This window comes from Abrus precatorius, unplaced genomic scaffold (genome assembly GCF_003935025.1).
Source record: "Abrus precatorius isolate BTA unplaced genomic scaffold, Abrus_2018 Scaffold6, whole genome shotgun sequence".
NCBI lineage: Eukaryota > Viridiplantae > Streptophyta > Magnoliopsida > Fabales > Fabaceae > Abrus > Abrus precatorius.
Genome location: NW_020874406.1, coordinates 9,172,450 through 9,243,268, shown reverse-complemented (window position 1 = coordinate 9,243,268; position 70,819 = coordinate 9,172,450). Strand labels below are relative to the sequence as shown.

The 70,819-nt window shown below is 32.6% G+C and overlaps 9 protein-coding genes across 10 annotated transcripts; 6 read left to right on the top strand and 3 right to left on the bottom strand.

Moving 5' to 3' along the window:
* Positions 1-18,402: 18,402 nt before the first annotated feature.
* On the bottom strand, positions 18,403-22,492 carry LOC113869491. The gene is made up of 6 exons (XM_027505824.1): positions 22,221-22,492; positions 21,958-22,036; positions 21,654-21,854; positions 20,341-20,452; positions 19,156-19,378; positions 18,403-19,075 (listed from the first exon to the last, which is right to left on the bottom strand). The coding sequence occupies exons 2-6, from the start codon at positions 21,976-21,978 to the stop codon at positions 18,985-18,987; spliced, it is 648 nt and encodes a 215-aa protein (XP_027361625.1). The 5' UTR covers positions 21,979-22,036; positions 22,221-22,492; the 3' UTR covers positions 18,403-18,984.
* Positions 22,493-24,033: 1,541 nt separating this feature from the next.
* LOC113870122 (protein NDR1-like) lies at positions 24,034-24,606 on the top strand. Its single transcript, XM_027506722.1, has one exon. The coding sequence runs from the start codon at positions 24,034-24,036 to the stop codon at positions 24,604-24,606; it is 573 nt and encodes a 190-aa protein (XP_027362523.1).
* A 104-nt stretch (positions 24,607-24,710) lies between these two features.
* LOC113869377 (probable UDP-3-O-acylglucosamine N-acyltransferase 2, mitochondrial) lies at positions 24,711-28,293 on the bottom strand. The gene is made up of 10 exons (XM_027505675.1): positions 28,093-28,293; positions 27,788-27,995; positions 27,234-27,310; positions 26,919-26,968; positions 26,710-26,774; positions 26,535-26,586; positions 26,400-26,470; positions 26,195-26,261; positions 25,112-25,183; positions 24,711-24,989 (listed from the first exon to the last, which is right to left on the bottom strand). Exons 1-10 carry the CDS (start codon positions 28,214-28,216, stop codon positions 24,921-24,923), a joined length of 855 nt encoding a protein of 284 aa, XP_027361476.1. The 5' UTR covers positions 28,217-28,293; the 3' UTR covers positions 24,711-24,920.
* Positions 28,294-29,491: 1,198 nt separating this feature from the next.
* Positions 29,492-32,027, top strand: LOC113870121 (cysteine-rich receptor-like protein kinase 10). The gene is made up of 7 exons (XM_027506720.1): positions 29,492-30,302; positions 30,369-30,479; positions 30,642-30,763; positions 30,861-31,071; positions 31,165-31,402; positions 31,502-31,652; positions 31,731-32,027. Exons 1-7 carry the CDS (start codon positions 29,492-29,494, stop codon positions 32,025-32,027), a joined length of 1,941 nt encoding a protein of 646 aa, XP_027362521.1.
* Positions 32,028-33,340: 1,313 nt separating this feature from the next.
* LOC113870120 (cysteine-rich receptor-like protein kinase 10) lies at positions 33,341-36,442 on the top strand. The gene is made up of 7 exons (XM_027506719.1): positions 33,341-34,121; positions 34,747-34,803; positions 34,916-35,106; positions 35,201-35,411; positions 35,518-35,755; positions 35,869-36,019; positions 36,143-36,442. The coding sequence occupies exons 1-7, from the start codon at positions 33,341-33,343 to the stop codon at positions 36,440-36,442; spliced, it is 1,929 nt and encodes a 642-aa protein (XP_027362520.1).
* A 13,840-nt stretch (positions 36,443-50,282) lies between these two features.
* Positions 50,283-53,345, top strand: LOC113868612 (cysteine-rich receptor-like protein kinase 10). The gene is made up of 7 exons (XM_027504355.1): positions 50,283-51,096; positions 51,193-51,333; positions 51,439-51,560; positions 51,657-51,867; positions 52,066-52,303; positions 52,759-52,909; positions 53,022-53,345. The coding sequence occupies exons 1-7, from the start codon at positions 50,283-50,285 to the stop codon at positions 53,343-53,345; spliced, it is 2,001 nt and encodes a 666-aa protein (XP_027360156.1).
* Positions 53,346-57,165: 3,820 nt separating this feature from the next.
* LOC113869005 (putative receptor-like protein kinase At4g00960) lies at positions 57,166-60,636 on the top strand. Its single transcript, XM_027505082.1, has 7 exons — positions 57,166-57,962; positions 58,582-58,719; positions 58,821-58,942; positions 59,024-59,234; positions 59,403-59,640; positions 60,020-60,170; positions 60,298-60,636. Exons 1-7 carry the CDS (start codon positions 57,176-57,178, stop codon positions 60,625-60,627), a joined length of 1,977 nt encoding a protein of 658 aa, XP_027360883.1. The 5' UTR covers positions 57,166-57,175; the 3' UTR covers positions 60,628-60,636.
* A 2,289-nt stretch (positions 60,637-62,925) lies between these two features.
* Positions 62,926-65,543, top strand: LOC113868765 (uncharacterized protein DDB_G0290803-like). Of its 2 annotated transcripts, none has more exons than XM_027504637.1 (2): positions 62,926-63,046; positions 63,711-65,543. In XM_027504637.1, the coding sequence occupies exon 2, from the start codon at positions 63,774-63,776 to the stop codon at positions 65,286-65,288; it is 1,515 nt and encodes a 504-aa protein (XP_027360438.1). In that variant the 5' UTR covers positions 62,926-63,046; positions 63,711-63,773; the 3' UTR covers positions 65,289-65,543. The 2 variants fall into 2 exon arrangements, with proteins under 2 accessions (XP_027360438.1, XP_027360437.1); XM_027504636.1 differs by lacking the exon at positions 62,926-63,046 and adding an exon at positions 63,057-63,154.
* A 3,036-nt stretch (positions 65,544-68,579) lies between these two features.
* LOC113869000 lies at positions 68,580-70,645 on the bottom strand. Its single transcript, XM_027505074.1, has one exon. The coding sequence runs from the start codon at positions 70,313-70,315 to the stop codon at positions 69,062-69,064; it is 1,254 nt and encodes a 417-aa protein (XP_027360875.1). The 5' UTR covers positions 70,316-70,645; the 3' UTR covers positions 68,580-69,061.
* Positions 70,646-70,819: the final 174 nt, after the last annotated feature.

Genomic DNA, 70,819 nt, shown 5'->3' with positions numbered 1-70,819 from the left:
TCTTTTCAAGCCATTCTGGAATTTTGAGAGCTTGTCTTGGTCTTGTGGACTTAGAATATTTTCTTTGCTCATTTCTGTTTTTCGAGTAATTCTAGAGGGACTCTGGAGCTCAACCAGGTTTGTGGACTTAGAATATTTTCGGTCTATTTCCTATTTTTCGAGCAATTATGGAGGGACTGCAGCTCAGCCAAGTTTGTGGACTTAGAATATTTTCTGACCACTTCTTATTTTTCGAGCAATTCTGGAGGAAATTCGGAGCTAAACCAGGTTTGTGGACTTAGAATATTTTCTGACCACTTCCTGTTTTTCGAGCAGTTTTGGGTGTCAAGGACTTGGAAACTCCTCAAAATTCCTCGAAAAGCCATCAGTTTTTGTGGACTTGGAATATTTTCTTGTCAGTCCTATTTTTCGAGCAGTTTTAGGTATCAGGGACTTGAAAACTCCTCAAAACTCCTCGAAAAGGCCTTCAGTTTTGTGAACTTAGAATATTTTCTTGCCAGTTCTATTTTTTGAGTAGTTTTGGTTGTCAGTGACTTGGAAACTCCTCAAAAAAGCCTTCAGTTTTATGGACTTAGAATATTTTCTTGTCTTTCAAGCAGTTTAGAGAAAAATCAACAATGTGACAAAAATCTCCTAAAATAGCTCGAAATGTGTCCTTTGTTTAGAAAAACTAAAGGTCTTTGATAATCTTTCAATATTCTCTTATGTTCAGGCCTTTTTTTTTTTTTTTAGCTCCTTTTTTATCCTCAAAATTTTGTCAAAATGTAACTTCCTTCAAGATGATTTTTAACTTAGAAAATTTTCCTTACCCCAAACAGATGCCCCCGAAAATATTAATATCTCAGGTGTATGAGATTTTAATATATTTATTTTTTATATTTAATCAGAAAATTTTCATTTTCTAATTTTTCCGCCATTTCTTATGGTGCCTCTACCACTTACCTGCTTTATGTCAGGCACGTCTCCCAAAGTCAGCGCATTAAATGCAAGTGGCAGTTACTAAAAGTGTCCTATTACTGAGACGTGCTCCGTTCTGTTGGGGATTTAAGGCCATTTTTTATCGAAAAGACACCCCACTATCTCTTCATCTTCCAACTAAGTGCCAAAACACTCTGGATTTAGGCTTTTGTATGGGCCTTGCACGAGGTTTGGGACTAGTATAAAAAGGTGAAGTTACCTTCTCATTTTTTACGCTTTCACTTTTACCTCTCTCTCTCAGAAGCTTTGCGCTCTTCTCTTAAGGCTCTTGTGTTTGAATCTACTTTGTTTTTGCTCTCTTTCCTCTTATTTTTCTCAAGATGGCCTCTAAATCGAGTGTCCCTTTGGCTTTTTCCAATGCTGATCTTGTGCCAGTTGGTCATTCGAGCTACCTTCCTGAGCCCCCTCTCGAGGAGGAGAAACTTGCTATTTGGAAATCGCAGGTACTTATTCCATTTATTTTGAACTCGAAACCTTGTGCATTCCTCAATCCTTTTGTGCCTCAAGAATCTTTTGAGTCTTTCTCTTCTGCAGAGGGAATTTTAGCTTTTTCATTGAAATATGACTTAGATTCTCTTCAAAATTTGCACAAAGTCTTTTGAACTATGCCCCCAGTCACGAAAGATTTATATCTTCCTTGGTTAGATAGAGTCAAGAAGGAGAAGCAAGATAGTTGAAAAACTATAGGAATTTATGATATTATCCAGCTTTCTCGATATAACTTATCATATAATTTTCTTTTGATTATGAGTTCTCTCTACTTTTGGAATCAGGAAACTTCTTCTTTTCATGTTCCTTGTGGTATGATAACCCCTACTCTTTTCGAGATTGCTGCTATTACTGGGCTCAAACCAACTGGTCCGTCATTTCGACCAAATTCTCATCCTAAAAATCCTGATATCATTCCTAATTTCCAAAAACTTTCTTATCAGCTCTTTATTACCCTCAATATGAATCGAGAGGGGCCTATTACTGAAGAAGAGCATGTTGCTTTTCTTATGTTTTGGCTTTCGACATATGTTTTTTGCTCAAGATCTCTTCAGGTGCTAAAGGCGCTTCTCACTCTTGCCCAGCTTTTACATAAGGAATTGTCAGTGTGTCTAGGAAAACTTATTTTGGGCAGTCTATACGAAAACCTAAATGAGGCAGTGACATCTTTTAGGTCTGGTGATTCTCTTCCCGTTATCAGTGGTCCCTTTTGGTTGCTTTAACTTTGGCTAAATGCTATTTTTGAGGGTGAGTTTCAAAGTTCTGAGCCACCCAACACATCTCGAGAAATAGAGGGCTTTCGATTAACTTTTCTAACTACAAAGGATATCTCAAACCATTTTTGAAGCTGCCCTTTCCTTAAGAGAAAAAACAAAAGAAAGAGTAGATAGGTATAAGAAATTTCACCCTTTTAACAAGTTCGTAGAGGAAATTCTTTTCCAAAAATTTTGACCAACTTTTCCACCTTTGCCAAATTGCGATTTTGCTTTGACTTTACCAATAATTTTCCCCAAATTGGTCGATCTATCTTCGACCTTTTTGAACGAATTAGCCCCACCTCGAAATAAGGTAACAACCTCGAAGCATTTATTAAAAACTTACTCTTACCCTCTTCACCTTGACATTCAAGATGTAAGAATTCTCACAAAATTTAAAGATGGTAAGGTTTTCTTCTAGTTCTTCTTGAAATTTTGTTGTGTTTAGGATTTCATTTAATTTTTCGAGGTACTTTTCAGCTCTTCCCACAGAACCTTTTGTTGGAAGATACGACCTAGAAGATTGGGAAGAGGATGAGCTCCCCAAGAAGAAGCAAAAATCTACTCGAAAAGTTTCTGCTTCTACCAATCCCCAAAAGGGTTCTTTGTCTGTGCCCCAAGCTACTTCTGGGATATCTAAGGTAAACACTAAATTCGAGCTTGTCTTTCCTTGAAATAATCCTCAATTATGGACTTACCATTATTTTTTTCAGACTAAAAACACTTCCAAGATCAAGAAACTCTCCAAGTCCAAAAATCCTGTCGAAATGACAATTTCAACCCCTATTCAGCCGACGCTTGACCAACTTTCAGCTCCTTTAGCAGAGGCAAGTTTCATTGTAATACTTTTCAAGTAATGTTTTAATTTTTTTTGCACAAATTTTAACATTTTCTTTCTACAGGCTTCGACTGGTGACACACCAAGTGTCAATTCGCCTCCTAGGGCCAGGAAAGAACACAAACGTTTAACTCGAATCCATGAAGATGCTCAAAAGGGTTCTAATGAAACTTTTGAAGTAGCTCATCCAAATAAAGTCCCAGAGGTTGAAGAGGCTGCTTCATCTTGAAGCTCTAGGGCTTCGAGCTCTTCTGGGGATAGTTCTTTGAGCTCGACAAGTTCTAGTTCTGATGATCAGGTTCAACATAGACAAAACCTTGAGGTAAATCTTGATTTAACTCGAATTTTACTTTAACATGTAGCGTATTTTACTCGAAATTTTGCTTCATATAAGTAATTCTTAATATTATTTTAGGTGCCTGTTGAGTCTCAACAAACATCACCTCTGGGCTCACCCGAGGTCAACATTGTTACTTATCAGCCAAAAGATGAGCCATTGTGTGAAGCTGTTCCAATCCCTACTGCTTCAGCCCAAGTTCCAGAAAACCCTCCCATTCCAATCGAAGGTCATCCTAGTCTCAAAGTTGCACCACCAGAAGCATCATTGAACTCTGAAATTAATTTTGATGATTTTAATGCCATGGTGGAAGAGGACCCAGAAGGGGTGATCGATAAACTTTTGGCTGGTACGTTCACATTTTCATCATCGAGGACGCCATCAGGGTCTCATTCTGAAATCTCCAAGCCTACTGAGCCTGTTGAGAAATTGCTCGAAGAACTCCAATCCTTGGTTTTCGAGATGAATTTTATGAAGAATTTGCCAACTGATAAGGTCTTGGTCTCGAAAGTCGAAGCTCTCTTGACATCGCTGAAGCAACAAGTTTCTCCATTGTCTGAAGGACTTCAACGCTTTGAAACCATTTTTATTGATTCCCTAGCCATCATCGACCAAATTTCTGTAGTTGGTGTTGAACATGAGCGAGCCCAGGCTGCCCAAGCTGCGGCTGTTGAGAAATTGGAAGAAACTCGAAGTGGGCTGAGAAAACTTAAAGAATCAACAACCAATGCTGATTTAAAGCGAAAAAATGTCAAGGCCTCTGGTTGAATTGGAGAAAGAGCTCAAACGACTCCAAAAAGAGGACGCAATGCTGGAAAAAGCCAGTGAGGGTTGTGAGAGAAAAAGACAAGTTCTTATTGAAAATGTGAAGGCCCAATAATCTTCACTTGGTAATTTGAACTGTCATTGTAATCTAACTGATTGTAGATTTACCTTTATAGGTAAAACGACTTTATGGCCATAAACGAGTCGAAATGAAGTTGTCCCTATAGCTTCTTTCGGGGAATTCCTATATGCGCACAACACTTGACTTAAGGTTTCATGCCAGTTTCTTGGTTTTGATCCAATGTATTTTTTAATCAACTTGATCAAAATTTTATTTACTGCCTCAACTTGTCCATTGGCCTGGGCATAATATGGGGTCGAAGTTATTATTTTTATATTCAAGGACTCTGCAAAGTGAGTTACTTTTTGACCTACAAAAACAGTTCCTTGGTCTGTTGTCAACGTTTCTGGTACACCAAATCGATGAATTATGTATTCGTCGATAAAATTAACAACATCACTCTGAGTAACTTCTTTCATTGGAACTGCCTCAGCCCACTTCGTAAAATAGTCGACAGCTACAATGATGTATTTATGGCCTTTTGTCGAAGGAGGATGAATTTGGCCAATTAAATCCAGAGCCCAGCCTTGAAAAAGCCATGGCTTAATTATTGAATTTAATTCTGAGGCTGAAACGTGTTGAATATTACCGTGCTTTTGACATTCTTCACAAGATTTTGCATATTCAAAGCAATCTTTAACCATCGAGGGCCAGTACAACCCTTCTCGAAGTAACATCCATTTCATTCTTTCTCCAGCTTGATGGGATCCACAGATCCCTTCGTGGATTTCCGCCAAGGCAATATAAGCCTCATGTTCGCTGAGACATCGAAGTAGAGTTCCATCAACACCCCTTTTATACAATTCATCAACCAAAATTATATAATTAACTGCTCAAAATTTTGTTCTTCGATCAGTTGGAATGTTGGGGTCCTTGAGATAATTGACTAGAGGTTTCCTCCAATCTTGCTCAGTTAAGTCATTTATGTTTAGGATCTCAAGGTTTGTTGACCCTAACTTCTCCCTTATCTCTGTTAATTTTGCCAGATTTTCACTCGAAATTCTATATTTCGAGGCAATTTAGGCTAATTCATTGGCCTCTTGGTTTTTCTTTTTGAGGAATATGTTCTAGAATGACTTCTTGAAATTTTTGTAATAAGTTATTCACTTTTACCCAACATTTGATGAGATTTCTACTTAAACATTTATATTCTTTAGTTAGTTGTTTTATTACTAATTCAGAATCTCCTCGAATGATTACATTTCTTGCCCCGAAATTTATCAGTATTTCAAGTCCAGCTAGTAATGCTTCGTACTTAGCTTCATTATTTGAACAAGCTGATTTTATCTCGAAGAGCAATTTCTTTGGGATTTCATCTGGTGAAATTATCAGTATTCTGATTCCAATTCCATTTTTGTGACTAGATCCATCGAAGTGCAATTTCCATAACTTTAAACATATAAAATCTACTTCTTTAATTGGAATCGAATGATCAACAACGAAATCAGCAACGACTTGGCCTTTTACAGATTTTAGTGATTTATATATTAAAGAGTATTCTGTTAAAGCCAACGCCCATTTTCCAACTCTACCATGCAGAATAGGTTTCAACAAGAAATATTTTATTATATCATGATGGGAATAAACATGTACATCGAAAGGCCTAATATAATATTTCAATTTTTCACAAGAAAAATACAGACACAAACATAATTTCTCGATTGGACTATATCGAGATTCTGCTCCTATTAACATTCGACTAAGATAATAAACAGCTCTTTCGACACCATTTTCATCTTCTTGAGCTAGCATGCTCCAAATAGTTTCTTCTGATGTTGAAATATATAAATTCAAGGGAAAACCTTTCTTTGGCGGAACCATTACTGGTGGTCTTGTCAAATATTGCTTAATTTCCTCAAAAACAGCTTGATGCTCTGCCTCCCATCGAAACTCTTCTTATTTCTTTAACTTCAATAGGGGTGAGAATATTTTCACCTTGCCAGAAAGATTGGAAATAAATCTTCGTAGAAAATTTATTTTCCCTAGCAACGATTGCAGCTGTTTTTTAGTCGAAGGTGCTCGTGTCTCGGATATTGCTTTGGCCTTATTCTTGTCGATTTCAATTCCTTTTTTGTGAACAATAAAGCCAAGAAATTGTCCTGCAGTAACACCAAAAGCACACTTTAGAGGATTCATTTTCAAGCCATATTTTTGCATTCTTTCAAATGCTTGTCGAAGATGACCAACATGGTCACTTTTACACTTAGATTTCACAACAATATTATCAATATAAACTTGCATAAATTCACCTATTATGTCATGAAAAATAGTGTTCATTGCCCTCTGGTATGTAGCTCCAACATTTTTTTAACCCAAATGGCATTACGACCCATTCATAAGTTCCTAAAGCCCCTAGGCATCGAAAAGTTGTTTTCGATATATCCTCTTCGGCAATAAAGATTTGGTTATACCCCGAATACCTATCTAAAAGACTAAGGATTTCGTTTCCTGTTGCTGAACCTACTAACATATCGGCTATGGGCATAGGGTATTCGTCTTTCAGTGTAGTAGTATTTAGATTTCAAAATCAATGCAAACTCTAAGAGATCCATTTTTCTTAATCACAGGAACTATGTTCGAGATCCAGTCAACATACCTGGCTATTCGAATAAACTTGGCTCTAAGGAGTTTTTCGATCTCTTCCTTGATTTTTGGCAAAATCTCTGGCGCAAATCTCCTAGGTAGTTGCTTTACTGCCCTTTTTTCTGGTCGAATTGGGAGTCGATGTTTGACTAATTCCCTCGAAAGGCCTGGCATCTGGTCATAATCTCAGGCGAAGCAATCCTTGAATTCCCTTAGTAGATTAATTAATTGGTCTTTTACTTCTTCATCGACCAATTTATTGATGAAAGTTAACCTCGGCTCCTTCTCATCTCTAAGATTCACTTCTTCTACGGGATCTTGTGCCTCCATTTTTGGCCCTTTTCGAGCTGAATCTTTCTTGAAGCCAATCGGTGCATCATCATAAATGCAATCAAGCCGAACTTCATTGCCTACAGTTTCTAGTGCCGAATCTTGTTGGACCACACATGGTTCGAGTACTGTGTGCCTCTGTTTGGCTAGATAAGTCGAACTTGTTTTAATGGCCGAATATGGTGGATCGGCCTCCCATCCTTCGGCCGCTTTAAGGGCCGTTTTTCTTCTTTCGGCTAGATAAGTCGAACTTTCGACCATGTTAATATCAGCATGGTATTGGATTGGGTCTGCGGCTTTATGAGCCGAGATTTCTTCAATTTTTTGTGATTTTATCGCCGAACTAAATTGATCGACCTCCGAAGTGTTTACAGCTTCAAGAGCCGTCTTTATTTTATTTTCGGCAACATAAGCCGAAATTCGAGCCAAAAGGCTCTCTTCAAGGTTCTTCATCTTCATTCTTCTCGGCCTCCAAAAGTTCTTGGAAGCCGTAAAAACCTATCAAAGGATCCAGGCGGATCTGGGGTCGAATTTCGCGAGCATTTGGTAGGTGAGGATTTCGGCCAAAATGAGGGCCGCCTACATCCTCTATGCGAAGTGGCACGATGTTAGCAAAAGACTTGTTGAACATTTTGCTATCAAGGCTGCTTATATGAACTTCAGCCTTAAAATAACTCTGATCTCCGTCAACATATTCTAAGACTCCATCGTTGTTCCAAAGACATAACTTTTGGTGTAGCGACGAAGGTACTGCTCCTACCCCATGAATCCATTCTCTTCCGAGCAGTAAGTTGTAGCTTGCCTTAGACGTTACTACCACGAAAATGGTTGCTCAAGAAACAGATCCAACCCTCATGTTGACGATTAGGGCCCTTTTAGAACTCGAAGATTTTCCTTCATAGTCTGTGAGCACCAAGTTGTGGGGGAGCAAATCCTCTTCGGATTTTCCAATCTTTTTCAGTAAAAAACTGGCCATAATATTGATAGCTGCCCCAGAATTGACGAGCACCTTTTTTACTCAAAATTTTTCATCAATTCGAGCCGCAATGTACAACGGCTTCATATGATTTTTCATTTCACGTGACGACTTCTCGAAAGTAGCCGACGATTTGGCAAGTGAACCATCCTCTGCCAAATAACAATAACCCTATGGGTTATTGTCAGGCTCGTCATCAGCATAAAAATCTTCTTCATCCCCTTTGCCGATTCCTTCGGCGTATTCAGCAGGCAACATGGATACAACCCCAAGTATATCCTCAAGATCATCTTCGAAGCCTGATTCGAATACGTCGGTGATCAATTCATCATCCGCGTTGTACTTTATCTCTGGGCTTTTCATTTTCAAATCCTGTTGCACTGCTGGTGCTCTCTCTTGAGTCACTTCGATCCTAACTGGGGTACGCCGCATATTTCTGGTGGCATTTCCCTGAGTTGGTTGGACTTGATTTCGAGCTTGAATTTGGGCTTGAACTCGAGCTTGAGTTTGTGCCTGGACTTGAGCTTGAGCTTGAGCTAAGGCTTGTGCTTCATGTTCGGCTTTCCTGATTCTTTGAGCCCTTCGCCACTGGGTTTTAGTCATAGGGGCCTTATAATAAGGCTTTTTCGACTGAAAATGGCTCCCTGATGGACTATGGAAACCAGTTTGAGCGAAAAACTTAGGTTGTGAGAAAACCTGTTGCGGCATGACGGTCGGATGTGACAGTCCTCCCATTTCGACCATTTGCAATTTTGGTCGAGTTAATGATAGGTGCAGCACGTTTCAAACCCATGTGTTGCTCGGAACGTTTTGAGCAGGTACGAAGGTCCTGCTTTGAACTGTTTGGGGATCACGTATGGTGATAGAAGCATTCTGGGTCTGGATCCCTTTGTTTTTGGTGATCACTTGGTTTGTGGTCACTTGGTAGTGTTTCTTCATTTCTGATTTTCAGAGGCTTTAGCCGCCGCTTTGTTGAATACGGCGCTACACCTTGGGCAAAGCATGACTTCACTGTCAGCTTCCTTCTTTCGAGTTAAGAAGTCCACCAATGAATCCCCTACTCTTAGGAAGATTTCAGCTTCTTCCTTCTCGAAGGCTTCGAGGGTGTCATCCAAAAAGCCTTTTTCCTTTATTTCTTCCACAGCTAGATCGAATGACCCCTGTTTTTCAGCAACATCGACCATCAGTATGTCGATAGGTTCCACGAAATTAGCTTCTACTTGCATGGGATCAGAATCCATTTTCATCGGCATTTTGGTTTTTTGCTCGAATTTCAATCGTCCTTGCTTAATAACGTCTTGAATTAGATCCCTGAAACGAACACAGTTATTAGTCCAATGACCATAAACATGATGAAACCTACAATATTTTTTACCCTTTCTCTGTTCTAGAGTAGAGATCTTATGATCATCAGACAATATAATTTGCCCATCTTTCAATAAGATATCAAAAATATGATCAGCTTTAGAGACATCAAAGGCATAACTTTTATTAGGCCGAGTTTTGTCCTTAATTTCGAGTGGTTTTAAAGATTGGCAAACATAAGGGGGTCCTGGTTTTAATTCAGCTACGTTTACCTCATTTACCCCTAAATCGACATCTTCTTCGTCGAGATCATTCTCGCTTCTTGTTTCTCCCTCAACGAGACCTATGTAAGCCACTTTGTCTTTTCAAGGAAATTTCTCTATTTTCCTAGGAATAGATTTTTCAGCCTTAAGTTGCTCGATTTGCCTTACTTTAGTCGCTAATTGCTACATGTCTCTTAGCTGCTGATTAATCAGTTTCTTTCTAATCAAGTATTCTAACCCACCTACAGCCATTTGGACTAATTCGTATTCTGGAATTTGGGTGAAACATCTCGACCTCATTTGTCGAAATCTACTTAGATAATCATCAATTGATTCATTATGCATTCTTTTTATATTGACTAAATCCATTAAGCTAACTTTCGCTTCACCACGAAAGAACTGTTCATGAAACCTTCTTTCTAATTGATTCCAATTATGAATTGAATTTGGGGGTAAGGTTGTGAACCAAGTAAAGGCCCTTTTAGTCAAAGAACTGGGAAAGTACTTCAACTTTAAATCTTCATTTCGAGCTAAATCTCCACATTCTATGGCATATCTAGCTATATGTTCTACTGTGGATTCACCGGAATCTCTGGCAAATTTAGTGAATTTCGAGACTTTCCAACCCTGAGGTAGTTCAACCTGTAAAATTGCCTCAGAGAATGTTGAGACAAAGTAGGGTCTATTAGCATACCCTACGTCGAACCCATGTTGATTCAACACTTGTTTGACTACATTGGCAATATTTTGAGGATTCGGGTTGTTTGGATATTGAATCTGATGTCCCCCTACATTATTTTGCCTAACTTGCTCAAGTATTTCATCAACATTCTGATTTCGAGCAATAATAAAGGGTTGGTTTACCCGGAAATCACCCTCATTTTGTCTCGGAAGGTTTTGGTCAAAATTTTGACCAATCTGCTCAACTGGAGCATTTGGATTTCGAGCAAAAACTGGGGTTGGTCCACCTGGAAATTTTCCTCATTTTGTCTCGGAAGATTTGGACCAAAATTTGGTCTATTTTGCTAAAAAATTTGACCATTTCGACCAAGATTTGTGGCATCTCGATTAGGTTTTTGGGCAACATTTTGCCCTTGCCTTATTGGGACTTGAGGTGCCCCAAAAATGTCAGCAATTCGACGCATTTCTTCAGCCAACACTTGATAGCTGGTATTAGTCGTTTCCACTATGGGATTCAACACAGTGGTCATCTGATGGGTCAGCATATTGACCATCTCATGATTGATTTCATCCATTTGTTGCCTCATGGAATGTAAGGCAACATTTGAAAACGAGCTAGCAAGAAGTGAATCCCCGCTCGAAGCTTTGAACGCAAATTGCGTTCTAGGTACTCCACCAATCGTATTCATTCCCGGTGGAATGGTATGAAGTACACCCATTCCCGGTGGAATGATGTGAGTCTGGGGTGACACGGTTGCCACCACAGGATTAGAGTAGGTTGGTACTCCAAAGATAGGCAGCATACACACAGGAGGTAAGCCAAATGGATGATCACCCAGCCTTGGCCTTGGGCCAGGATTTATGCTGGGATTGGTTGGCATAGTAGCCATAAATTGGCTAACTACAGGGGATGACGGCGTAGGTAACGTCGTCGTTGGTGTGGGTTGTGCGGCAATAGTAGTACTGCCGCTTACGTTTTCTGGGTTGGTATTACTACCATCACTTCTAGAATTGTCATTCCCAGAACTAGAATCATTATTTCTTCCTCTATTAGCCATAATACAACGTCTGTTACGTAATATCATGCAACAAAGCAATCAATCATTCAAAACACACAATATAGTCCCACCAGGCGTGCCAATTTGTTTACGGTGAAAAATGATAATTGTAAACAAATAATCCAAAGATCAATCTAGGGACTGGATTTAGGTCCTTTTTGGGTTCTTTTAAGTGTGTTGTTAACGTGATGCTCAAATTAACGGCGTATTAAGCAAGAATAGGGAATAGTAATTGTGCAGAATTGAATCAAACGTAGATGCTTTTACAAAAATGTAGTAAACAGGAAACAAACAGCGTACAAAGATATAAGCAACAAGCACTAAAATTAAAATGTAGAAAGGTAAATGCGGGAATGTAAAGGTGCTAGAATGTAAACGTACGACTCCTCACAACGGCGAACAACGGCCACCGTGGGTCTCCTTGTAGCTGGAAAAGCCATCAGTTTTTGTGGACTTAGAATATTTTCTTGTCAGTCCTGTTTTTCGAGCAGTTTTAGGTATCAGGGACTTGAAAACTCCTCAAAACTCCTCGGAAAGGCCTTCAGTTTTGTGAACTTAGAATATTTTCTTGTCAGTTCTATTTTTCGAGTAGTTTTGGTTGTCAGTAACTTGGAAACTCCTCAAAAAATCCTTCAGTTTTATGAACTTAGAATATTTTCTTGTCTTTCAAGCAATTTAGAGAAAAATCAATAATGTGACAAAAATCTCCTAAAATAGCTTGAAATGTGTCATTTTTAAAAAAAAACTAAAGGTCTTGGATAATCTTCCAATATTCTCTTATGTTCAGGCCTTTTTTTTTTTTGGCTCCTTCTTTATCCTCAAAATTTTGTCAAAATGTAACTTCCTTCAAGATGATTTTTAACTTAGAAAATTTTCCTTACCCCAAACAGCTATATAACTCTTGCTAGTAATGTTGGTTTATTTGTTGTTGAAGTGTAGTCATGAAAAAGGCATCAAGAGAACAAGTAGAGGGAAGAGAAAAAAGGAATCTTTCAAACTCAACAACAACCAAATCCATCATCTTCTAGAGAATCATGTATGAGCAATGGTGAGGACCACCAAGAAGGACCCTTGGAGACTATGTGTTAAGCAATTTTAACGTGTGGCAAGCAGACCAAGCCTATTATAATAAAAATAAAATAAGGGTTGTTGAAGTACAGAGACTTGTAAGATAATAGTAGGTTCTAATATCCCATTTAAAACTTGAGAAAAGAACAATATACATTATATATGCACATTTTGATATTCATTAATTTAAAATGTAAATTAATTAAAATTAAACAATGTAAATAAAATTAGAAAACAATAAGAAAGGGAGATTGTTGAGATTGAATTTCATCTATACAACTCAATTGATTCCTAATATCATATAAATATGGTTCTATTAATCAATGCTATTAAGTTCTCTTAAGCTACTCTAAATCAATCCCTTGTATTTAGAGTTACTAAAGATTATAATCCAACAACGATTCCTTAGTTTATCAAATTATGATCCTTGCATCAAGTTGAAGAACCTAACCAACTAATAACTCCAAACCCATTCCTAGCATTTAGAGCTATTAGATGATATGATTCAGATCAGACTTAGAAAATATTTTTCAATTGAAATCAAAGTAAAAAAATCAAAAGATGAGTGATCAGTTCATCTAAAGCATTAAGGGCAGAATGACAATCACTAACACTGATCACGAAGACCCACACACTCACTTGTCAACTTTCTATGAGTTGTGTGGCACTATGGAAATACCATAAGAAGAGGAAATGGTGTATCTGAGACTATTTCCTTTTTCTTTGATAGGAAAAACTAAGACTTGGTTGCAATCTTATCCAAATCAAAGTTTCATAACTTGGATCGAGGTGTAAAACATATTCTTAGATCAATTCTTTCCACCATTAAGAAATTATGATTGGAGATGGATTCAAGGACAATATAACCATGGACCTTACAACTTAGAATAATCTAATCAGCCTTAACATCCACAACCGCAGTTAGTAAGGACTTCAAAGTTAAAAAAAACACCCTAAATCAGTACTTGCAGATTTCTAAGGATGCTCAGAAGAGTATGGAAGCTTCAATGAAGAATCTTAATGATTAATTAGGTCAACTTATGGAACAGTTAGGGAAGTAAAAAGAAGAATAGATTGCAACAACACTCGACCTAATCCAGAAGAACAATGTGAAGCCATCACATTAAGGATTGAAGTGGAGAGTGTTGACAATGTGGAGTTGAAAGATGAGGAGGTGAAAGTAGAATGGTCATAATTAAAATATATAAACAATCTGAATTGTCATGATTAAAATATATAAATAATGTGAATCTTTTTTAAAAAGTCACGTGATCTTATAATTATGTCTAGTTATATATAATTATATTATTCAAATTTATGCTCCTAACTCTCATATAAAAAGACTTATCTCATTATATACATTTATTGTATATATTATATAATATTTAAATTTTAAATTAGTTAAAACAAGTTTTTTATGTAAAAATCAAATTAGCACTAATTAGATATCAAAAAGTTAAAATTTAATTAATATGCACGATTAGTTTAAATATAGTAGCCAATAGCAATTGTTATCGCAGTAGAGAAACTCTCTACCGTTATTTCAAGTGCATAGCATTGTGGTTATTGGTAACAATTGGAGCTATGTAAATAGCAGCAAAAATCACAAGAAATCATAATTGTCATGGCTGCTATTTAATGCACAATTGAAATGTCAAATTTACCCTTGTTTACTTAATGTTAGAAGGCTTTAAAGGGGGCAATTTTGGAAATTTTCTCCCTTTCCATTGTCAAATTTTGCATGCTTTTGTATTGTACTCTTGAACCTTAAGTGCTCCCATTCACTATCTTAGACAACTTCTATTTCATCTAGCAATTTCCATAGTAGCTGACATTTTTTTCTAGTCAAGTTTCAATCATCTTTTTCATCTTTAACAAAATCTACTCATTTTATACGTGACACATTTGCATTAGGGGCTACTCACTAATAAAAATTTGATTTTGTTCAACATATCCAGCCATTTTATAGTCATCTTCTTTATTTCTAGTAAGACCCACACATTTTTCAGCAAGACCATATGTGTTAAGGGCTTTTCAGATGAGACCCACTTTATTTTGTTCTATTTTTCTTCTTTGTCATATTTTGACTTCTAAGAACCCCTTTAAATGATTGAAATTTGAAATCTTTCAGTATAAATATGTGTAGCATAATCTATATATGCGTATTTTAAATTTTCAAAATAGTGGTTCAAGATTGACTACTATGTATCTAGCTTAACTTAGGGTCTTGAGTTCAAATCCTACAATACCTGTGATCTAGACCATTATTACCTAAAATTTCTAGGTAAAATCTAGAGTATCCCTTGTAATTGAGAGGGTTTGGTACCCTCTCTTACACATGGAATAATTTTGAATATTAATTTTATATTGGTAGATAATGAAGTTAGCAGTTTAGTTGAAAAAGACGTTAATACCCTCTCATCTTTAAGACATTAAAAAAATCACAATCGTTAATTTGGAGAGGATATAGAATAAGTTTACACATACCACAACAAGCACCAAGTTTTCATCCCTTCCACCCTCATGGTTACTCAATAACTCAACATCATTGGCATTTGTTAACCATGTATGGAGTTGTTTACCAAAAACCTCACAAAAAATGTTAAGATGCCTTGAATTTATGTGTCTTGTGTTTTAGCTGTTATTCTCTTTAATGGATTGTAATGAAAAGTTATGGATTATGTTGAGCTATAAGTCATTATATACATAATTTTTAAAAGTAAATAAGACACTTTTCTCTTATGTATATTGTATTCACAAATTCCAGTAATAAAAATTTCAATGATTTTATTGTAAATCATGTAAGTTTGACAATTAGTAGAGACAAGATTATTGAAAGAAGAAATAGTAGCCAAAGTCATTCATGCTCTAAATTGCGAGAAAAAGGGGTGATGCTTTAAATTGCAAGGAGAAAAAGGTGAAATATTATTACTGTAAAGAAAAAAGGCATATTAAAAGAAGTGTTCACAGTGAAAAAAATGAAAATAAAAACAAAATTAGTGCAGTTGTTGCAAAAACTAATGCATATGTTTTTACTTCTTATCATATGACTTTCAAGAGATGATAATGTGAAGTTAAAAGATAATGAGGAGCTTAGTATGAAAAGGAATGATTTATTATAGATAAAGATGTATGATGACATTGTCATAATGTTCAATACTTTTGAATGTTTCCGGTTTGCAAAATAATATATTTTATGTTGGTACCTTGGATAATCAAGGTTATAGTTTTTCGATAAAAGATGAACAAATTGTAATTTCTAAATGTGCTCTGGTTGTGATTAAAGGAAGATTACATCATGGTATTTATACTATGCTCAGCAACTTTGTTGAAGAAACAATGTCAATGTTTCATTCCTTAAAGAAGCATACTAATAATAAAAAAATTTGGCATCATAGATTAGCGCATATGAGTGAATGAGGACTTGTAGTGTTAAACAAACAAGGATTGTTCGGTAGAGTAATAACTGAAAAATTGAAGGTTTGTGAGTCTTGTGTCATGGGTAAGCAACAAAAATTTAATTTCAGTTATGGTAAGCACATTTCTGAAGAAAAAAAATCTTGTAGTATGTTCATTTGGATTTATGGCATCCTTTTTCAGTGGAGTCTCTTTCTAGATGCAAATATTTTGTGACGTTTATTGATTATCACACTAGGAAAGTTTGAGTGTACTTTCTAAAGGCTAATAATTAGGTGTTTGAGCGATTCAAGAAGTGGAAGACTATAGTTGAAAAAGGGACTAGGAAATAAGTTAAAACTCTTAGAACAAATAATAGATTGAAGTTCTACAATTAACCATTTGATGACTATTGTGACCTCTCAAAAGGTATGGTCTGGTAAACCTTATAAATACTATGGCTTACATATATTTGGTTGTCTTATTTATGCTCATTTTAATGATGGAAAATTAGGGTCTAGGATAATAAAATGTATATTTCTTGGATATGCTACAATTGTTTGAGGGTATAGATTGTGTTGTACTAAAAAGAACAGGACACCAAAATTTATTTAATGCCAAGCTATTACTTTTGATAAGCATGTTGTATGTGGCTGGAAAGAGAAGGTTAAAAATCTTGCAGGTAACAAAGGTTCAAATCAAGAAGTTCATTAGAAGGTGAAGATTAAAGTTGATGTCTTAAATAAAGAAGATTTAAATCCTGTCAACTAGCACACTGAAGTACGAGATGAGTCACAAAGTATAGTAACAAGGAGAACAAGGAAGAAAATAATAAAAAAAAAAAGTGAGGCATGTAGATGTAGTTCATTTTGTTGATACTAACTCTATTGCTTATACCGTGGCAGTGAGTGAAAATATTGATTATAATGAGCCTAAATCTTATAAGGAGGCAATTCAGAGTAAAGAAACATTAGTTTGGTTAATTGCCATGAATAAGTAGATGCAGTCACTTGAGAAAATCATATATGAGACTTAGTACCATTATCGAAAGGTGTAAAGCCAATAGGTTGGAAATGAATGTTCAAGAAGAAAGAAAAGATTCCTAGAGTTGAACCATCAAGGTTTAAGAGATCTTGTGAAGAGAAGATCATTGACATATATCTTAACTTTTTATGGATGTGCTATTAGCTTGAAATCAACACTTTAGTCTACTATTACTTTGTCTACTACAAAAGTAAAGTACATGTCATTGACAAATAGGGTTAAAGAAGGCATATGATTTGCTAAGTCTTATTAATAGCTTAGGCTTGGATGTGCAAAGACGTGCTCTTCATTGTGATAGTCAAAGTATATTGAACTTGGCTAAAAATCTAATTGACATGAAAGATCAATGCACAATTGATATTAAATTGAATTTTATTTGCGATGTGATTGAAGATAAATTGTTTCTATAGAGAAGATAGTCGTAAAAGATAATCAAGCAGATATGTTGACTAAGCCTTTGCCTACAAAGAAGTTCAAGTATAACTTAGACTTCGTGAATGTTTGCATAACTTAAGACTCTTCAAAGTGTGTTGATAGGAGATTGGTTGCTGAAATTTTGAGAGAATTCAAGTTAAAACGAAGAATTATTGATATGCTTTGAATATGTGACTCATGCTTCTTGAGTTTCAATTATTATTTTTTTTAACAAAAATTATTTTATTTAATAAATTGTAATTGAGACTCATAAGTTGTTTTGGTGAATTATAAATCATTATATACGAAGTTTAAAAGTTAATAAAACACTTTTCACTTATATATCTTATACTATATTCACAAATTACAATAATAGAAATATTTCATTTTTTTTCAAGTTACTACATTATATTTTGTGTTCTCCTTATTATTCATTTTTGTTTTTTTCATAATAAAATAGCTATAGAAAACATGTAAGATGAGCACCAAATTGATAGGGTTTTCTCAGAGCAAATATGTTGTAGGAAAACATCCAGGGGTTGCAGGCTTTGAGTAAACTTTTTAAATTCTTTGTTTTCACCTGTTTACTTAACAAAATCACTTTTCTTTTCTTTATTTTTATGTTTTAAAACAACACAATTTCTATCCAATCTTTCTTTATTTTCTCTCCTCTAATTTCATTCTTCCTAATTTCTTTCCTAGCTCTTTTTTTTTTAATCTAAATGAAGGAACATTAGTAGCTTCTAAGGTAGAGTTTATTGGTCTCCTGACTCGCCTTATCATTTTTCACCAATGTCATACTTTTGTTATCAAATATCTAGCGATAAGGATTTTGAAAATTGCCGCATACAATCATTAAAGTAGACATGACATACTAAAGATCGATTTTGAAACATTAGATTCCCTAGCATAAAATGCTGGCATACCAAATAAAATTATTAGATCTTTCATACCTAGTCTTTTCCGAAAGGCATCAAAAAATAAACACTCTTTGTCCCTCGAAAAGGTACTATTTCTTACAGAGGAAAAGAGGTCTTTGAACACGCAAACGCGGGTGTATACTGTCTACTGCACCTCTCGTGGCATTGGCTTTCTTTACCCTCTGCTCTCACATTAAAAGTCACATATGCACATAACAAAAGGTTCACTAGTTATTAGATTGCATGTAAAAGCAGAACAGAATAGAAAGATACCGGAGAGCAAGATAAGGATCAGAAAGAGTAAAAAGTGACTTTATGATCCTCCACTAACTACTTAGCCCAGCGATCACACAACAAAAGGGCAATGTCCTCCATGTGATCTGTTGTTGTCTTCCATTTACATTAAAAATGGAACATTCGTTCTTTCCCCTCCTCTGTCATAATATTGTGCGTCTTTGTATTTATCTCCTATAATCGCCAAAAAGCAGATTTTAACTGAATTTGACATCAAGCTGCCAGAACTTTGGTTAGTTTTGCTACTTCCTGCAGTTTTGTCTTCTTTGAACTAAGATTTGTCCCAATTCTGGAATTCTGACATAGTTTTACTACAGAATGCACGTTCTTTTATCTGATTGTGAACCTGCTAAGTGGGTACCTGATCAATCACTGCTTCCAATCAACCCCGTATTCATCTGCATTTCGCTTACTGATTGTCAGAGTGAAGTATATGAGCAACATTGTTCCCATGCTAGACCTGTTTTGGAACATCAACAGAGCAAATGACGGCAAATGACAAAGTGATGAAGCTATAAAATATAGGAGAGTGAATCTTACAACGTGGCAAAGAAAAGGAGAACCCTTTTAGGATCAAGGGCCCATGAAGAAGGTCGTCTGAAACTATTTCTCCTAGTTATACACTTGCTTTCTGTGGTGGTGCCACTGAGGTTGCTGGCTGTGATAGTAATCTGATGATGGACGTGTGGGTTCATCGAATGATCCGTGGACCCTACTGCCAGCACTGTGGACTTTTCGGGCGTGTAAGACCCAACAAGTGGAGCTACAGTCCAAAGTCATGATGAACATAAGAATTTGTTAGCTTGCAAGGTTATTTAAACTTGAGATAATGCCAATGCTTGCGGCCCCAAATATGGGGTACCAAAGGCTACAAATATACCCCTGTGATGCAATGCACTCTTGCCAAACTGATAATTCACTTTCCCTAACCAATTTTCCTTTTAGTTCTACCAAGGTTGACCCAGACGCCTATTTCACAGGCAGCTAAAATGGTCCCATCATAGGGACAGCTTCAGGGAGTAGTTTTCCCTTGAAATAGGCATTCTAAAAATAAAAGTAAAAATAAACATCCTAAATACTTCTCAACTTTTAGGGGCTGAAGGTTGAGAACTGCAGCCCTAAGGTAACAAATCCTTGAGGTAACTCCCTTTCACCTACACTATGTCTAACTCAATTACAAGAGCCAAGCAATTTCACCAGCCTCATAAATAGTAGTTTACAATTTTACTTATCAAGTGTGATTACATTTGTGTGTGGACGTGAGTCCAAAACCTGCTTATAGTGGATCTGTGATGACGATAATGACAGTTAAAATAATAATACACATCATAATCCAGCAAGGTGAGACCTTTCAATCGGGGGACATCCATCTTGTCGTGACACATGTACAGGTTAGTAATGAAATATTTTATGACATTTTATGGACATAAACTAAGGTATTGAGGAGACATTTTAATTTGTCACCTGTGTCCTACATATAAATTCACATCGATTAGTGAGCCAAGTCCATTAGATCAGATAATGGAAACAAACAAACATGTAGATAATTATATTAAAATTCTCTTCGACTAAAAAGAAAGAAAAAAAAAATCCAAAGTAGTGGAATCGTTGAGTTTTCGTCTATCTATTAATGAAAAGCACAAAAAAAGAAGAGACTTTACCATATTTATATAGGAATAAAATAATAAGAGAAATGAAATTGCGTTTTTGCAAGGGCAATGGTACCTTTAGGCGAGCATAAAGCTGAGACGGTATCTTTATCATGAAATGTAGCATTGCCAATCACCTTCCTGTCGCCCAAACGCTGAGATCCTTTCCTGGAAAGGCTCCTCTGCAACTGTTTTTGGGGTGTTGAAATAGTAATATATTAAATTAATTACATTGAACCATTTTTTAAAAGGCAAAAGAATCAACAAAGAGAACAACTTGGGGAGATTGTCCCTTCCATTAGCAAATCATGAGTTTCAAGGAAAAATGAGATTTGGATGGATGTATTGTTAGGAATGAAGTCCCACATAGGTGGGAACTTCAAGTGGGGACCCCTCCTTTGCTTATATAAAGGGTAAGGGTCCATCAAATTAAAAACATTTCAAAATCTTCTTTTTTCCTTTTATTTTGCATTACACCGAGTTTGTACTTGATAGTAATAATCTCTTATTTTGAGGAGTAAATTTTAGAGTGAAGAGTAATGTAATTTTTTTTCCTGTGATAATTTTATATTGTCTTTATTGGCTCTTATTTTTTATCTCTTATTTTAGTTGTGTGTTCATGTATTTTAAGATAATTTTGTTTTCACATCACAAATGAGACAACAAAAGTTATCTTCTTAGATTTTGAATAGTATTTTTAAATTTAAAATATGTATAAAAATGTAATTATGCATGATATTTAATTTTTGAATAATGTTATTATTTTAAGAGCAACTCATTTTATCCATTCTTCAGACGTGGGAATGAATGAGAAAGAAGGACGTGTGTTTGTAAGTCTAATCAAATATTTATATGCATTTTTTTAATGTAGGGGCATATTTACTCTTTTTCGTTGCTAAAATGGAACAAAAGAAACATCCTTTTCACTTCTCCGTGCTTTTATTTTTTTACTTTTTATCGTTTCCCTTCCTTTTCTTCTCATGATACAAAGCAGGAACAAAGAATTAGGCACACAAAGGTGAAAAGGTTAAATTAAATGGGCTACTCCAATAATTTAAACGTTTCAATAGTTAGTTTACAATTATATGTAAAGGCTACATAACGCTTGAGAATGAAATTGCCGTAAAAGTTTAATGGATAGTGATAGCGTGTTGTTATATTACTGCTTTCCCTCTAACTTCAATTGATAATTAATAATTCCACCATTTATTATTATGAAGCCTAGCATTCAAAGATGCAGTAGTAACCCTTTACGGCTATAAATTATGGATTAAAAATTCCAACAAGAAACAGAACACTGACTATGTTTTGCTTGTAATTTAAGCTTGAAAAAAATAAATATAAAAAAAATAAAGTATTGTTAAGGGTTTTATTTAGAGAGAGAATTACCGTAATTCTCGAATTTGCATTGGAGCCATCTTTGTTGATGGCGGAGGGGAAGGCATTCATATCAATCACAAAGCTATCGGCTTTCTCGGCCGGGAATTGAAATGCGTTTACGTGATCCGAAACTGAAAGTTTCTGGGTGTCAATGCCCTTCTGTTCCAATTCCAAAGCCTCTCCATAGCCATAAGAAGATGATGACAAACCCTGCAAAACCGAATCCATGAATACAAACACATTCGGGTATTGAAAAAGGACAACGGAACAGTTACAACGAAGAAAGAGAGTACTTAGGAAAACAAATTCATACCAACTTGGGAATTTCCGCCATCCCACTGAAGAAAAAAACGAGGCTTGCGTGCCGAACGGGGGCACAGCACAGGATATACCTGATTGGTCAAAACTATATATTAAAAGAAGTACACGAATAAACAAACACCAATGGAACATAGTCCCGTGAACCATAAGCCAGAGTTTTTCTCTTTTCTTCTTCAAACTTCCTTACTCAATTATCCGATTGGTTTGGAAAACCAAACAGCGCAAAACACACGAAGAAAAGGAAAACCCACTTACAGAGTCTAACGTTCTTCGCTTCCGGGTCTTCAAGAATCGATCTTTTTCATCTTGCGCAAGCTGTTGTCGATGGAAATCAACAGTGGTGGAAAAGGAATTGCAAGAGTGAAGGGAGAAGATAGAAATGGGTGGGTACAATAAACTGACTTGTAACTACTCTGTGTTTTGTCTGTTTAGAAGGATTGTCTTTCTTGGGAAGAATAAAGAAAAAAAGTGACGAAGAAAACGGTGGACAGAAAGTGTGAGAGGGGAGAGACGTAGAACTATAGAGAGAGAGACAATATGATGAGTTAGTTTTGAGGCCTCTTCAACGTTGTTTACTTGTTTTTGTAGTGCCACGTTTATAATTTCGTATTGGACCTTGCCTCTATCGCTCTTCGTATCATCCTCATTCTTTTGACCAAAAAAATATAGCATCCTCCTTATTATTGTGGTTTTGTTATTATTTTTTAAATATGGATACGCTTTACTGCCACGTTTAGCAAATAATTAAACCCTGTGGTTAAAATTTTTAAGTGTTCCTAATTTAAAGAAAACTTTATTTTATGAAATTAAGTTTATACCATTTTAATAATAAATAATATTGAATTTTGTTCATCTCAGCCTTTACAAGTATAATAAATATATTTTTAATTAAAACTATTATTATTATCTGCTTATACTTATTTCTTAGAGTTGAGTTTAATAAAACTCAATAATATTTACTGCATACATTAACTTATATATTATTTTATTGCATATATTATATCATATATTTATAATTAATATGATATATAGCGTTTAATTGATTATTAAATATTTTTAAAAAATTCTCAAAGTGTTGTAAAAGTTAGTTTCTTTACCTGTTTCATCAATATATAATTAAAACAATGTTATTAAAAATTATATGCATTAATGATAATACATTTATTAAATGTATATTATTAAACATAAAATAATTAGTATAAACATTAATGAATTAAAATATACGTTAAAAAGTTATTACATTTTGTCAATGTTAAAAACTAATTTAGTTTATAAAATATATCTTAAAATAACAAAAGTCAAATGCATCCAAGTGGAGTGAGCATGGAGGAATCAACTTAATCTTCTATTATTTATCTTGACACAGCACATATAAATTAATAAATAATAAACTGTATCTTAGTTTTTATGTTCGATTGTTATTTTAAATAGTGTTGATTGTTGAGTCATTTTATGTTTGATTGCCATCAGTATAGTGCATTTCGTGGCTCTTTTTGCGGTGTAACTCAGCTCGATACAAAATTTTGAGTAGAGCTACCTTTATTATCACAGTTCTTATGGTAGGAATTTATGGTCACAAACATAATTGTTGGCAAGACTTAAATCAGATACGTCGTAGATGCGTTGGGTTGATTCGGTGAAAAGATTGAATACACTCTCTACCACAAATGGATTCTTTTAAAGTTATAAAGCCCTTCTCAGTTATTGGTTTGTTTATCTACACTAGGTTAGGATATTGCTTTGTCGCGGTTCAATTTAGAATGAGATCATCACACTAAGCTATGAACTATGTTATTCCATTTACATTAATTCCTGAAGTCTAATGTTGATTTGGTTAGCAACGTAGAGAGGAAGAAGATGGAACGAAACATGAAAGTTGGAGCAACGAGGCCAGCGATTTCTCCCGCGTAGTGTATTGATCATGCTTAAGAAATGAATATATTCTTCCCTCATGATACTTTGGCAACATGCGTCTACTTCTTATATTCGTGTCCCGTTAGCCATTCTTTAAATGCAATGACTTGCAATTAATGCGGTTGTCTCAAATATAAGAAATTTTTGGTAAAAGATGTGTGAACTCAAAAATCCTTACATATGGCTGTTGCAATTTATAGGTCTCTTGGGCCTTATTGTCCTGTGTCTATGGCTGTCCTTGCGACCCAAGAGCCCCTCCTACGCTGTTGTGCTCCTCTCCATAGAACGGCCCTCTAACTCAAATGAAAACGGCACCATTGTTTGCAGCCTTGAAATAGAGAACCCAAACAAGGACTCAAGCATTTACTATGATGACATATTATTAAGTTTCTTATATGGGCAGCAGGATGATGAGGTTGGGAGGACAACTATAAGCTCATTCCATCAAAAAGGTCAGAACACCCGAGAGGTATATCAAATTGTTAATGGCAAGCCTCGACCGTTCAAACCCCTCATAAATGCCATCTCAAACTCAACCGCAGAGTTGAAAGTTGCTTTGGTGACAAGATTTCGATACAAGACATGGGGAATTAAGAGCAAGTTTCATGGGTTAAACCTTAGAGGCATTCTACCAATTGATTCCGACGGGAAGCTTTCACGTAAGAAGAAAAAGTATCCACTCAGTGGTAATTCCAAAAAACTAACAAGGTCCAAAATAAAACCCTGACCTTCATTTATTTTCTCATTGGTTTTATGTCCCACTCTTCCTTACAACACGTAGAAGGATATAGGGAGACACACAATCATTTGGTTTGGCATTGACCTGGTTGAAGAAAGTTACTTTCATCTAGTACTAGTAGAAGATTTTCTCAAGAACGTAGTTTGTTTATGTGTACATTGGATAGGGAACAATGAATTCAGTATTTATGCCTTTTTTTAATCTCTTGTAATAATTATTCATTTAATGGTGTGTTCAATGAAACTAAAATTTAGCTTTAACTCAACTCCATTTACTACATATCAAAATATATTTTGCTGGCTTTAAGGATTCCTTCTCACCGGAGTCCGACATCTGTTGGCAACTTGTCTCCGCCATTGGTGAATTGAAACCTGAAAAGCAGCCATGGAGGTAGTTTATGATACACCCAACAATAAATTTCATGTGAAATTGTCAACTACGATGTTAATGCATTATACGGAACAAAGCAATAGCATAAGTGCTTGATCATTACAGCTGGAAAGCCACCATAGTCCCCAGGCTCTTTGATGTCCTTAGTTACACAACTTGCTGCAGCGAGCCGAACCTGCAAATGCTGTGTAATCAGATATTTTCTCAACTCCAAGCTCCCAATTTCGCAAAGTAAAAACAGTATAATAGGCAAGGTAGTTAAAATCCCGATTTAAATCTTAAAATTTTACGATTTTACGATTTTGGAAGTCTCACCGATTTAAATCGTGGATAAAATCCTAATTGAGTAAAATCCTTGTAAAATCCCGATTTGAATCATAAAATCCCTCAAATTGTGGGATTTTACGATTTCACTTCGATTTTGAAAATTTCTCGCAAAGTCTATTTTGTTGAACCCTATCGTACGCCTCTTTCATATATCTACTTTTTATGGAATCTAATTTGCCTCTAGCAGCTTTGAACCCTAACATTGTTGTCAATATTCAACAGTTCTCCTATTGCGTGCAACCTGGTCTGCAACTAAATCTGTTGTTGTTGTTCTTACATCTTTTCTATTCTGGTCTACTTTTTATTCATGTAAATGCATTACATTTTTATGGAATAAATTATGATTTGTGAGTGCTACGTTGTTTAAGTACTTTTACTGATTTGAAGCTTTTTTCCCTTAATTTATGATATTTTATATGAATAATATGAATTTATATCATATATATGAATTTTATAAAATCTTACGATTCAATTTACGATTTTACGATTTACAATTTTCACTCTCCTTTACGATTTAAAGTAAAATCCCGATTTTAACTACCTTGATAATAGGAACCATAAATTAATAACAACGTTGGTTGATTGATATTTAATCTTCCAGCAAGTAAGGAATTTAAGGTTGTACTAACACCATAAGGTACATATTATGAAGGGATTTAAAACTTCAGATTAAACATGAATGTATTCCCATTATCTGTCAAGTATTTTATTCTGTACCACCTTCCAAAACCAATCTAGTTGAGAGTAGTATTTGTCCCAGAACTCAAAATTCACTTATTCATTCACTGATCACAAGCCATTCTCAACGCACCAAGGCTATGAGAGGTTAACCCCATAAGATCAGGAAACAAATACGCACCTTTGATACAATCGATACATGATCTTTCACTGCTACCCTTCCTCCCATAGTCACATAATCTCCTATGCTGAACATGCCAGAGTACCGGAAAAAGTTGTAACACCAGCAATTCAAAATCCTCAAAAAGAAATTTAGTTCCAACATGAATTTGACCTGATAAATCAAAACAGCAAAAGAAGGAAAAAAAAAAAAAACAATAACGTACGTTGCTGAACCTGCAATCCCAACTTGTCCACAAAGCAAGCAATTCTTCCCAATAACTACATTATGGCCAATCTGCAGAACCCATCAGAACAAAAGAACAAATCCTTCTTTTCAATTGTGAATGCTAAATGTTAACCTGAACTAAATTGTCTATCTTCGAATTGTCCCCAATAACTGTCTCTCGCCAGCTGCATAAACAAAGAGTGAGTAAAAATGAAGCTGACAATTATTCCAAGTAAAGATCAAATTAGAATACATTTTAACGCATGATTAAGCAAAAATAAAATGATAATAGCCACTAAAACACTAACCTTCCCCTGTCAATGCATGTATTTGCACCAATTTCCACATGTTTCCCTATTAGTACATTCAACATCTGACAGATTTAAGCAAGAACAGCATATTAACTATTATGTTGATACAGAATAGGCAAGGTGAATGAAAAATATGGTATATTATAGTCTGATAATAAACACACACACAGTTTAAAATCAAAGTACAAATAAGATATACAACCAACCTGAGGTTTCTTTATCATATTACCGTCTCCATCCACATAAAATCCAAATCCTACATGTGAAATACATCCATTATTATCATACAAAAATTGATAATACAAAGACATGCCCATTGTTAAATTAGTTTATTGAAATGTGCACGCATTGGCCACTATTCAATATTATGCATCATTTGGTGCAAAAGGTTAAACATCTCTGAACCACAAATATTATAATTGTTTCAGGCAATACAGCAGAGTCCATACTAGAACTCATTGTTTCTTAAAGCATACTTGGACTAAATATTATAAAAAAGAAGTTAAGAAATCTAGCTTTACCATCTTGACCAATGCAAACTCCATTGTGGATTACACATGAATCACCAATACAGCAATTACTAAGTGTGACATTAAACCTGGAAAAGTATAGTAGTATCACAACCAAATCAGTAAAAATATTAAATTGTTTTGCATCGGACATAAGTTTAAATTGAAAATCTCTTTATACAAGTGTCTAGACATAATCATGCATGTGAACCTCTGAAAAGAGATAGAGCATCCGTCCAATTTAATGCATGCATAACCTACACCTATTAATTCCAATTCACCATGTTATAAGTCTCAGAATAATGAAAGTAGGTTATACTTCATACCTATAATAGCATCGTCGGTATTTTTCACAGTTAGCTTCTACCGTAACTTTCTATAATAACATATTAACATAAGCTTTTAGTGTAGAGCGAAAACCTATCAAGTAATAGCTAAAAAGGCACAAAGTCTAAAAGCAACAGTTACGAGAGCAACCAAAGAGTTTAAAACCAAAATGATTTCAAGCAATAATATTGATGGGACAAAGTTGAATAGCTTCGTTACAGAGAAAAAGGGAAGTGTACCCTATCATTGTTGAATGAGCAATTGAAACAGAAGGGCCAACAATGGTTCCAGAACGTATACGTACATTTGGACCAACAACAGATTCTGAATGAACTACGGCTCCAACCTCTACAACTGCTGTGGAGTCAATGCAAGCTGACTCGTGGAAAGTGCCACCCCCATTATGCCATTTATGAAATTTATCACCAGAAGGCCCACAACCATCCTCTAATCTTGAAACAAAAGTCAACCGCAAAATGGAATCAATTAATTAAAAAGGGAAAAAGGAAAAGTGCATCAACAAATGTAGGGAACGATCATTCACCTGAAGAAGTGGAAGAAGAAGAAAATGCGGAGACATAGATCAAGTTTGTGTTTTGATTGAGTTTGAGAAAAGGGGTTGAAGTGGAACAAGCAAATGCAAGTACCCTCCTTGCAGCCATAGTCATCGCAGATCAATCACTCACTTGGTTAGTTGATAGAACGCCAGTAGTACAAGGGTTCGTCACTACCTTACATCCTAGTTCGGGGCTCCGACCAATTTCGGTCTATATATACAACTGATCCAACTTGGGATTCAATGGGCTACTTCATCGTTTTTTTCGGCCCATGAAGATTTGGAGTTCACCGACTTTTTGGTCGATCAAATGAAAGAAGATAGTTGACCAAAAAAACCAGACCCTCAGGTTTTCATTTTTTTACTGAAAATATTTACTAATTGAATCTTTTTTTAAAATAATCATTTAAACTCCTGTTAAACTTATTTACAATACTTTTTATATTAAAATAAATCACTAAAACACAAAAGTAATTATAAATATTTAATAATCACCTCTCTTGATACTTGTGTTTTTTCTTTGCACATTTTCTACGAGTAAAATAGATATAATGTTAAGATAGTAATTTTAAATGTGTTAAAAGACAAAGTTAAAATATATATATATATATATATATATATATATATATATATATATATATATATATTAGTGAGAGAAGATGATCAACTTGTTTGTGGCTTTATTTTAAAAAAAGAAAATGTACGATACTGAAAACATAAAGGAAAGTGCATTTTTATAAAGCAAAACAATATATAAAGGAAGCTCTGAGAGGAAGTAAGCAGTTCTTGTGAGTTTTTTTATAATACTACTAGCACGGAATGAATAAAGGAAATAAAATAGAACACTGAAGCAGTTGCTACTGTTACTCTGCCAATGCAGGTCTGCTCTGTGAACTTGGTTCTGAAACCAATTGGCAATTTTTTTATCCTCCTCTCATCATCAGTGACATCTCTTGCTTATCTGTTAGATGTTATTTATTTTCATTTGACAACACACTGATTGGAGCTTATAGTCCGGGTCAAGAAAAAAATTGGTTTCAGTTTTCTTTTTTAAACTCTAAAATTTGGATACAGTTTACTTAACATTTCAAACTCAAGAAGCTTAATTTCTTTGCTTGCGTAGTACAATATTCAAACATGACAACTATACAAATAAAAAAAGCACAAACAAAAACGTTTTCCTGGAATTATAAATAATGATTTGGTTGAAGTTCAACTAGGTGCCATTGTCGTTAGTTTTTGGCTGTGGTCAGTTTGAATTAATCACCAGCTTAGCAACTTCTGAGTAATTGCAACATCTTTTACTGAGTTGTGTATACTGAAAGAATAAACATTGAAATAAGACCGCAAACTTCTCAATATGCATCAGAATCAGAAGGAAAAGAAAATGATTCATTCTCTAATTGTTTCCAAATCCATTCCATTCTTCCTTCTTCTTTGTACTCTTGCTTTTCTATTAGATGTTGCTTTTGCTGATCCTCCATATGAAATTTGTTCCACAAGCAGCAGCTATGCAAACAACAGCACCTTTCAAAACAATCTAGTCAACCTTCTCTCCTATTTATCCTCCAATGGTTCAATCTCCAAATCCTATAACGCTTCTTATGGAATTGGCCCAGATAGAGTTTATGGCCTCTACATGTGCCTAGACTATGATTCAAATGAATCTTGTAAAAAATGCATAACCACAGCAATTGAGGACATTGTCAAACTCTGTCCTCAAGCAGAAGAAGCAATAGTATGGGAGGAGGTCTGCCAATTACGTTATTCCAACAACAATTTCATGGGTATGTTGAATGTCACAGGGAACATTGGCTTAGATAATAAACTGAATATTTCAGAACCAGAAAAATTAGAGTCTGCTGTGAATGAGATATTAAGTAATCTAACTGAGATGGCATCTTTTAATGTTTCGGCTAACAATTATGCAACTGGAGAAGTCCCCTTTGAAGATAAAACAATATATGCCTTGGTGCAGTGCACTAAGGATTTATCAGCCAATGATTGCAGTAGGTGCCTGCAAAATGCCACAAAAGATATACCAGGTTGTTGCTATGCCTCCATCGGTGCAAGAGTTCTGAGTCGTAGCTGTTATTTGAGGTATGAATTTTATCCGTTTTATCTTGGTGCAACAGAACCCACAGGTTCTCCAACCAGAAATAATGAAGGCAAAAGTAAGCATTTCAAGTCAATTTCATGTTTTGACAATGGTCTAAAACTTAGCACCATCTTTCGAAGTTGCATTTGATTGATCCTTTATGCAGATAATTCAAGCAAAATATGGATGATTACAGGCATTATAGTTGCGGTAGGCTTGGTGATAATATCTGTCACTTGCTGCCTATACTTTGTCAGGACCAAAAGAAATAAACAAAGTAAGTTGTTATAGAAGGTATGTTCAGTTTGGTAAATTTTTTGGTTCTCCTAACTCATTTAGTTATTGTCTTTAGGTATGAATGGAATATACAATCATGTAATCAATCTTCAGAACTTTGGTCAGCAAGGTGAACCAGCATTTCATCACCAGAAATTTCGAGGAACAAATGACAAAATATCTGAGGACTTCCCTTATATTGATCTTGGATCTCTCTGTGTGGCTACCAAAAACTTTTCTGATTTAAATAAGCTTGGACAAGGTGGCTTTGGCCCTGTTTACAAGGTAAAATAAAATCCATAGGTTAAAGATTCATCCCTTCTTGCATGAATATTTATTATAGGACAGTTCAAATAGATTTTGTGTTTTTATATTTTTGCAGGGAATACTTAGTGATGGCCAGGAAGTAGCAATCAAGAGGCTATCAACTTGCTCTGAGCAAGGCTCCGAGGAATTCATAAACGAGGTTCTGTTGATAATGAAACTTCAACACAAAAATCTTGTAAAGCTTCTGGGATTTTGTGTAGATGGAGAAGAGAAAATTCTGGTGTATGAATTTTTACCCAATGGTAGTCTTGATGTTGTACTTTTTGGTAAGTATATTCATTCATCACTATCTCAAATCATAACATTCATTTTACAACTTGTGGAGCACTTCATGTTTACGTTTTTGTTGATATGGATAGATCCAAAGGAACGTGCACAACTCGATTGGACCAAACGCCTCGATATAATAAATGGCATAGCAAAGGGAATTCTTTATCTTCACGAAGATTCTCGACTGAAAATAATTCATAGAGATCTAAAAGCAAGTAATGTGTTGTTGGACTATGACATGAATCCAAAGATCTCAGACTTTGGAATGGCCAGGATATTTGCTGGAAATGAAGATGAAGCTAACACTGCAACAATAGTTGGCACATAGTAAGCGCTTAGTTTCATGCATCCACATTTACCCTTCACATATATTTACATGCTTAACGTAACCTGAATTCTATGACCTCTCTTTCCTCACATTTGCAGTGGATATATGGCTCCAGAGTATGCAATGGAGGGGCTATATTCCATAAAGTCTGATGTTTTCGGCTTTGGAGTACTATTGCTTGAGATCATTACAGGGAAACGTAACGCGAGTTTCTATCACTCTAAAAACACTCCTAGCCTTCTATCATATGTATGTGTCTACCTCTGAAACTGTCAACATTTTAAATATTTGAACTTTAAATACTTAACATTATGAATCACTTTGTAGGCATGGCATCAATGGAATAATGGGAAGGGGCTGGAATTAAGGGATCCCTTGTTATCTGATTCGTGCCCCGAAGATGAGTTTCTGAGATACGTGAATATTGGATTGCTATGTGTTCAAGAAGATGCATATGATAGGCCAACCATGTCTTCCGTTGTTTTGATGTTGAAGAACGAATCAGCAACGCTTGGCCAACCAGAAAGACCACCTTTCTCTGTAGGGAGATTCAATGCTAGTGAGCCAGATTGCCAAGATTGCTCAGTTAATTTCTTAACCGTGTCAGATATATTGCCGCAGTGAATAAATTAGAATCTCCCCTCCTTGTCAATCTTTACTATATGGATTATGAAGCCCCAATTTAATCTACCACATTTTAGGATATACATGTAAAATTAATGTTCATATTTTGATATAAATAAATGACAATGTATATAACTTAATGCATAATAGTTTTTTTTTTGTCACGCTATTCGCATGGGTTCCAAATTATTACATTCTTAGTCAAGTTTACAAAAATAACATATCATAAACTTTGGTTGTAATTTGTTCCATGAGAGTTTAACAGATGAGACAAAAGTTGAAATCGGAAGTGAGAAAAATCCAGGTTGTCATTCTCGAAACTTGTGAATATCATGTTAATTCACAAGAGAATTGGTCAAACTGCAGAGGTTGTTACGACATAACAAGCAGAAGCCAAAAGTTCTGTGAATTTTCTCATGCCGTGTATCAAAAAAATTCCAAATACGACATAATTAGGGAAGAAAGTAATAACCACACGTGATGAGGTAAGAATTTGCAAAAGCAACGCAATCAAGAACTTTGACTTCAGATGCTCGCCTCTGGCCAACGGAATATGAATTGCATCACATTGCCATAAAGGCCATCAAATTCGACATTGCTAAGAGAAGCTTGAACTGAAAGGTTATAGCAATAATCAGCTGGCGAGATCAGCTTGGAGACTTCTTAGTTTATGTTAGTTTTAAGAATGAACCCAGGACTCAACCAAATTGAAGTTGCATCACTTCTTAAAAAATAAAAAATAAAATAGTTCAGCTTACTTCATGATACAACTAAGGCCATTAATAATTTAGATATTTGATATTGATGACATGTTAGTGCTACAGTATGATAATTTTATTAAAATATTAAATCTAGACTTCATTAAAGTACCAATTGTATATTAAATGGACTTCCAAGACGAAGGTCACAGATACCTGCTCCATGTTTAAATCACGCCCCTTTCTTAATGATTCAGCCTCATCAACCTTGCCGCCCGTTGAGTGTGACTGAAACATAAAGATGAAACTTAAACTATTGACCAGTATATAAGATGAATAAAAAGAAAAACTAGTGATTAGCAATAAGTTTAGACCGTTTACCAACTTTGTATTGGACTAAGGACCTAGTGACTCCAGTGGTTATTTGCTTAAGAATTCTTGAAACCATCAATATTAAGTATCCTTTCCTTTGTTAACCCTGTTGTGAAAGCTGAATCTCCATTCCACACGCTATAAAGAATATTTATGCTTCAAAAGCCATGATATTTTAACTAACCTGCTCCATCATAATTGTTGCCTTTTTGCCGAAAAGGTGATCGATTTGATATTGGAATCATGGTCAAAGATAGACCTTCACCTGTGCTTTTGTGCATCATACTTTTGTTATCTATCAACAGGGTTTCTTGTGCAGACCCTATTGATACTTATTGTTCAAGTGAATTCCCAACTTACACCCCCAATAGTTCATTCCACAATAACCTCAAGCTTGTTTTGGAGTTGCTTTCCTCCAACAACGCTTCAAAGACGGGTTTCTATAACACATCTGTAGGAGAAGGGTCAAACAAAGTGTATGCACAAGCACTTTGCAGAGGGGACATCACCAACTCGACAGTATGCAAAGAATGCGTTGAGAAAGCAAGCCAAGATATAATGAATGAGTGTAAGAGTGAAGATGCAATAATATGGTATGAGCTTTGCCAAGTTCGGTACTCCTTTCAGATGTTTTTCTCAAGCATGGTTTATACTGGAAAGTATCCAAAGCAAAATGATCAAGAGAAGAATGTCTCAGACCCTGTTCGATTTGATGAATTATTGATGTATTTAATGAAAAATATCTCATATGACGCTGCTTTTAATCCCGCTAAGAACATGTTTGCATCAGGGGAAATTGACTTTCCTGGAAAGAAAACAATTTATGGTCTAGTCCAATGTACCAGGGACATTTCTGAAACAGATTGTAATAGTTGTTTGAATTCTGCGTTGACAGAACTTCTTGCATGTTGCTCCTACCGGGAAGGAGGGATTATTCTTAGTCGGACTTGCAATGTGAGGTTCCAATTGTCTGAGTTCTTCAATACTTCATCAGCATATCTGTTGATTTACCCAACTTCCAGAAGTAAGGTTTTTGAATCCCGCAAAATGCATGTGTTCTCAAGAAATTATTCCTACTTTTCAGCTACACTATCTGTTCTGAAAACAATTTCAAAATCATCTTCATTGATTATTAATTCAAAGAGATGAGAATATTAATTGACATGAGTAAACATATCACACATAATTGCATTACAGAAAATGGTTGGGATATCACTTATTTTATAAAAAATAGTAGAAACTCAACAAGGTAATAGTAATTGTAGAAGCCTTGGTAAAGAGAGTATATTAGATGCAGGATAGTTCAATTGCTAGAGGCAGAGGGAGACTAAAACAATTACAAGAAAATTAATTAAAAAAGATTTAGAAAATTAATTAGTGATAGAGTCTATTGATTAATTTTTATTCAAGTAAAACCATAATATATTGTATTCTTATTTGTCTATTCACATCTCATAAAAGGACAATCTTAGAAAATTAAAAGAAATATCTAATGAGGGGTGTGAATAGGTAATTAGGATTGTCACATTCTAATTTCATCCATATTGTGAAAATGGAATTGATAGAAGGTTACTTCAATTTGCAAACAGGAGGAAAATGGAAGCCTTGGATGTATGTATTGACTGTATGTGGGTCAATTTCAATGTTAGCAATTCTTATTGGGTTGTGCACTGCTTGCCTTCGACGAATGAGTTATAGAAAAAGAGGTCAAGTTTTATAATTATAATTTATTAATAATCACAAAATTACATAAGAGCTGTAAACTTCTGTTTTACTTTACTTGATTTTGATTTGTCTTTGAAATATAAAATGAAACAGATGAAGAAAAAAGCAACAGGATGCTACTACAAGAGTTGGCTAGCCCTAAGAATGTAGCAATTACTAAAGAAGGCGACTTGATTAGTTCTGATGAACTGTTGTTCATGACTTTAGCACCCATTAAGGCCGCAACTGATGACTTTTCCGATACAAATAAGCTGGGACAAGGAGGGTTTGGTGCAGTGTACAAGGTCCTATAATCCACTAATATTCGTTTTTGGCCTTGGTGGGGTCTGTTTGACATTCATGATATAATAATGTTTGATTTTGAATTTTACATTGCAGGGTGTTCTATCTGATGGTAATGAAGTAGCAGTCAAAAGATTATCAAGAAAGTCTTGGCAAGGCATAGAGGAATTCAAAAATGAGATCATACTGATTGCCAAACTTCAACACAGGAATTTGGTGAGGCTATTGGGTTGTGTCTTAGAGGGAGAGGAAAAGCTACTCATATATGAATTCATGTCTAACAAAAGCCTTGACCAATTTATCTTTGGTTTGTTCTATTGCTTACTTTTCAATTCATTAACCTTCTACATGCATCATCGATTAGTTGTATATAAAGATAACATTCAATTTACCCTTCGTCTTCATTATTCAAGATCCAGATAAACGTTCAAAACTTGATTGGAACACCTACCATGGCATCATTAATGGCATAGCCAAAGGACTACTTTATCTTCACGAGGAGTCTCGATTAAAAATCATTCATAGAGACTTAAAACCAAATAATGTGTTGTTAGACCACGAAATGGTTGCCAAAATATCTGATTTTGGCATGGCCAGGATATTTTCTGAGAATCAGAACGCAGCAAACACTAAAAGAGTTGTGGGAACATAGTATGCTAACTTTTACCCATCTTTTCTTTTTTGTAATTGTCTTAATATTTTGTTTTAAATTATTTTCCATGAACTGAAATATGAACATCTAACGATATTGATTTACAAAATAGTGGATATATGGCACCAGAGTATGCAATGGAGGGGTTGTTCTCTATGAAATCTGATGTCTTCAGCTTTGGCGTTATCTTACTTGAAATTATCAGCGGGAAAAGGAATAGCGGCTTTTACATGACCGAACTTGCCCCGACGCTGCTAGCATATGTAATTCAATTAATCAAACTCTTGATATGGGAGTAGAAATCACTTCTCTTCTGTTAATCCAAAATTGGAAATAAACAATTGTGGAGAAAATATATGTAATTATATTAATTCTAACTATGATAGGCATGGAGGCTATGGAATGAAGGAAAAGGATTGGATTTTGTGGATCCAGTGCTATTGGAATCATGTCATTCCTTTGAAGTTCTAAGGTGCATGCAAATTGGACTACTATGCGTGCAGGAAGATCCGAGACAAAGACCCACCATGTCAAATGTGGTGGTTCTCCTGGGAAGTGAATCAATGGCTCTTTCCCAACCAAGACAACCAGCATTTTCTATGGGTAAGGTGCTTCATGTCGATCCATCTACACCAACCAATCCTTTCGTGAATGAGATTATATTTTCTGATATTTTACCACGATGATTTAGCACTTTGTTACAACGTAGGAATTTTAGTCTTTTACCATGTGTTCTAGACAGTAACACAAATTGAGACCTGTTTTATAATGTCTGATACACCATATGTATACTTGAAACTTGACTGACTACTTGTTTATAGGGAATTCAAATGTGTAGCCTTCGTTTACCTGTGACATGAATTGTTCTACTTCTGGAAAATGGAAATTTAGGAGCCATCACTTTGATCCTTAAAAGTGATAGGTCAATCATTTTAGTCCTTAAAGAAAATTGATTACAATGTCCTTTAAAATGTATTTACTAGTTATTTGGTCCCCACATTAACATCAGTTAACAGACATGTTCACCTGTCACGTAAAGTGTCTTAAAGAAATATCCTTGTAAAGAAAGAATTTCTTTCCCTTGTTGCGACTTTAATTGAATTTGTCAGTAGAAGAACAGTACCTTTTTATGTTGGAGAATATACATGTAGGCCAGAATTTTCTTATATACTCGATCTAAGTCTTTTATTTAATTTAAATCTAAAGGGTTATAATTTATTACTTCACTGCCAGTTAGATTTAAGTTAAATGAAAAGCTTAAATTGGAGTGTAAGAATTTTTAGACTTACACTAGTATAAAAAAATATTTTTTATATATATTCTCACACTAGTGTAAGTCTAAAACTTTTTCGATCTAAACTTTTCATTTAATTTATATCTAACGGTCAATTAAGTAATAAATTATAACTTATTAGATGTAAGTTAAATTAAAAGTTCAGATTAAGTGTATATCTCTAATCATTGGCTTTATCCGATACTAATGTGAGAAGATTATGCCTAATATATATATTGTTTGTAATCCAAATATCATACAAGAAAACATTTTAAATAAATAAAAAATAAAAAATATTATCAATAAATAATTAAAATATTTAAAATATGTATACTACTTAATATTTACTTTATGGTTTGCATACTAATATAATTTTATATAAACAAATTTATTTGTCTGAAACAATTTTTTGTATGTTTTATATATAAATATACTTTTGATTCATTTTAAAAAAATTATTCTCATGTCAACTATGCATGATTATATTTATTAGCTTAATTCAACAATATAAAAAAATAAATAATTTTTATTAAAAATATAAAAAAATTAATAATTTTTATGATTTACTTTATCAATAAAAATATTTTTATATTAATCCTATAAAATAACTATTTATATGTAATATAAATATTTATTTTTTGTGATATAGAAATTGATATTCTTATATGTGATTTTTTTATTTGAGTAATATAAAAATATTTATCTTAAATTTTTACTTATTATAAAAGAATCTTTTAAAAAGAATTTATAATTTAAAAATTATAATAAGATTACTTAAAATAAAAAAATTACCCATTAAAAAAAAGATTAGTGCTTATTAGTGGACTTTTTTTACGAGCTCGAGATTATCTAAATAGTAGGGTTGAAAAATCAATTTAAATTATATTAATATGTTAATTCGATTTAAAAGAATTAAAAATTGAATAAATTGACAACAAAAAATTATCTGTTATTGATTTTATTTATATTTTCTATTTTATTTAATACTAAATTAAACCAAACCCAAAACATACAAAATTTATAATAATTTTTTTATATTATTATATAATTAATGAGACATTATCTTAAATTATATTTTTTAAAAATTTAATTTTATATTTATTTGGAATTTAAATCAAGTTATGATTTATAATAAAATTTAACACTTTTAATATATTTTCATATTTATTAAATGTTTAATTTTTCTTTTAATAAGTATTATCTCTTAAATAAAAAATCATATATTAATAGAATATTCAATATGTACTTTTTTAATAAAATTTTATTTATTTTTTGACCAATAAATTTAACTGTTATCTCTTCAAAAATAAAGCAAAAACTAATCTAACTGAACTAATTCAAACAACAAAATCTTGAATTAGTTTGATTAAGTCTTTATATTATTTTTAAACAAATCTAGTCTTAATATCTTGTTGGTTTAGATATCTTACCAGTTGATTACATGCTAAATAATGAACACTTTAATATCTAATGGTATTCAAAGAGATATTTATAATTTATAAAATTAAAATTAAATTTATTAGATTGTAATTGTGCGTGTAAAATATGTGTCACACAAATAAATATTTTATATAAATAAAATTTATTTTAAAATTTTATATAATTTTTATTTTTGTAGAATTTAAATTTTTGTCTTTATAATTTAAATATTAAAATATATTTTATTTTTTCCTTATGCAAATTGTAATAAAAGATTTTAAAAATTAATTTCAAAAGAAAATATATTTAATAAAAAAATTCAAATATATACATTTAAATTAATCATTTAATGATCTAAATATTTGCATAATTTTTTAAAAAAAATATTTATTTATATAAATTAAATATTTAGTTTTGTAATCTTGATATGAATACATTATCATTCTAATATAGATATTTATTTACGTAACTTAAATGTTAATGTCTGTTAGTGTTCAATCTTTTATCCCTATTCTTAAAATTAAAATGAAGCAAATAGAATTACACCAATAAAAGCTATATTAATATTTGTAAAATTTATAAATGTCTCAAAATTTTATTTAATTGTGATTATAATTCTATTTTATAAACAATAGTTTACACACAAAAACTAAAGTCCAAAATAACTACATATAAGGGGGGAAAAAACAAAGCATTACATATTTATCAAGTCAGTTCAATTTCAACCATTTTTTTAGCTTCTTGCTAGTTTTGGTATTATGCATCGTGTAATTTGTCCACATACATAATCAAAATGGCATTGTAGAATGAAAACATCATCACATTGTTGAAATGAGATTCACAATCTTGTCTCATGCTTCTTTACCATTCATGTTTTGAGATCATGTGTTTCTCAATATTGCTTACTTGATCAATAGATTACCTGCAATTGGTCAAGATGTGCTATTTACTCAGTTGTTTTACAAAGAACCTGATTATCTCTGTTTTTTCACTTTTGCTTGTACATATTATCCATTTGTTCATCCATACTGTCAACATAAGCTACCTTTTCACTCCAAGGAATATGTCTTCCTTAGTTATTTAGAAGTTTATTGAGGTTACAAATGTCCTTCATTTGATGGCAGACTTTATATTCTTAAAGATCTTCTTTTCAATGGGTCATGATTTCCTTATCTCTCCATGCTCCCAGCTCACGAGCCCTCAACATCTTCCTCTGCACTTAATTTATCATCTCCTTTAGTTGTCATTCATCATAATGTTGTAGTGCCTCCTCTCAATTCTATAGATGTTGTAGTGCCTCCTAATTTTGTGGCTAATGTTGTCTCTCTCAATGATGTTGTGCCTTGTGCTCCTACAATTCCCTAGTACATCTAATATTATTCTTACTGATAGACAATGTTAAGTCACAATCAAAACAACTAAATTATTTAAGGATTTTGTAGTATAGAGCTAAAACTAAGTTGATTCATATAGATATATTTTCAGTTAAATTCAATTTTAAGTTTTCTTTTAAAGAACGCGAGTAAACTTTTGGGAGTTTTAAAAATTGTAAATTAATCAAATTAAATTACGAACGGAATAAAATTGAGTAAAAATGAATTAAGAAATATCAATTTATAGAATACCAAATGCGTATAACCTCGATTATCACAGTATATAAAGATTTTAATCCGAGTTTGAACGTTTACCCAATTCAATTATTAATTCGATTAAATAACCTAATTGAACTAGATCACAGATTAAATCAAATTATCATTAAACCTAACCCGAATTAATTATCAAATTAGAATATCAATTGAATCCTAGTTTGAATTCTAACCACAGAAAAGTTAATCACAATTGCAATACACAAATTTGAGATTGGAGAAAAGGTAACAAACTCGACGCAATTTGGCTCAGAACTCAAATCAGATGTACAATGTTTGGATTCTACAGATTGAATAGGAGGTTTAGTCTTCCATCGAAGCACTTAACTCATGCGAGAATGAGAGAATTTGAGAAAAAGTAAAAATAATGATTCTTATTTTAGTCAAATCTCAAAAACTCAAAGTGTCTAATCGCATCCTCTAATTTAGAATCTTATTAGTTTATTTATAGGTTCTGATTAAGGTAAATTAAGTGGCCAAAATTTGAGCCTCAATAATATCTAAAAGTCCAAATACAATTATTAAATAACAAGGATCCAAATGTAATCCTGCAATAATACTCAACAAATCTGTCTCAACTTCAAAAAATCATAGAAAATCCAAAATAACTACAAATACAATAATCCACATATGTATTTTGAAGCCCTGGATGTATAGAATCTAATGCAACTGTAATAAGACAAAAACGATACCTGTAGACAAAGTTATGGCCAAAAGAGTAATCAGAAGTAGGAATAACTGAAAATACAAAATTAAAACATTTATATGTAACAAGTCTAATTTATTCAAATAACTAAAAAATGATAAAAACTCTAAAAATAAAGCACATAAAAAGTATTTATTAATCAACATAAAACTATAAATGTAAACCTAAAATATGTTACATCATTTATCATTTTCTTCAATCTCTAAGTCAACGTCCACTCATCCAATGCAGACGTGTTATAAACTACGTTGCATGGATACATGTTAGCCCATAAATTTTAACATATCATATATTATATAATATAAAAGAGGCATATATTTGTTCACAAAGATAATAAAATATATCTTATAATACAAAATTACAATACTTAAATTGTTCAACATGACATGACAATACTAAAACATAATTAAGAAAATTAAACTCTAATAGTATCAATCTCATTATTTTCTTCCCCATCATTAGTGAAAATAACTACCTCCAAATTCAGTTCATCAAGAGAAAGACTGGTAACTTTAAGAATTCTGGCACCTTCAAGTGAATCTCATTCATCTCCACCAATATCTTACATTCTAATCTCATTCTCAATATAATTCTTACTTTTCTTTGAGAGAAGACGAAGATTTGTGTGTACAAATACTAAATCTTTAGCTCTTTTAGGATTAAGCCTATTTCTTTTCAAAGAGTGGATAAAGGAATAGGTGCTTCAATTTCTTTCACAACAAGAAGAAGAGCATGATTGTGAAAGAAGCTTCAAGGCAATAGATTAAAGTTTGAGAATTGCAGCTCCATACACAACTCACCATTCTTTTGGTTTTAAGTTCCTCCTATCTTGTAAAGAATCAAATTGGCCAAGCTCTTCAAAAGCACTTGAAAATTTAACAAACTCAGTATTTGTCTCTAACCTTTCCTTCAAATATGAAAAGTAACTTCTTAGGCACTTATTTCTCCATATGCAAACCTCATTATCCTTATATGGTGGAACTCGATTTGGAGCTTCCTCAAGTCATTGTCTACAATAATACCTATTATGCAAATTATAAAATATATAAATAAGTCAATTTGAAACTTGAAATAAAAATTAAATAAAATAAAAATAGTATATTAATTAAATTTTACCAAAGATTGAGTGAATGAGCCAAACAATGAAGAGGTATGTAGTTTTTAGTCCATCTATCAATTAAGATGTTATAAACCACATCATAGAAGGATGAATGTTGATTCAACTCCTTACCCTCTTATTGATATATTGCTAACTTCACTTGCTCAATCATTGAATCTCATTTCTCATAAAGTAAGTGAAGACTTGGCTTATTAGTATTCCAAGAATGAAGCATATTATAAATGGGCTTTGTAAAACTTAGAATATAATCAGCTTTATCCCACCAACTATCATTTAAAATTGTTTCTTTCACAACTACAATCTTCTCAACATCATCCTCCTTATAGTGAGACCATTATTCACTAATAACTATAGATTGAAAACCATGCTTAATAGTTCTAATTTTTTTTAATATAACAATGGTTGAGGCAAATCTAGGCTCAACAATTGCAAGTAGCTTCAAATGCACAAATTGATTAAACATAGCTAGCCTCATAGAATGATTCATTATAAAATTTCTAATAAAATAAGCATCATTAGCAACATTACAAATCCAATTACACTCACCATAAACAACCTTATTAGTTGATGTATTTTTTGGTGCACAAATATTTTTTAGGGCAAGATTTAAAATGTGTACAACACATGGTATCCAAAAAATATGAGGATAGATAGATTCAACAATTGATCCAGCTTGCTTGCAAACAAGAGTATTATTAGTAATGACTTGAACAACATTTTCTAGTCCAACCTCATCAATAGTAGATAAAATTAAATTAGCAATGTAATGTTTGTTCTTATATTCATTTGAACCATCAATAGCTTTCAAGAACATAGGTCCCAAGTCTAAAGTTGCCATAAAGTTTATCAATGGTCTTCTTTGTGCATCAATCCAACCATCAGTTACTATACTTATATCCTTTTCTAGCCAAGTATCTTTTATAGGTTGAAGTAACCTTAGAATGTGAGTATTTTCTCTTTGCAATATGCTAGTCCTTATAGCATTATAAGAAGGAGGAAGAAATCTTGAAATAGAAATGTTTGCAACATATGTGAATGCACTAATAAAATAAGGATTTATTGCAATATTAAATGGTAAACCTGTAGAATAAAACATTCTAGCTATTTCACATGATAAATGGTCTCTTGCCTCATTATTAAATGTCTTTCCTAATGGACCTTCAGTTCCTTTTCTTCTCTTGCTCCCACAAGTTATAGAGGGGTTTGAACTTGTAGTTCCAATGGATAAAGGAACTTACACAAACTTTGATTTTTTACTAGCCTCTCTTTTAAGTTGTTTCATCTCTTACAAATATTCATCTGACACAAATAAACAAGTAGCTATCTCATGTCTTCTTTCTTTCAATAAATGAAATTTTACTCTAAAATAAGAACCCTTGTAAGTTCTTTGACAAAAGTTGTAACGCCAACTTCTTTTTCTTCTACCATCTTTTTTACTTTGTAATAAAGTTACATAACTCTAGAGAGGATTTTTACCCTCAACTGATCCCGTAAAAAATTTACTGATCAAAGATGTCCTAAAACCACTACCAAACCCCACTACTAGAATGTTGTGATTGCATATATTACAGAATAAATTAATATACTTGAATCACTAATTTATTTCACAGTTCATATCAAGTTTAGTATTACTTAAATGTACATAAGATTAATTACAGATTTAAAATTTACCTTGGAGCAGAGATGGAGAGTAGAGATGAAGTAGAGATAGAGAGCAGAGATGAATCATAACTAAGGATTGAGGTGATGTGTAGAAGTTGGAAGGCTGGATAGAGTTTTGCAGAGGTTGGAGGTTGGATGGAGGCGGTGTGCACAAGTTAGAGGCTACTAGACGCTGGTTGTCACAGTTGTTGGTCGCTGCATAGTCGCCACTGCACGTTGAAGATCGAGGTAGTGTGCGAAGGTTGGAGGATTGAGGTAGTGTGTGAAGGTTGCAGGATGGATGGAGTTTTGCGGAGGTTAGTGGCTGATGGAGATGTTATGCGTAGATTGGAGGCTGGAACATGTAAGGTGGATTGCAGGAATGTTGGGAGAAAGAGACGAGTCAGGATTTTGAGCCTAAAACAAAACTTAAACTAATTTTTTTCCCCCAAAAATCTTCCTTTTTCCATACCCATTAATGTATATGCATACTGACAAACATACCAAAGGTTTTTTTGTTTGCAAATGTTTCTGGGTATGTACCAGGTACGTACCCAGTACTAGTACTTGAACAAAAACTATGTACCCGTGCTTCAGAAGTTATAAATTAGGGATCTATAAGCCTCGCCTTCATCATACTTCTCTCTTAACATATATAGAACCAACCTTTGTTAAAGAATCCTTATCTAATCCTCATTGGCTTTCTGCCATGTAAGATGAATATTCAGCCTTTCATGCCAATAATACTTGGACTTTAGTTCCTCTTCCACCCAACAAACAAGCTATTGGCTGCAAGTGGGTGTTTAGCAACAACAAAATCATGTTGGCTCATTTAATTAGTACAAAGCTTGTATAGTTTCAAAAGGTTTCCATCAATAGTATGGTTTTGACTATACGAAAACATTTTCACTTGTTGTAAAGCTTGTAAAAATTCAAGTTATATTTACTCTTCCTCAACAAATAATTGGATCATTCAATAGCTTGATATAAATAATGTTTTTCTCAACGGGAAATTAGATGAAGAAGTGTACATGGTTCAACCTTTGAGATTTGCAACTGCTAATAAGATACTAGTGTGTAAAATGAATAAATCATTACATGACCTAAAACATGTTGCTAGAGCTTGATTTGAGAAACTTACTACCACTCTTCATAATCTTAGCTTTAATAAGTTCAAATGCAACTCATCTCTATTTATTCTCTCGACTTCTACTCAATGCATCTATTTAAACCAACAAATATATGATAAATTAAAACACATAGTTATATATTATATATCAATTGTAATATAAGGAAATATTTTTAAACCTTCTCAATATCATTCTCACAAAGACTATATTAAAAACACTTACTATTATTGTTCTTTAGATGTTACAAAAATTCAAACTTTTAGGATATTTAAAATAAAATAAAATAAAATCTAAAATTGAATATAAAATAGAAAATAGAGAAATCACATAGTAGATTCAAATGGATGGAAGTTCAAGGCTTTGTTTTCTTCTTGTGATTACCTACATATTTTTCAATTCAATTTTATTTATTTAAAGCAATTACTAAACATCTAATCAATTGTTACCACTACTCAATAATCATCCAATATAGTCCTTTTACCAATATGTTACTCTAATGATCATAGAAAGAAACAAAATAAATAAGAGTATTAAAAAATATTATATTTGTTAAATTTAATTAATTGATTAGAAGTCTAAGTAATATATTAATCCTTTTAACTTGTAACCTTAAATTACCTTAGTTCTATTAACCTCCTAATAGTACGATTACCTATTAATTGATTAACTAAGATTTATCTTTAAGTAGTCAATTCAACAACAACAATAATAATAATAATAATAAAGACAATTATAATTGATAAATAACATTAATATCATAAAATCAAATAAGAGTTCAAAATAGGTTAATCACTAGAATCCACCTCTCATGACAAGAGAGGTTTAGTTACAGTCATAAAAATAAAAATAAATGCAACTAAATACAAAATATCCATAATCACAAATAATAAGGAAAAAAAAAAGCTTTTGCAACTAATCTGCTTTGATAAAAGCACAACTCTGTGATGGAGAAGGAAGGAATAAGAGGAGCTTAAGATAAAAGGTTTAGAGTTCTAGTGTGTAGAGATGGTAGGTCAAATGTTAACGATGAAGTGTTCTTTACCAAAGAGAGTAGGACCTTTATATAGAATGCAAAATCCAAAATTTTATGATTTGATCTTAAAAAGATATGACTTTTTGTTGTTAGATTTGAAATTTAGATATAAAGTCAAAATTTAAATTCAAATTTAAAATTCACTTATGCTTTACTCATTTTAACAAAATTTTTTCATTATTTGACTTATTTTAACCAAGTTATACTGTCATCACTTCTTACAATAAAATCAAAAAAAGCTTAACCAATTCAAATGAAAAATAGGCTAAAATATTACATAATAACAATTTATCAACACTCAATTTAGTTCTTAAGAGAGAAAGATTGTGTACTTATTAATTACATAAGTATCTTATAGAACACTTAATGTCACATATGAGTAAATTTATTAATATTAAATAAGTAGTGTTAAGTAGAAACTAAAACCATCGATAAAATACACTTTTAAGAAATATTTTTATTAATATTTTTCTTTTTAAAAACAAAAATAACTAACATATTTGAAAACAATTTAAAAAAAAAAAGTTTGATCTAAAGTCAAATATCCAACTTAGGTCAAACTATTTTTATGACTAGCACTTCGCCTAGATTTGCTGTGAAAAGAATCACTAACTAGACTCATGTCAAACTCGATTACAACCCTAAGCATCAATTATTGCACAAATACCCTTCTATTACCTAACAATGATGACACATTGTAAATTTTATTGGACACATCATACATGCTGAATAAACATTGGACATACTTTCATACGTAAAAAATTATAGTATCATATGCATATGTAACAAATCCACCTTAGCTAATGATGCTTATATACATAAAAGGAACCCGTTGATGTATGTAATTTGTTTTCATTGTTTATACTTTTATTTTGGCTAAAATTTTACTAACTTGGGAATTGGAGTGTTTCTTAGAAGAAAATCAGTCTTTGAAAATCATTAAAGTATTGTGAATGGACCCTACTCAATACCAAGAGTTTAAGGCTGCTCTTAGTACTCAAGTACTAACCAAAATTTTAAATTTTTAAACTAAAAAATATATAATACATATAAAAATAAATAAAACTTAAGATAATGAATTTATTTCAATATATCATTTTTTTTCATTTTAAAGTTATCTAAATATTGAATCTTTATTAAAATTTATTTTTTTTATCTTTCTTCCTTTTTTAGAAGAAAATTTACCCTTAAACAAGTATTGAGAGACCAAAATTATAGGTAATAACGTGGTTAAATTTATATTTAATTAGTAATAAATTTATGTTTATTTTAATATTTTTTATTATGTTTTCGAGAGATTTACATTTATAAAATTTTGAATTTAAATAAACATTTACTCAAATTTAGGAGGTCTTTACATGCATCATTTACGTGTTCACTATCATGGTAGTCTCTGCCGGTGACTTTGGGGCATTCATCGTTTATCTGACGTAACCATGACTCATGGTTTGCCATTGCAAAATATTGGACTTTTTTTCCTTATCTTTTTTTTTGGGACTGCACATCGTCAAAATCAAGTAAGTAGATGTCAAATCTCAGGGGAAACGCAACCAATAAATAGCTTGGCTTGCTTTATTGACTTCCTTCACGTGTTATTAACATCAATAGCTTGTACTCGAGTTTTTTACAGGAATATTATAAAAAACTTTAGTCCATTTATTTACCGATGTAGATTTAATTTCAGTGTAAGCTATTGGCATAGAACCAAATTCTGAGTTTCTATTTTTATTTTTTTTTATATTTTAATATAATAAAATAAATATTATTATTTAAATTATATTTATATATTTATTTATTTATATTTTATTAAAATAAATATTTTCTTAGTTATATATAATAAAATAAGGTTTATTTATTATTTAATTTATGTTTATATTTTTATATTATTTAAAAATAAATAAAAATAATATTAATATTAATTTTAAATATGTATTAAAATTTATTTGACAGATTTAAGATAATAAATAGTATTTAGATTTTTTATTATATTATTTAATATAATTTTAATTTTTTGAAAATGATATTAATATTTTATTCTAAAATTATATTTTTAGTTATTTAATATTGTATTTATAAAACAAATTAAAATTACAATAATAATTTATTTAATTTTATATATTTATAAATAAATAAAAGTATTAAATCATAACTAGTTTATTTATTTATTTTGAAATATTAATCTTTATTAAAATTTATACATAATTATTTATTTAAAAAATATGTTATTAATATTAATAAATATAATCAAACAATATTATGTAGATATATTATATATATAATTATATATTTAATATAAATTACAAATATTAAAAATTTAAAAGTTGCAATAACATTCATAAAATTTAAAATAACATTAAAAAAAATTTAAAATAATAATAACAACATAAATTAATGGTAGAAACTAGAAGCTTGAGCGATATTTGAACATATCTTTCTTGTATGACCAAGAATATGACAATAAGAACAATTTTTTGTTCGACTTTGTTATTCTCTAATGTTCATATCTGTTCTTATCCTATTGGACTTGGGTCGACCCTTTAAAGTTCTTTTCAATTCTAGATTTGGACACAAAGTTGAGCCCGTGTAAGTTGGTCAATAGTCTTCGTGTCTTAGTTCTCCAAACTGACCTTCGTATACCTTAGAAACTTGTTGTAAGGTATACACAAGAGATATGTAGATGTCAAAGTTGTGATGTGTGTATAAACATGAAGCAAGTACATGAGAACATAAGATGTGAACTTTTTGAAACTTGCTATAATTTCACCACATCACAAATGTCGTCATCGTTGTGGAACTGACCACTATTACGGAGATAGTTAATTATTAATGTTGTTATAAATTTGTTATTATCTTTATTAATGCATTTTGTCTTCATCAATGTTACTTTAGTAACATGAAAATGTTTATTTCAAAATATTTGTCTCAACTATAAATAATTAATTTATAATTTAATATTTTATTTGTTTTTTAAAAATATATTTTTTATTTTCAAATAAAATTTATTCAAAATTATAATAGTAAAGTTTTAGAGTTTAAAAAGGTATTAAAAATTTTAATATTAAATAATGTTATTTTTAAAAAAACTAACTCAATTAAATAAAATTTTTATTCAAAATATCATTTTATCATACTAATATTTAAAAATATTAAGTCAAAATTACATATTTAAATAAATAAATAAACAGAATAATATTTAATATATTTATTTAATTTTTAAAAATAAATTTATTATTCTTTAAGTATAAATAATCTAACCATTAACATTATTATCTAAAGTAATATATTTATGATTTAAATATTTTATTTATTTTTTAAAATTATCTAAAATAATTTACTTATTATTTAATTATTTTAATTAGTTTTTAAAAATTTAAAAATTAATAAAAAGTAAATATTATTTATTATCTTAAATATGACAAATAAATTTTAATAAGCATTTAAAATTAATATTAATATTATTTTTATTTATTTTTAAATAATATAAAAATATAAACATAAATTAAATAATAAACCTTATTTTATTATATATAAATAATAAAATATTTATAAATATTTATTTTAATAAAATATAAATATATATATATATATATAAATGTAATTTAAATAATAATATTTATTTTATTATATTAAAACATAAAATAAAATTAAAAAAAAATAGCAACTCAGAATTCGGTTCTTAAGATGCCAATAACTTGCATTGAAATTAAGTCTACATCGGTAAATAAAATAACTAAAATGCTATTTGAGTAAATTTTTTTTTTTTACAATATTCCTGTAAAAAAATTCGCTTGTACTCATCATTTTATTTAAATTAATTTTACATTATATTTTAAAATAAAATAAAAATTTATTATTCTAATACGCTCATGAGAAAAATATCATGTTTCTAAGAATTAAAATTTTATTAAAGTCTTTTAAAAATATGTAAATTTACTTATTTTATCAATTTTATTGGAGCCAAATAAGATAACGAACAACAAAATAATTTTTTTTGCTAGTAATGAACAACAAAATATTCAACCTATGTACTTAATATCAATACGTATTCAAAACTTAAACTTAAGATTGTTGATTAAAACATAACAATTTCATACTAATTCATGTATTTATTGTCTAAGCCTAAAAAATAATGTAAAATACGAAAATTAAATTGGTGTTACCCCATCTTTGTCAATAGTCCTCCATAATCATTATTTAATTCAATTAGCATTTCTAAAATATAAATAATAAAAAATATTAATTTCAATTATTAAGATTAAATTTAAGTAATTAATAATGATAAAATTTTATTAAAAAAATATTTATTATTCTTTTATATCTTTAATATAATAAATATATTTTTAATAAAATTTTGCTAATGATATTATTTATTAATTAAATAATGTTGATATTATTTATTAATTAAAATTAGAATATTATTTCTATAATTTATAAATAACATTAAAATAAAATAAAACCTTAATTTTAAGCGAGGTAACTAAGGGGCAAAACAATAATATAACTTGGAAAAGTACAGTGTAGAATGGATGATTGGTGAGAGACGGTGATGAAAGGATCCATGGATTCGATGAAGCAAATGTTACTGTTGATCCTCCTTGGCTTCCTCAACTTGGATACTGGTAAAGCACAGAGACAAAACTCTTCCCTCTTCCCAGTCTATCTTCACCAAAACTGTTCAGGCGCCAACACCACCGCCAACAGTGCCTTCCAACTAAACGTAAGGACCCTCCTCACTTCCTTATCTTCCAACGCCACCGCGCAATTCCTCAACACAACCGTCGCCGGAATATCCCCCTCCGACAGTGTGTTCGGACTGTTCATGTGCAGAGGCGACGTGCCCCCTCCTCTGTGTGGACAGTGCGTTGTGAACGCAACGCAGCGTCTCCTCTCACAGTGCTCCCTCGCCGAACAGGCCGTTATATGGTACGACGAGTGCATGGTTCGTTACTCCAACCACTCTTTCTTCTCCACCGTCGACACCAGGCCCCGTGTTGGCCTCCTCAACACCGCCAACATCTCCAACCAGCAAGCCTTCATGCGCATCCTCTTCCGAACCATGAACACAACCGCTGACATGGCTGCCAACTTTTCTATTGGTGCCAAGAAATATGGCACCAAGCAAGCCAACATTTCTGGGTTTCAGTCTCTCTTCTGTTTGGCTCAGTGCACCCCTGATTTGTCGCCAAGAGATTGTAGAAGGTGTTTGAGTGGTGTGATTGGGGATCTTCCTTGGTGCTGTCAAGGAAAGCAGGGTGGAAGGGTTCTTTATCCAAGCTGTAATGTTAGGTACGAGCTCTACCCTTTCTATCGCGTCACTGCTTCCCCACCATCGCCACTTCTTCTTCCTCCTACAGTTCCTGCTAATTCGGGAGGTACTTGCTTTCAAGGCTTTTATTTCACGGTTTCATATGGGGTGAAGTTGGTTAATTTTGTTATTTACCTTTCACCCACAAGTATATATATTGCAGGGAATGGTGGGATCTCGGCAGGGACTGTTGTTGCAATTGTGGTTCCAATCACGGTTGCTGTTATTATATTTATCGTTGGCATTTGTTTCTTAAGTAGAAGAGCGAGGAGGAAGAAGCGTGATTCTGTAAAAGAAGGAAAGAGTATGGACTCGTGTGAATCGAAAAGTTTTTTCTTTCTTTTTTGCTTGTTGCTCTGCTCTCTCTTGTGCTGTAATTTTATCTTAGACATTTGATTTGGCATTTTAGCTGCACACGACATTAGCACTGTGGAGTCCTTGCAATTCGATTTCGGTACAATTGAAGCAGCCACGGACAAATTCTCTGCGGATAACAAGTTGGGGGAAGGTGGATTCGGTGAGGTTTATAAGGTAAGGCACTAAGTTAGTATAGTTTTTTGTTACTATGTAAGAAGCAAATAAGATCGATCTACACATGTATCATTTAATTTTATATGGGAAATTCAGGGCACTCTTCCAAGTGGACAAGAAATAGCTGTCAAGAGACTCTCCAAAAGCTCTGGGCAAGGTGGAGAAGAATTTAAGAATGAAGTAATGGTGGTTGCCAAGCTTCAACACAGAAATTTAGTGAGGCTTCTGGGATTTTGCTTTCAAGGAGCAGAAAAGATACTTGTTTATGAATATGTGCCCAAAAAAAGTCTGGACTATATTCTCTTTGGTAGGTCCATCCTTATGAATTCTACACTCTGCATGTTCAGTATATACACAATTGTTGCCAAACTACAGTAAGTTATGTATGATTTAACACAGTTGGGCACTGGAGTAACAGTAATCTAGATAAAACCATATTAAATTTTATGCTTTCACTTTTATTTGACATTTTTCGTATGACTTGAATATTTTGTCCAATTTGTAGATCCTGAAAAACAAAGGCAGTTGGATTGGGCAACACGGTTCCAGATTGTTGGAGGGATTGCTCGAGGCATTCAATATCTCCATGAAGATTCTAGACTTAGAATTATACATCGTGATCTTAAAGCTAGCAACATATTATTGGATGGAGAAATGAATCCTAAAGTCTCAGATTTTGGCATGGCAAGAATATTTGGAGTTGATCAAACTCAAGGAAACACCAGCAGAATTGTAGGGACTTAGTAAGTACAGATTTCATGTTTCTTGAAACACTGGTTTGGCGCCGGTTCAAGAGGAGGCTGCTAAAGCACATGCTTAGGCTTCCTCCTTCTGTAACATATATAGTTAAAATATAAATTAATAAAAAATTATAATAAATTTACAAATATTATTAACGATTAATATTTTTTATAAAAAAATTAAAAAGTTATATTATTAATTGATGGGTAATAGTTAGAGGTGGTTTTCCTAAAAACAAAAAGACATGCTCTTTTAAATTAATATAATTTTTTTATAAATTAGATTCTTTTATCTTTTAAAAATCGGCCTCTTATTATAAAGAAAATGGACCTTTTATCAATTAATTTTTTAAAATTTTATCTTATAATTTGCTTTAGGTTTATGTTGGGATGACCCTGCTGGTTTGTATACTATGCTGACAGTTATGTGGTGATGATTCAATATATGTTATATGCAGCGGTTACATGTCTCCAGAATATGCAATGCATGGAGAGTTCTCTGTTAAGTCAGATGTGTACAGTTTTGGAGTCCTCCTTATGGAAATTATAAGCGGCAAAAAGAATAGCTCTTTCTACCAAACAGAAGGTGCTGAGGATCTATTGAACTATGTAAGTAGAGATGATATTTAGCTTCCTTGGCTTAATTCATCCAAATTGTGTTCTTCGAATGAAAAGGAAAATGATGTGGTGCTCACACCGTGACGATCAAATTTTGATGTAGGCTTGGATGCTTTGGAAGGATGGAGCACCCTTGGAGCTGATGGACCCCATATTAAGAAAATCATATACTCAGAATGAAGTTATCAGAAGCATTCATATTGGTTTGCTCTGTGTCCAAGAAGATCCAGCTGACAGACCTACAATGGCGGCAATAGTTCTTATGCTAGACAGTAACACTGTTACTCTACCAACTCCTAAGCGGCCTGCATTTTTCCTTAATACTGATTCAAACATGCCAAAGGAGATGCAAATTGATGAATCTATAACAATGTCAGTACCAAAGTCAGTGAATGAGATGTCGGTCAGTGAAATGGATCCTCGATAAGCATGAGTTCTTGGAGGTTTTAATACGTATATTATCCATGTGGTTATTAGTCATAGTTTCATATGACAGTATTTCGAAATCTTGGAACACTTTGTGCTGTAGTGAACCTAGAAGGATGTAGTGTTGTTAAAAACTGGTGTTTGTAAACCCTAAACCCTAACAAAGTTTAAATTATGCACCTGTTTATGATTTCTTGAATTGTAAGATTTCTTCAATAGTATGAAGACTGTAGCGTATCTACATTGAGACTAATCCTTTGTGTCAATTCTTTGACTATGGAACGATCACCGACAGAGTGAAACAGATGAAAAAAACTTTGGGTCTTGTGTTTTCTTAGTGTAACATGAGTAGTAACTTACTTGATATATATAATAATATATCTGTGTCAGTTAACAATCTATGGGCTCATGTTTAAAATCAAATTTTTAGTGTTTTGCTTATTGCTTAATTATTTTGTAACCGTCAATTGTTGCTTCAGTATCTTGTAATGATCAATTGTTTTTTTCTCCTTTTGTTGATAACTATTGACAGATATATTTTAACTTTTGAATTTTAGTCGATCATCAAAATTACACTGTATTGTTACCCTATAATTAATATCCTTGGTTCTAGCAAAGAATATATAATAATATTTCATTTAAAGGAAACTTTATATATTTGATAAAATAAATTCTATAATTTAAATCATCTAATAATAAAATTTTTTTTTTTGTAAAATTAAAACACTCGTTAGTGTGTGACCTCGTTGGTTCAATATCAAGCCAATAATAAATTAATAATTAATTTATTAATCCAGGTTGGTGTTTAGAAACATTCCTCAACATTTGGATAGTAATATTTTACTTTCAAGAACTGTTAGAAAATAATATAACATTTCCTTCCATCCTTACAGCCTTGAATTAACTTTAGAGTGAGGTATAATTTGTCAAAACTTTAATAAGTTAATTTATCATGATTGACTAGAGAAAATTCATTTCTTCTTTCATTCAATTACTTGGGCAAGTCTTAATTTTTAATAGAGCTCAAACTCATTATCTAGAGTTGATGAATTCTTTCTTGAACTATAATTAATCCTACAAGTATTCAATTATATCTAATATCTTTTCAACTAGTACTCTAAAGTAATAGGTGTTCAGAATTAAAATATAATAAATAACTTATTGATCACTATGATAATATCAGGTCAAAAAAAATTATATATATTTTTTAAAAAAATTTCTATTGACAATTTAAGGTAATATTAATCATAAAAAAAATTTTCAATTTGAGTCAGTTTAATGACTACATACATATGTACGTCATCTATATATGTAAATTAATAAATGAGATCTATTAATATTTATCTAATAAAAATACTATCACATATATATTGATCCTTTTAAATTATTCATGTTTTATTTATAATAGTCCTATGATAATAACAATTTATATTAAATTATACTAAACATGTTTCTCATTTTCATAATAATTATTATGATAACAAATCTTTAATTTAATAAAAAAAATTATCAAATAAATTATTATGTCAAAATAATAAATATAAAAAAAAAAATAATACTTTATTATTATAACTGAAATAAAATATATGATAACTTTAAGTCTTGTACACGTAGGCTTATTCCCTACACGTAGAAGGATTTGAAAATTATGCATACCCATTGCTGACCATGCAGCATAGAACTGTGAAAGTCAACCAATCACTATCTGGCTAACAGATAGAGATATTCTGATTCATCATTTTTTCCATAAAACATACCGCACTGATATTTGCCACCACAGTTCTTTTCTCCACCAATTATTAAGAAATAAGATGGTTAAAAGTAGCTTTAAAACTAACGAAGATTTTTTTAAGAGAAAAGTTTAATTAGTGGAGCTTTTATTTCTCTATTTTAAAAGTGCTCTATTAAGATAATAAAATCATGAGTACAAAAAGCTTTTAACTCGTTGCTAACTCAACATGATGTTTTATATATAAAATCTCGCTTTCGAGTCTCTCCTTCATAATTGAGAGTGCACAACAACTAGCAAAGTCATTAAGGACACACAATTAGAAAAACAAGTGATGAGAGGGGAGGGAAAGGATGTGGCTCATCCATGGTGGTTGGGGTAGTTGGATATTTTCGACACTATTCTATTTGATTAGTATAGCCATTGGTCAATACTAGGATCGCTTTATTGACGTGTGTAGCAGGCCGTGTTGCAGCAGTTGTGACGTGCGAGGGGGGGCATTGAAATTTAAAAGTGATTGCACACGTCCATTTTACCAAACTGTTCTCCTTCTTTTCCTGTTGAGACTGCATGCCATAATTGCCATTGCAAACGAGGCAGTTAAAGCGATCGAGCCTGTTCAGTGTTCAAACAAAACACTCCACAAATTACTACCTCAACTCCAACGCTTCCCTCCACAATGGTTTTGTGTTATGACTCGGCAACAATTGAAGCTGCCACACACAGCTTCTCAGATGATAACCAAATCGACCAAGTTGGTTTTGGTGCAGTTTATAAGGTGATTTTCCACCTTTTGTACTGCAATAGTTACATTCTTCTTAATCTTGCGCACTTCATTGAAGTAAAATTCTATGTTTGAATTTAGTGTATGAATATGAAAAAAGTTCAATTAGAAAAAACAATTAATTACTGTCCTACAAGATATTCCCCAAGTCAACACAGCAAAATTTCTTCACCGTGTTTATAAAATTTATAGATATACAGATTATCTGTTAAATTAGTTTTTATTTGAGAATTAATTTGTGATAGGGTATTGTCTTTGAAAGTGGCCAAAGCAAATTTGATATGTGTATGAACTTAAGTAAAGTTTGCATGATAGCAGCCAAAGCAAATTAAATGAGCAAGTTGTTAGGTTAACGACTCCCAACATTAATTAATATTATATACACGGATACTATTAGATTAAAATATTTTTAACAAAAGAATTAAGAATATATTATATAAATAATTTTAAATTCACTAAATATTATAAATTAATTAAAAAATTTATTGTTAATAATAATAATTTGTTATATTAAATAAGCCTAAATTAAAGATATCAAACTTTTATATTTATGAAATAAATTATTAAAGAACTAAATTTTAAATTAAGATTAAATTGAAATAAATAAATATTAAATACAAAATAAGTCACATGATAAAATAAAAATATAATTTTTTTGAAAATACTCTTATTTAAAATTAAAGACTCATATTTAATATAGAGAGATAAATTATTACTCTTTCTATTTTTTCACAAGGCATATTTAACTTAACTCTATAAATAAAAAAATAGTTAACCTAATTAATTTTTTAAAAATAGAATCATATGATAATTTTACTCTATATTCAATATTATTGAGCCTTATCCTATTATTAACATTTTTTTAAAATCTAAATTTAAATTTGCCAAATTTATTTAAAAATTATACATAATAAATACTTCATAAAAATAAAAATATTCAACAAAAATTTCTAAAAAATGTATTATAAAAAAATATGAGCGTGTAAATTTCATTAACTGAGGAATCTAATTAAATAAAAATCTAAAATTTGTATAAAATCAGTAAAACTTAATTTAAAATTTAAAAATTTGAAGAAAAAATAAAATAAATGATTTGATAAAAAAGTAGTTATTAAAAAAAAAAAAAAAGTAAAAGTGATAAAATGTGAGTAGAAAAAGTAGGCATGGGTATTTCGCCGGGTCAAACTTAAGTTCATTCCAACCTCCAAACTGGGAAAGACATGGGCACGCATCCACCGCCCACAATAATAACAGCACACCCTTTTCTTCCCAGAAAGAAGAAAAAAAAAATATTGATGATCCAAATTGAATCTCAACAATGGTTATCTCAAAACAGAACCTGAGAATCCTCAACGCGCTTCTCTCTCTGTATGGGTTATTAAGCTTCCCAACGAAAGCAGAAGCAGCTCCTACATACATAGGCACTTACTGCAATGACAACACCACATACGCACCTCAAAGCAGATTAGGCGCCAATCTCAATGTCCTCCTCCATTCTCTCACCACCAACGCCTCCCAACAACAAGACGGTTACTACATGACCATCATGGGCTTCGGAACCACAGACGCCGTCAACGGCGTCTTTCTATGCCGCGGCGACGTCAACGCCACCACCTGCCAACACTGCGTTGCCGACGCTGCCGGAGAAATCACGCGCCGCTGCCCCAACCAAACGGAGGCCGTAATCTGGTACGAGGAGTGCTTGGTGCGCTACACCAACAAGTACTTCAAGTACTACAGCATCGTCCCCAGGTTGAACCCGCGGGACGGGAAGAACGTCTCTGGCGTTGACTTGGGAAGGTTCAACCAATCATTGTTCGGATTGTTGAATGAGTTGGCGACGGAAGCGGCGAATTCCCCGTCGGCGAAGAAGTTCGCAACAGGGGAAGTGGAACTCACGAGGTCGCAGACGGTGTATGGATTGGGGCAGTGCACCGCCGACATAACCAATTATCAGTGTGAGACGTGCTTACGAAATGCCATCGGAACTCTACCCGCTTGCTGCAGCTCGCGACAGGGCGCAAGTGCTCTGCTTGCGTCCTGTTTTGTCAGATACCAACTGTACCCATTTTACAGTATGACCGCCACCTCTTCATCTTCTTCAGGTAATTCGTCATTTCATCTACTCAAGTATGAACCTATTGATAAATTTTGGCATGTTAATAATGAGTGTGATTGGTTTTAGGTTCAAATGCATATCCATTTTGCATTGAAATGCATATAAATTTACGTTTAATTATAAACAATATTAACAGTGTTTAAATTTTGCATATCATAAAATGTTGCACTAATTCATCTTTTCATAGACATGATGTAGACTAGACTCAAAACAAATTGAATACTTAAAGTTATTCTGAAATTAATCTCTAATATAAATACGAAAATTAATATGAATTTTATGTGATTACGACACAAAATTTATCAGAATGAACATACTTCTTATATCATTTAAATTTGTTCACATTATAATGTTTACACCCGTATACACCCTTTGATATTTCTTTTTGTTATTATCACATTCACTGAATATATGTATTGCTTTCTTTTTCTTCCACTTTTATCCCTCTCTTCTTTATACGTATACAGCTAAAAGAGGTATGAAATAATTTGTATCCTTTATCATATCTGTATGCAAGGTAGATAAAGTTCTGTTAACATTATTGTTTGGTCAATTATTTTATTGACAGAGCTCAAAACTTACCTAATTCAAATATTGTTGTGCAGGAAAAAGTAGAATTGAAACAAAAACGGTTCTCATCATTGTTTTCTTGAGCGTAGTTCCGATAATGCTCTTATTTTTGAGCTGTTATTGTGTACGAAGAAGATCGAAGATGAAACGCAGGACAATTCTAAAGGAAAACTGTATGTGATTTAAGGAAAATAGAACTGCTATATCTTTCTTTTTTTTTCAATTGCTGATGATTTTTTGCGTGCTTACATCAAAGATTCGTTTATTGGCTCAGTTGGGGATGAACTTAACACTTTAGAATCGTTACAATTCAATTTGGCTATAATTGAAGCTGCCACAAACAAGTTTTCACCAGAAAACAAGATAGGCAAAGGAGGATTTGGTGTTGTCTACAAGGTAACCCAATGGGATTAAAAGTATAATCAAGGATTTGTATGCTTATTTGTGTCATGGCTGACCAATCGACTATAATTTTAGGGTATACTTTTTGATGGACGACAAATAGCAGTAAAGAAACTCTCAAGAAGTTCAGGACAAGGTTCAGTAGAATTTAAAAATGAGACTTTACTAATAGCCAAACTTCAACACAGAAATTTGGTGACCTTATTAGGATTCTGCTTGGAAGAACAGGAGAAGATGCTTGTATATGAGTATGTGCCTAACAAGAGTCTCGATTACTTTCTATTTGGTAACAAACTTCTAGCTTTACTTTAAGTTATTTCTTTACTTTTGTTTGGACTTAGAATGATTGTTATGAAAAATATACTGTTTCTTTTAAAACTTTCTTTCAACTTAATAAGAAAAACTATTCCACACAATAGTTTCTTACCACAACCAATTTATGATGAAATTGTAGATCCCCAAAAGCAAAGAGTACTACAATGGTTTGAACGTTACAAAATTATTGGAGGAATCGCACGAGGAATTCTTTATTTACATGAGCATTCACGACTTAAAGTTATACATCGTGATCTCAAACCCAGTAATGTGTTGTTAGATGATAATATGAATCCAAAAATATCAGATTTTGGCATGGCAAGAATAGTTGCTATTGATGAAGAACAAGGAAATACTAATAGAATCGTTGGAACATAGTAAGTACTTCTACAATTAATTATTGTTCTCATATAAATATCTTATACACTAGTTAATATAAGTTTAAAATTAGTGTTTACTTGTACTATAATTATGCTATTTTATATAATTTAAAATATTTTTGCATGAAGAAGCAAGATAAAGTTCCAGAAGTTCTTGATTTTTCACTTAAACAAGTTCTTTAGGTTGATTTATTTTCTTTTCCTTAATATAAAAAATTAACTAAATTCTGTTATTAAATATTGAAAAATATGAAAATTAAAGCTTGTTATAAGGCATACACTAAAAGATCATTGTGATTGGTACCCAATGTACAAAATATACTATCTTTTATCTTTCATTTCAACACAACTCTAATATTAATAATATATTTTACAGTGGTTATATGTCTCCAGAATATGCAATGCATGGACAATTTTCTGAAAAATCAGATATATTTAGTTTTGGAGTCATAATTCTCGAGATAATTAGTGCTAAGAAGAATGCTCGTCCAATTGAATCACAAGATTATGATGACCTCCTAAGCATTGTGAGTATTGAAATCTGTTATAGTTTTTTCTCTGTGCTGATGCTCACATATACTATCATCTCTTTTGTTTGGAAAATAAGTAAAAGATGAGAATGATCCAAATTCTTAATGAATGAAATTTCTGCAGGCTTGGAGACAATGGAGGAATCAAACCCCCTTAGAAATACTGGACCCTGATCTAAAAGACTCCTTTTCTCATAGTGAAGTTATTAAGTGTATTCAAATTGGTTTATTGTGCGTCCAAGAAAATCCAGACGATAGGCCTAATATGGCAAAAATTGTGTCATATCTTAGTAGCCTTTTGGTTGAATTGCCACTTCCTCACGAGCCTGCATTTTCCATGGATATGGAAATGAAGCTAAACATGTCAACAATGGAATCGAGTTTGGATCAATCTACAAATAATTCGGCAGTATCATCAATCAATGACATGTCTAAAAGTCATTTTTTCCCTTGAATAACATGAGGTTGATCTTTTCGTGAAATGATTATTTATTTATTATATTTGACGCTAAAGTGCCATGGCTAGTCATTTGCTTTTCAATGGTTTGATTAATCCTATTTTTCTCACCTTTATTTTTTGAAAAAACAAAATAAGATGTCCTAAATGCATTCATCACTTCTGTTCCAGCTATTACAAGTACTAGTGATCAAAATGAGGCATGCTAGTTGATCATATCAGTGGAAAATAGATTGTAGACCTTAACCTTAAAACATTTATAAACACCAAAACACAAATTGATGTTCTATATCTATGTGAAATCCAAGCCATAGATAAATCACAACTTAGCAAGTTAACTTGACCACTAATCTTTCATGATTAAAAAAACGATTTTAATTATTATATATCTTTTATAATTTTAAATATCTTGAAAATGATTTTAAATGAATCAATTTTACAAGCTTTTTTATAATTTCAAACATTTTTCAATTTTCCAAATATTCGTATAATCCACTAAGTACTTCCAAATATTCATGTTGGGTTTACAAACTCTGTAGGGTGAAAAGTTTGAAGCTGCTAAACTTCGCAAACTTTTATTTTCTGTTTTACTCTAGATTTATCTTAAATTATTTGCTGTCTTAAAATATTGTTTTTAATAGTAATTTTTATCAACAAATCACTGCATTAACAATTTAAGTAATTAAAGTGTAAGTAAATGATTAATATACTCTAATTGATTAATAGGAATAATTTAGTGAAATCAATTTATTTTAATATGATAATTACTAAATTTATTATATTTTTAAACTACGTATATTATTACTAAGTGACATGTAAATAAGAAAGGAGGAATATCTAACTATGCAAACTTATTGATATATGAGAATATAAAAAAAGAAGAAGATAATATACGTGTGTAAAAAAATAAAAGGAAAAAAAAAGGGGTGATTGAGATGAATTTTGATAATTAATTATTTTTGCGTAAGGGGTAAAAAGAACGCTTTAATGAAGAAGTTTCGGGACAAAACTAAAAACGTTTTTAGTCTTTTCCTGAAAATTAGCCAAAAAGGGGCAAGCCGACCATTTAATTCGGTTCTTGCTAACTTGCTACCTGATCCTACAGTTCTCTTCCTCCATAGACACGACAATACGAAATATTTATATTTTAAATAGATATAAATTTATATAATATCATATACAATAAAATGTATCGCATAAAAATAAATAAATTTTTAAATTATTGAAATATAAAAAATTAAATAAAACATATTAATACTTAAATCACATAAATAAATATTTAAATTATAGGAGGATAAAAAATTTATTTGAAATTATATTAATGTCTAAATTATAAATTAAATATTTATATTATTTGGATGACAAGTTTACATATAAATATTTGTATCACAAAAATAAATACATACAACATACTAGAGTTAAAATACATAAAAAAAAATATATCTTTATTTAAATTATACAAGTAAATAAATATCATTTTACAGTTATTTATGAAAAGAATGTTTGTATTCTATAAAACATATTAATGTTTAAAATAAATAAATAAATATTTAAATTATAGGAGAATAAAAATTTTATTTTAGGGTTTAGGGTTTTTATTCAAAATATTATTATTTTATAATTTTTTCATAAACATGAAAAAGATTGTTAGTGCTCTAAAGAAGGAATCAATAATGAAAAAAAAGTAAAAAAATTATAATAACTAAACATTTTTCTCTAATTTTTAATTCAATGTAACACAATTTTTAATAAATATTTTGTTCTTTTAAGTTCTCAAACAATGTCTTAAAGACAATGATGATTAACAAGATTATTTGTAATTTATATTTTAATATGTGATATTAATATTAAAAAGTTATTTATAAATAAAATAATTTGATAATAAATTTAATTTTTTTATATTTTCTTAAGAAAAAGCTTAATCATTTTTATATATAATTTTAACTTATAATCCATACATCACGCAGGTCTAGTGTATATGGACGATTAGACCCACAAACACACACACATAAGTTGGGTAACAGAGACGAGAATTATTCATGTCCACATGTTGGTTGCCTGGATCGGCATCAATAAATCCCTAAATCTTGTTGGCGTTTTCTAGACAATAACACCTATTTTTACTCATAAAGATATCATAACATAATAATGCTTATAAATAAATAAAATTTTATATAGAAAATGTAATAACTTGCTTGTCTTCGTAGTTTCTAATAATTTTCAACATTATTTTAAATAAAAAATGATTTGTTAAACCTGATAAAATAAATGCAGACGCTAACATTTTCTGTTGTCTCCCTCAGTCTCATTAAGAAAGCACTTTCCACCTAAATCCTTTTAAATATCTCACTGCTTTCTCTTGACTTGGCCTTGCGCTCATCGCCTCAACTTCTGCTCATTCTTTTACAGCACAAAGGTTTTGCCTTTTCTCTATCCAAATTTCAATCCTTCTTCTTACTGTCAAATAATTTCTTTCTCCATGATGAATGGAGCACATTGTATGTGCTTTTTCGATTGTTCTCTCGTAAAAGATTTTGTTTCTTTGAATTTTTCTGTTCGTGTTTCTGGATAGCTATGCTTCTGGGTTTTTCTAGGGTTTGTTTTGGGGGCGGAAATAACAAAATGAACCATTACATTATTTCCTTTCCTTAAAATTTGTTGTTTTGCATTTTTAAGGTAATTTGTGTTTGCTTTTCTGGGAGTATTTGCCTGGCGGTAATTCTTCTGTAACCTTATTTTTAAATGATTCTGTTATCCGCTTTTGTTGAATTTTTCTTTTGAGACGGGTTACGCTTTCAGAGACCCTCCTTTCCCTTCAATTTTATGCTATTTATGCAAAGATGTTTATGAATGGTGCATAAATGTTGCTCCGTTAAATAGTTTATCTTGCTGCTTTTCATTTCTTTGGAGTTCTTGAGTTTTCAACTGAACATGTGCTTTGTTGTACGGGCATTTCAAAGGAATGTAGCTCTTTATTTTTTGTTTTTAATTATATTATTAATATTGCCTTTTTTAGTGTATATATATACATTGCTGATTATTCCTCACTTAGTTCCTTAATCATTTCTGATTGAAAGCAGGTGCCCTGGCCTAACCTTGCTATTTGAAGAAGATAAATTTAGGAGTTTCCAAGTAAATTAAACATGATAAAACGGTCGCCAAGTAGGAACCCTAGATCCAAAGGCATCAAGGTCAAGCATGTTCTCCAGATTATTCTGTTGCTTGGTATTTGCTTCTGGTTGATATATCAGGTTAAGCATTCCCATGATAAGAGGAAGGAGTTTGATGACAATGATGCAAAAGTGTCGGCCAGAACTCAGACTGCTCATCAGACTCCGAAACTTGGTAGAAAAGATCTTCATCCACGGAAGGATGAAGTAAATCAAAATGAAAAGCACGAGGAAGAAGAGGAGGATGAGAATATTGTAGAGGATGAAGATAAGCATGTACACAGTGAACATGAAGAAGAAGGAAATGAGCATGAATCTGAAGAAAAAGATGACAACAAGCATGGGATGAGAGGAGGAGAAGAGGAAGATGAAAACAAAAACAACGAGATGGAAGATGAAAGAGGGGGAGGAGATGATGAGATTGATGAGAATGATCAAGAGCAATTAGCAGTGGATACTGATCGTGACGAGGAGTTCATGGATGAAGAGAATGAGAAAGAGGAGAGTGATGAGAAGGAGAACAAAAACAGTCATGAAGCTCGTGAGGAACATTACAAGGGGGATGATGCTTCCAGCGCTGTGAGTCATGACAGTCACACAACTGGCACCGAAACTGAGACATTTAGTTTAGAAAACTCTGATGCAAACTCAGAAATGAATATGACTAAATCAGAAAACAGGGCTAATTATACAGAGGAAAATAACAGGAACCAACATAGTTCAAATTTTAATATTACAGATGTTGAACTTGCTGTTGTTACTTCTTCCAATGCAACGTCTGATAAAGAAACTGGAAGCAGCAGTTTGACCAACACAGTGGATAACTCGAATCTAGACAATACTACCATAACAAATTCGGACAGTCACTCAGAAGCAAGAATTAATCTGACAGTAGTGATCCCTGGAAGTAGCAATAACATGACAGGAACCAGTGCCGATACTTCGTCCGAACAGAATAAAATGGTAAAATATTCTGAATCAAACCAGACTCAAAATGGTACTTTAAACACAACAATCACTGGAGATGTCAAAAATGGGCAGACAGAAGGATTAGAACAGGGTGGTAAAAGAGTCTCTGAAGAAAACCTTCCTGGTGCTAACTCAACAGAATCTGGAGATGCAACTGCAGGTGAATCATCTATTCTAGAGGGTGGTGAATTAGAAAACACAACGAGATTTGTAGCATCAAATGAAACAGAGATCAAGGGTAATACTGAAACGAGTGAAACAAACAAAACTCAGAATATTTCATATATGAAGGAGAACACTGATGCCACCACGGATGAGGAGTCCAAGGGTGACAAGCAAACAGATGAAACATCTGACTCATCTTCTGCGAAGGGAACTTCTGATTCAGTTGAACTTCAAGACACCGGTTCTTCTGATTCTCACATACTCAAGGAAGTGACAGAGGCCCGAACTGATCTGGATACGTTGCCAGACATTAAAATCGAAGGGGATAATAGTGACGCAACTGCAACGGACTAGAAAGATAGACGTGTGTTCTGGGAAAGAGTTAATGTAGTTTTTCTTTTGACCCATGTTATTTGAACACTTCCTGTTGACAAAATACATGTTTAGGCAAGATGACGGTACAAATGTAGGCTTGTTTATATTCATATCAAGGTCTGAATATGTATGATAAATTTCTTTTCCACTATCTATTGTTGTTGTTATCGTCTTTTTACTTGCCATAAGTGTTTTTCTTGTTGAATTGCTCATTATATCCAATCCAGTCGATTTCTTCTTACTAGAGTGGAGTACAGAAAGTAAATAATCATTCACATGAATTGTGGACATACGAATTTGATTTCCACAATGCGCTTCTGACCTTCTTCCTTGTAAAGTTTAACGTAAAAATTGAAAGCTTACATAGAAATGCTATTGGACGAAAATTGTTCACGAAATCCTTTGACAGCCTGAGCAACCAAATTAGACAATAGCAACCTTTCTATCAAACATTTTAAGCGCAGTGTGCTTTCCAAAATTGACACAACATGAAACCGACAAATTATTTAGTCCACTCTTCACTCGAGCCACGCTTGGAGTCAAATCCAAAATTTGTAATGCTTTTTTTTTTTTTTTTCTGTACAACTAAAGTCTGTAATTCATATAACTATTCTGTAATAATTAAGAGTGATCAACAGAGAATTCTAAAAAAAATTAATTTCAAATATGCCTTATTTAAGATTTTATAAATAATAAAATTTAATACATGACACTGATTATTCGCAAAAGATAAATTGTAAACTTTTTCCTGTACTAATTAAATTAAGAAAGCTATATTATTTTTAATGGAAATTGTAATTATGATTCTTTCACATCATTACAACTCAAAATTCCCTTCTTTTTCATTAAGATTTTGGAAATTGTTTACGAAAACTGAAATTCAATCCACGCATAAATTTCAATAAAATTGTTTTTTTATTCTTTTTTTTTTAAACAGGGCCAATGATTACATAAAACAAGTATAATTCTTATGTTAAGTCCCTCAAAAAGTTTTACTTGTTACCAATGTTTGTTTCTGAAAAAAAGTACTAAAAAGAAGTTAATGGTTAGTTACTATGTAACATTAGGAGTGAAGGATATTTTTATTAAATTAATCTTGAGGTCCTCATAGTTTTACCAGGTTTTTAAATAGCCCTATGGTATAAAAGCTTTTAACAAAGTCCTTGTGATTTTGGGAAGTTGTAACTCAATCATTAGAAAGTAACACCATCAACTCTCCATTAAATATTGTCCGTTTGTTTCTTTTATTTTTACATAACTAAGTTTTCCCAAAACATTGGTCCCCAAATATACAGAATGTTGTTGGGTGGGATTTGTGTTGCTAGGATGAAGGAGCGTTTTTCACAAGTTTAGATATGTATACTGTAGATTGCATACAATTTTTTTCCACTCTGTTGTGTGGTGCACGGCTTAAACAAGAAAATTGGTTACCTATAGGAGATTGAGTATGATATATCCCGTTTACTTTTTGCGAACAAAGCCACTTTTTTTAAAAAATCTTGGCGTTATGCGCAACCACGATTTAGGTGACAATAAGGCCCAGCATTCGTAGCTGTTTGTTTTGGGTCCACACTTTATTTTGAAACAAATCTGGTGCTGGGATGAAGCCATTGGATGACCCCGTTGTTTTTTTCTCATTAACTCTTTTCTTTTTGTTCACACAAAGGATGGTTCTTCTAATTTCCTAACACAAAATCACATTTTTATATAACATCAATGTGAAGTTTTATTGTGGTAAATTATTTAAATAAAGTTAATTTTACACAAGTTATGGAAAATTTTTATCTCATACACTGATTCGTTAGAGAATTTACAAAGAATCGTTCGAAATAATTTACACAGATCTAAATATAAGTCAACAAATATTTATTTTGATTTTGTTTCCTAATGTCCATGTACATTTGCTATCTGTCATTATTTTTAACTTAATCAGAGGGCAAAAGGAATTTCAGCCTATGTCCGTTACATGGAAATTTGATTTTCATTATATTATTAATCTTAATTTAGATACAGATTTCTTTACAAAATAATCCTACTTGTACGACTATTTTTGGTAATATGAATCTTACTATTTTTTAAGATACAATTGCATAATATTTGAAGCATAATTTCAAAAAAGATATCGCTAATCAATTTTTGGATCTGGATTGTCTCTAGTTTACACAAAAACTAGACATTCAGTTTATTTTTTGCTTAAGCGATACCAATTTATTTAAGTAAAAATGGGTTAATTTTACTTAAAATCGTGACAAAATAGCTTGAGCCAATTTTCATAAAATAAATAAATTAAGTGAAATAAAAAAGACTTAAGCGAAAAATAGCTTAAGCAAAAATGACAAGTTTAAGTAAAAAATGAACAGAGTTTTAATTTTCATTCCATCTTCTCTTCTCATTTTCTTTAAACCTAACATTTTCTCCTCAACCTCTATATTTAACCACCATATTCAACCTTCTTATTTCTTTTATAACTAACTCTTTTCTTTCTCTTTTCATTCTCACCTCACTCAATACATATCTCTCTCTTCTCTGTACTCAACTTTTTACTTTTCTCTTCCTACACCGTCATTCATATACCACCTGCTCTCCTTATCTACATCCATTCTTAGTCCTCTCTTTTCTCTACATCCAGCCTTCATATCTTCCCGTAAAATCTGTTTAAGCTAAAATAATTCGTTTAAGCGAATATGCACAAGCAAAAAAAAATAAAATAGCTTACTCTAATTTTGTGTAAAAAAATTTTGGCAGTGGTGGAGGAAGATAAAAGTGAAAAGTTAAGTATAGAGAAAAAAAGGAGAGATAGGTATTGGATGGGTGAGAATGGGAAGAGGAAGAGATGAGTTGGGTATGAAGTTAAAGGAAAAGAAAGTTAAGAGGAAAAGAGAAGAATTAGGTATAAGAAAAAGAAGAAGATTGAATATGAAGATCAAAGGAGATTGAATATAGAATTTGAGAAGAAAATGTTAGGTTTAAAAAAAAAAGAAGAGAAGATTGAGTAAAAATTAAAGCTCTCTGTCTATTTATTACTTAAACCTATCATTTTTGTTTAAATTATTTTTCGTTTAAGCTATTTATTTTATAAAAATTAACTCAAACCATTTTATTACAGTTTTAAGTAAAATTAACCTATTTTTATTTAAGCAAAAAATAAACTAAGAGTCCAATTATCACGTAAACTAGAGATAATTCGAATTCTCAATCTCTGATTAAGATGGTAAAAGTATTAAATCAAATTATAATCAATCAAGTAAAGCAAGACAAGTTTAGCATTCAATTTTCTTTTAGTTTATTTTATGGAAGTCTAATCCAAAGACGAATTAAGACACAGGTTGAAAAAAAAAAATTCTTTTGGCGAGATAATGTTGAAAATAATATGGGAACAAATAACTTGTCTGATCCGGCTTGAGCCAACCCATGTCCAAGAAATAGTATGCTCTTTAACCAAAACATAGGATTCTCAGGCTTCGATCTCACATCTCATCTTAATGTAATTCCAAGTTCCAACACACGAGACATGAATTGAAAGTTGAAATTTAAATTTCTGTACAAACTCTTCATCAAAATAAGAAGAATAAAAGAATACAAGAACCGATCCGTAAAAAAAAAAGTAAAAAAGAATTCAAAACTTTATGTTTAAGGTAAGAAAACGCCAAATAATTTCCCAAACTATACATCGCAACTCAAAAACCCCCCAAAAAAATTCGAGACTACGGTGGTTATCCTTAATCGCACGCAAAACGATGGAGAAGCGGAATCTACTGTCTCAACTCCTTTCGGAGTTTCTGAGAGAACAACTTGCAAGCGTCCATGCTCAAATCCATGGCCGCGGCAAGAGCAACGAAAGCCGCGGCATCCTCCGTGCAAGTCACGTGCTGCACCCCAACCTCCACTTCCGGCTTGCTACACTTCCCCTCACCATCCACCTTCGCCGACATCACAAACCCTTTATACAATATTTGCTGTACGAACCCGAAATCCGATCCCGACCCAGACCCGGTTCTTGACCCAGACCCGAGATCCCAGCTGCCGCGCGGAGTGTTCACCGGGGTGACGCCGGAGATCACATCGATGGTTAATTTCCCGCCGTGTTGGGAACTGATGGTGGAGGCAGCGAGAGTAACCGGGTCGGCGGTGGCCGGAAGGACTTCAAAGCGGTAACCGACGGCGTTGGAGTTGTTGGGTTCACGCCAGGCCTCGAGGCGGCCCCAAGGCTTCCACGTGCCATCACCGTCGGGTCGGATAATGAGCCAAGCTCCCGGGTTGGACCGGCTGACCCGTTGCGAACCGGGCGAGGGAACGAAAGGCGTGACCATGGACGCTGCCGCAACCGGCGAACCCGATAAATCGTGAACGGTGATGGACCACCCTTTACGCTCCGCTGTCAAATGGTTGGCACTTACCGAATGAAACTGAACCGGGTTTTTATCCCTGAAACTGAACTTGCAAGTGAAAACCGGTTGCTTTACGTCCCCTTTGACTTGGAAAACCTGCGGGCTGCACTCCGGTTCTCCATCGAACCGGAATACGAACCGAGGGTCCGGTTCGGCCCGGACCGTGAAATGCAATAGCTGAGGCGGCGAGTTGTGGCAAGTGTTTTTGGCGAGCGCGTGCCAACCGTTGTGGAACATGCAGGGTCTGGTGTCGGCTATGGTGAGATCGAGTGGCACCGAAATCTTTCCGAGTAGCTTGGCGGAGCTGAAGCCACACGATGTGGTGCTTCTTCCTTTGTAAACTGAAATCTGTATTTGGGGTTTCTTCGAGGCTTTGAGGATTTGCGCTTTGGATAAATCGAACGAGGCTGCGAGTGTGTGAGGGTGTGACTCCGTCTCCGATATTAGAGGCACTGTGGCTACGTTGCTTCCTCGATAGTCCACCCCCTTCAGTTTTATCGCGCAGAATAAGGGAGAACTCGAAGGGTGCACTTTGCCGGAGAAAGAGGGTTTCGACGACGCCGGCGATTTAACGGCGAGGTTTCCGACGAGGATCCGCACGAAGGGACACGGATCCATCCTCTGAAGGGGTTTACGTTTTGGGTGTTGTGTGAGGGAACAGAGAGAATTGAAATCGAATTAATAGCTAAGCATTGATTGGGGACTAAGGATTTTTATTGTAGCTGACAGAGTGAGAGAGGGTTCTCTCTTTGTTCATTATTATGGAAACTGAATGTGACAGCCTGTAACCCCGTTGTAGATTCATTATTTCCTTTTCTTCCTTTTTCATATCTGCTGGGGACTCCTCATTTCCCAACCTGTTATTCATTATTTCTTTTATTTTTTTCTGCTTTTACATTCTCTATCGTTACTTCCTTTTTCTAACTCTTAATAATTCCTTCTGTTTTAATTATTCAATTCTTTGTCTTATTTATTGCTCCTGTGTAATAGGAATATCGTGTTCACTATACCATTTAAATTTAGTAAAAGCTTTTTAAAATATATTATTTAAAACTTTAATAAGTGTTTATAATTAAATTTTAAGAAATAGTGTTAATAATTTTTAATTGTATTTTATAACTT

Bases quoted from the DNA above. Each gene is read 5' to 3' on its own strand.
- LOC113869491 (XM_027505824.1), bottom strand. From the start codon at position 21,978: ATGGCGGAAATTCCCAAGTTG. The intron at 20,453-21,653 runs GTAATTCTCTCT...CCCCAAAAACAG, and splicing joins ATGCAAATTCGAGAATTACG to TTGCAGAGGAGCCTTTCCAG. The intron at 19,076-19,155 runs GTAAGATTCACT...GTTCCAAAACAG, and splicing joins CTCCTTTTCTTTGCCACGTT to GTCTAGCATGGGAACAATGT.
- LOC113870122 (XM_027506722.1), top strand. From the start codon at position 24,034: ATGTGTGAACTCAAAAATCCTTACATATGGCTGTTGCAATTTATAGGT.
- LOC113869377 (XM_027505675.1), bottom strand. From the start codon at position 28,216: ATGACTATGGCTGCAAGGAGGGTACTTGCATTTGCTTGTTCCACTTCA. The intron at 26,969-27,233 runs GTAAAGCTAGAT...TTTCACATGTAG, and splicing joins AGTTTGCATTGGTCAAGATG to GATTTGGATTTTATGTGGAT. The intron at 26,262-26,399 runs GTACGTTATTGT...TGGCATGTTCAG, and splicing joins GGGATTGCAGGTTCAGCAAC to CATAGGAGATTATGTGACTA.
- LOC113870121 (XM_027506720.1), top strand. From the start codon at position 29,492: ATGATTCATTCTCTAATTGTTTCCAAATCCATTCCATTCTTCCTTCTT. The intron at 30,480-30,641 runs GTAAGTTGTTAT...AGAAATTTCGAG, and splicing joins GACCAAAAGAAATAAACAAA to GAACAAATGACAAAATATCT. The intron at 31,403-31,501 runs GTAAGCGCTTAG...TCACATTTGCAG, and splicing joins GCAACAATAGTTGGCACATA to TGGATATATGGCTCCAGAGT.
- LOC113870120 (XM_027506719.1), top strand. From the start codon at position 33,341: ATGGTCAAAGATAGACCTTCACCTGTGCTTTTGTGCATCATACTTTTG. The intron at 35,412-35,517 runs GTTTGTTCTATT...TCATTATTCAAG, and splicing joins CCTTGACCAATTTATCTTTG to ATCCAGATAAACGTTCAAAA. The intron at 35,756-35,868 runs GTATGCTAACTT...TTTACAAAATAG, and splicing joins AAAAGAGTTGTGGGAACATA to TGGATATATGGCACCAGAGT.
- LOC113868612 (XM_027504355.1), top strand. From the start codon at position 50,283: ATGGATTCGATGAAGCAAATGTTACTGTTGATCCTCCTTGGCTTCCTC. The intron at 51,334-51,438 runs GTATGGACTCGT...TTGGCATTTTAG, and splicing joins TTCTGTAAAAGAAGGAAAGA to CTGCACACGACATTAGCACT. The intron at 52,304-52,758 runs GTAAGTACAGAT...TGTTATATGCAG, and splicing joins AGCAGAATTGTAGGGACTTA to CGGTTACATGTCTCCAGAAT.
- LOC113869005 (XM_027505082.1), top strand. From the start codon at position 57,176: ATGGTTATCTCAAAACAGAACCTGAGAATCCTCAACGCGCTTCTCTCT. The intron at 57,963-58,581 runs GTAATTCGTCAT...ATTGTTGTGCAG, and splicing joins CACCTCTTCATCTTCTTCAG to GAAAAAGTAGAATTGAAACA. The intron at 58,943-59,023 runs GTAACCCAATGG...CTATAATTTTAG, and splicing joins GATTTGGTGTTGTCTACAAG to GGTATACTTTTTGATGGACG.
- LOC113868765 (XM_027504637.1), top strand. From the start codon at position 63,774: ATGATAAAACGGTCGCCAAGTAGGAACCCTAGATCCAAAGGCATCAAG.
- LOC113869000 (XM_027505074.1), bottom strand. From the start codon at position 70,315: ATGGATCCGTGTCCCTTCGTGCGGATCCTCGTCGGAAACCTCGCCGTT.